The sequence below is a fragment of the Saccostrea echinata genome, unplaced genomic scaffold (genome assembly GCF_033153115.1).
Source record: "Saccostrea echinata isolate AGI-Se365-2 ecotype Australia unplaced genomic scaffold, CSIRO_AGI_Sech_v1 ptg000054l, whole genome shotgun sequence".
NCBI classification, from domain to species: Eukaryota; Metazoa; Mollusca; class Bivalvia; order Ostreida; family Ostreidae; genus Saccostrea; species Saccostrea echinata.
In genome coordinates, this window is record NW_026889803.1 from 55,302,507 (window position 1) to 55,374,595 (window position 72,089).

General features: G+C 32.6%; 1 protein-coding gene and 1 long non-coding RNA gene across 3 annotated transcripts in view; one reads left to right on the top strand and one right to left on the bottom strand.

Moving 5' to 3' along the window:
• Window positions 1–15,719: 15,719 nt before the first annotated feature.
• LOC133205028 (uncharacterized) lies at window positions 15,720–49,452 on the bottom strand. The gene is made up of 7 exons (XM_061340770.1): window positions 46,923–49,452; window positions 28,709–29,117; window positions 27,788–27,903; window positions 25,898–27,676; window positions 25,661–25,803; window positions 17,588–17,893; window positions 15,720–17,506 (listed from the first exon to the last, which is right to left on the bottom strand). The coding sequence occupies exons 1-7, from the start codon at window positions 49,450–49,452 to the stop codon at window positions 17,450–17,452; spliced, it is 5,340 nt and encodes a 1,779-aa protein (XP_061196754.1). The 3' UTR covers window positions 15,720–17,449.
• A 17,889-nt stretch (window positions 49,453–67,341) lies between these two features.
• LOC133205512 (uncharacterized) overlaps window positions 67,342–72,089 on the top strand; it is a 7,712-nt gene continuing 2,964 nt past the window's right edge. Inside the window, exons 1-2 of one of the 2 annotated variants that reach the window (XR_009723621.1) lie at window positions 67,342–67,423; window positions 67,545–67,611. This is a non-coding gene — a long non-coding RNA (uncharacterized LOC133205512). Of the gene's footprint in view, window positions 67,438–67,544; window positions 67,612–72,089 lie in introns of both variants that reach the window. The other variant, XR_009723620.1, reaches the window with a different exon arrangement.

The window sequence follows — 72,089 nt, forward strand, 5'->3', positions numbered from 1 at the left end:
AGTTGTTGATGAATTTGTTTATTTAGGTGTAATTTTTTCTAGTAATGGATCTTTTGTTAGTAATAAAACAAAGCTACTTGAGCAAGGTAGGAAAGCTATGTTCAGTTTACTCAAGAAAGTAAGATGTTTATATTGCCTATAGACATTCAGCTGAAATTATTTGACAGTATGATTACACCCATATTACTTTATGGCTGTGAAGTATGGGGAATTAACAATAACAATGTCATAGAAAGTTTATTTTTACAATTTTACAAAATAATTTTAAATCTGAAAAAATCTACCCCTAATCATGTTTTATATGGCGAACTGGGTAGATATCCAGTAGAAATATTTATTAAGTCCAGAGTTATTGGGTTTTGGCATAGACTTGTTTGTGGTAAACAAGACAAAATATCTTTTCTCTTATATAAATTGTTATTAAAGCTTAGAGAACATGACTTAATGCAGCATAAGTGGATTAACTATGTTGAAAAAACACTAAATGACTGTGGAATATCCGAGTTATGGTTACAACAGTATTCTCCAAAGAAAACGTTGGTGTCAAAATTGGTAAAAACTAGATTAATTGATCAATTTAAGCAGAATTGGTATGCCAGTATTTTTGATATGCCAAAAACCCTTAATTATAGGTTATTTAAATTAGAACATAGTTTTGAAAAATATTTGATTTATCTTCCAAAAGATTTGAGAAAAGCTTTATGTAAATTTAAATGCATGAATCACAGATTTCCAATTGAGAAAGGTCGCTTTTGGGGTGTTGACAGAGATGATCGAATTTGTGATCTTTGTACCTCTAACAATTTAGGAGATGAATTACACTATCTTTTAGAATGTGCATTTTTCAAAAGAGAACGAAAAAAACTTGTTCCAAATATTTTTTATGCTAACCCTAATGTTATTAAATTTCATGACCTATTAAATTGTAAGGACACTAAAGTCATTTTTGGACTTGCCAAATTTTGCAAAATTTTATTGTCAATAATAAATTAATAATAACAAAACAACTGTTTAAAATATGTTGTAATGATTTATTTAATACTAGCAGAGGCCTTCTGTACTTTGATTTTTTTTAACTATACATGTACATAATTATATATAGTAATTAACATTAGTGCCACTCATTTCATGCTTGTATGTTATTTTGTTGTATCATTTGCATTCATATACCCCAGTTGGGGCCTTTGTCTTAAATAAAAACTTGAAACTTGAAACTTGTTTGTTTACATGTGGTGAGATCGAATTATTGTTAAGTTAAAGGTACATTTATTAAATCTGGAATTTTCCATGAATCCCGAGGACTGGAAATGAGAGGATTGTATGGATACAGATGATTCAGCTGGTTGTCAGGGGGTGTGTGCGTCCCCATACCAAACCAGGTTATACAGAAATAATTTGTGTTCCTTTTTGGATATTATCCAATCAGAGGCTAGAATACAAACGAAATTAAATTATTTTTTTTGTATACCAAGAAGATCTTTAAAAAGAAAAACCTATCATTAAACTCAGTGATTACATAATTTAATCTTACTATCGTATCTTATTCATATCAAACAGAAATCGATTGCTGAAACAGAAAGTTTGAAGTAGTTTCCAATGTAATTATATCTGAATACTGCATCTTCAGGTCATCTGAGTAACACATGTGACGTGTTGATGTGTTTCCTTCTGTCCTTGATCGTATAGGCTTGAACATTAGAACTTCTTCTTTGGAACCGCTGAACCTAATTCAACCAATTTTGATAATAGGATTTATGGATAAAGGGGAACAAAAAATGTGAATTTCATGGTCTCTACGTCCCTGAGGTCCGGGGAATTGGGCCAAACCATCAAAATTAATGAAATCTTTAAAAAACAATACTTCTTTACTCCTGGACATAAAGCAGTCAAACTGCTGGCATGATTATACATGTAACAAGCAATGGACACTCTACCTAAATTGTGAAATTCATAGCTCATGGGTTCAGGGTTCAGACCACAGGGCGGAGCTAAGTTGGTCATATATTGAAAGTCACATTTAACAAAATCTACTTTACTCATAGGCATCCAGCAGGCTAAGTGTTTTCATGATAATAATGACTGTTCAACCTTTTACCAGAATTGTGAGCCCATGTTTCAGACCCAAGAGTCTAACTAGCTTGGTCATAGATTAAAAATTTATTACATCTTTGAAATTAAAACTCTCCTTTTCTAAAGAACTTCTAGTGGACAAACTGATATTAAGAAATAATGAGTGCATATAACCCTTTACCAAGAAATTTGAAATTCATGTGTTTGAAAGGCACAGGTACTTGTTTCTATAATGAAATTTACGCCCATAGTATGATTCATGTAATAACAATACTTTCACACATTTCTTTTGTTTTTTTTTTTTTTTAATTTCTATCAATTCATTGTCGTCAAAAGTATTATTTGGTACAGTTTCACACATTTGTAGTGAAACTAGTGCATTTCAAATCCCTTGTTTTAATATTAGATTTGTATTTAGATAGAATATTAGATTTGATTTTTAGGTAACCTGAGTTATTCAGGTGACCTATCGCTATCTGTTTTTGTCCGTCATTGATATCGGCGTACTTCTCACGCAAGTTCGGACCAGTTTCAGATCCAAAGTGTTCATTGCCTGAGAAACACGTACATGATACTCAGGTGAGCGTAAAGATCTACGGATCTCTTATTTTAAAATGAAAGCACTGGAATTTCACCCACCGTATTTATTTTGTTTGACGTTTGATTTCTAGAAGCTAATACCACCAGGTAGTAGGAAAATTATCGTACAAAATGACACTATATTTTGCACTCTCACTTTCTATAGTTTTACATAAAACATGTATATTTTAAATTATTAAAAATGCTTTTTTTTAATGAAATCTGTTCGATAAGAAACATGCATGATAACATTTTTAAGCTTTTAAGCACATGGAAAAGAGTTTGGCTTAAAGAACTTAGAGAGTAAAAAGAGCTCCTGTTAGAAAGAACTTTCGTTTAAGGTTACATAGACACGCAAGCCTAGAGGAGGAAATTAGCCAATCCGCACAAGGCGGTGGCGTTGCATGCAAAAGTATTAAAGCGTAGCGGGTCCGAAGCAACGGTTTCAAAAGGGGGGGGGGGGCTTCCGAAAAAATCTGACAAACAAACAAACAAAACAAAACAAAAAAACCCTATACTGACCAAAAAGTGAGGGGGCCAACTTCCCAAAATAATCTGACAAGTAAGAAAAAAAAACCCCTTATTAACTGTCTAAATCCTGGAATATGTCAGTGCTGGACCTTACAGGAACAAAAAAAGGGGGGGGGGACAGGCATATAAAGGAAAACTTACCATACCATTGCAAAATTCTATAATCAGAAAAGGGCCCCCCGCGTTCTACGGGCCCGAGGAGCTGCCATCTTCTGATCACAATGGATTGATTTAATAATTATGAAAATTTTCTTAAAGATGAAGAAAAAAAAAATGAATTTTAAGCAGATTAAAAAAATTACTATACACGTACATAGATTAGCGCAGTCATCCTCTTCAATGAAGTATGGAGATAACGAACAGTAATCAGGCTCAAAAGTCCATTGAAACAATACAAACGGAAGCAGAGCAAACATGAACCTCTAAAAGCATCAGAGGTGAGGTCAGGTGCCATGGAAGAATAAGCATCCCCCATCGACCGGTCACACCCGCCGTGTGCTTCTTGCCATGAAAGGGCATACGGAAAATCCGTAGACAATTCAGTGTGTAAATAATGGCCTAACAATTAGTATGAAAACGTCAGTAGGATTCGACTTGATGATAGATTTTATTTGCTGACATTGTCATTGAATCGACCATATAACTTGCGAAATGTTGACTTCAAAATCAGGGTGCTTTTTATCTAAATACAGTTACATATTTATAAACGCACATTGAACAGGTATATCAAAAGATATAACATATAAAGCAAATAGATACTATAATATACATGAAATGTATGGAGAGAGCGAAAAATATTCAAGCTCAAAAGTCCATTAAACAAAACAAATTTTGGAGCAGAGCAGGCACGGACCTCTAAAACATCAGAGGTGGGATCAGAGGAGTAAGCATCCCTTGCCGACTGGTCACACCCGCCGTTTGCTCTTTGTCATGATCGGGAAATGACCGTCGACAATTCAGTGTGTAAACAATGGCCTAACAATTAGTATGAAAAACGTCAGTCAGCATTTGCCTTGATGATAAATTTTATTTGCTGACAAGGTCATTGTAGAACTTTTAAACGAGACTGCTGATGTTCTTGGTTTATCAACTTGTTTGTCAACAACTTACCTCGTTTTAGAAATTGTTCATACGTAGAGCATGCTCTTGCGTATCGAATCAACTGAGAGATATAAACCCCGTATGCAGGCGATGAAGGTATATTGCTGCATAAGTAAGGGAAGATGACGATGGAAAAGTTAAAGTCATCACGTTTATCATAAAGCTTGGTTGTTAGATTACCATTAACATCTTTATCTTGTAAAATATCCAAATATGAAACAGATGTGTCAGACTCTATGGTATCTTTTATTTCAAGCTCACTGGGATATATCGTATCGACAGAAGAATGGAAATAAGCATTGTTAATTGACAATACGTCGTCGATATATCTAAATGTCGAGTTGAAGGCCACAACAAGTGTTTTTTCTTTTCACGTATAAGGTTTTGAACAAATTCTGCTTCATATGAATACAAAAAAAGTTCTGCTAATAACGGGGCGCAATTTGTACCCATGGGAATTCCAATAGATTGTTGGAAGACCTGGTCTCCAAAGACCACATAGATATTGTCAATCAGAAACTCAAGCATCTTTTTAATATCAACTTCAGAGTACTTGTGTGTACAATCAGAATGCTTTTTAACAAAATAATTTTGCAAATGACCTATGACAAGGTAAGTTAATTCACGAGTTCCATTTTTATTGAAAAAGCAGCTGTCAATGATATCAAAAAGCCTGGACTTTAATTGATCGTGGGGAATGGTTGTATATAAAGTTGACAACCATTTTTTATGTTGTTGATTTTGGTAAAATTTCGTGATTTCAAATTTTCCAAAAGATCCTTGGAATTTTTAAGTATTCACATCTCATTTACACCACTTCTCAAATATATAGTTGCACAGTACTCCTGAAGTTTCTCCTTCACTAGTCTTAATATTTTAGTGAGGAGTAAAGAAAGAGGCTTGGTAGAACATTTATTGGAACCCGCTATGTATCTTTGTTTGCAAGGATTTTTATGAAGTTTCGGAATCCAATATAGATATGGTAAATAATTCAAATTCATGTTGGTTGTTTTGGAATATTAAAAATATTCAAAACTGACGTATGATTTTGAAGAATTTCCTCCTTAGAAAGGGAGCTATGGGTATAAGTTGGATTATCACTTGTAGAATTAAATCCCAGTTCCTTTAAAATACAATTTTAATAATGAGCCTTACAAACAAAGACAATGTTGTTACCTGCTTTGTCAGCAGGGACCAGTACATACTGATCATGTAATCAATTTAATTCTTTTTTTTTTCTGCTTCTGAATTCTTGAATACAGAAGATAGTTGGTTTTCATTTTGCCCCTCAATCGCTTAATGCGAGATTTTAACATACATCCGATACATTTAATCCATTCTGACAACGTGTCAAGGTCTTCTTTTTCATCTATCCGGATTTTATTTAAAAAAACCAACATGTTTTAGTTGTAATTATGTAATAGCGTGCAAATATATATAAAGCGGCAAAAAGCAGTGCGAATGGTGCTAAAATATTATTTCCGCTAAAATAAATACGTTTAAAGTATACGGGGCAAGACAAATTGCTGAGGATGAAAAAATTACAAAGGAAACATCCACCGTAATGAAAAGGGATTACCTCCTCCAAAACATTACTAAAGAACGATTGCTTGTATTAGAAGGAAAGCTTGTAACAGTTATTTCCAAATATGGTCTTTAATGAGCTTTCTAAAATAAAAACACAATTTATATGTGTAATTATTATAAGTGCTTAATTGTGTGATAGATATTTTTCACAGCTCATTTCAAATTAAAAAAAGAAGTTTTATTCGGAACTTTTTTTTGCCAGTACATATGATACAAGAATAAAAAAAATCATGCTATATATTAGCTTCAAATCTTAAAATCTTTCATATACATCGTGTAATAGGGTAAAACTGTCTTTTCCTCAATAAATGGAGGGCAACATGGCTAATAATTCATTTTAATTATCTCTTACCTCAAAAATTCAAAACACAAAAATTGGCGAGCATTGAATGGTTGTATTCAAATTGCAAAAGTCAAGAGGTAATTCAAATCTGTAAGTTTAACATGTTTGATATTAATATGTATAAGGACCTAGGCGATTAATGTTCTATATACAATCATAAATCACGCATGCAATGTCAGACGCCTCTCTGCTTTTTGGATCAGCTGGACTCTTAAGTTTACTCTGTAGTCGTATTTGAAACTGTTTGCTATTAAAAATACAGTGAAAACTGTCTTATCCGATACTTATGCAGTGTGTTTCACTGTGAATTCCTACCTTTATTTTCATTCCCATCATTTTCTATTTTCCATGTTATTTACACTGAACAATTCCGACACAAAATTTGTTTCCCAATGCATATCAAATTAGACAGGTTTCACTTGTGTGAATTTTTTTAACGATGCTCTACCCTCTATACACTGGACATTGAAGAGTTCTAATTTCATAGTATTTTATGCAGTTAGATTTTTCTGTTCTTTGATATGATATAAATCCTTTAAAAAAAGTATGTTTCCTGTAACATTCCCAAAAAATCAAGGTTCGGTAGGTCGATTTTTTTTTTGCTTATGAATGAGGGAGTCAAACATCCCCGGACTGAATTATCCAGGTGTTATATTTACAGTGGACACCCAACATGGCTGCCTAGCGGCAGAAAATGAACTTCAAAAAGTTGTGGGGGAAATTGTTGTTACAATAATGATTACTCTTTATATTTAAGGTAAATGTTGACTAAGTTGACATATTTTGTATCTCAAATAAAGATACAATTAATATATTTTGAATAGGGCCTATATGGAATCAGCCGAATGATCAAACCAAAGAGCAGATTTGGCAGAAAAAAATATCCATCCGGGGGTAATTTGAATGGGTCAGTCGGGTTACAGGAAACAAACATTTTTTTTTTAGGCCTAATGTACATTCTTTAATCAATTCAAATATTCTTTTATAAATTATCCAACATTTCATCAGACCAAGAAGAGGGAACTCAGAGTACTTGTGTGTACAATCAGAATGTTTTTTAACAAAATAATTTTGCAAATGACCTATGACAAGGTAAGTTAATTCACGAGTTCCATTTTTATTGAAAAAGCAGCTGTCAATGATATCAAAAAGCCTGGACTTTAATTGATCGTGGGGAATGGTTGTATATAAAGTTGACAACCATTTTTTATGTTGTTGATTTTTGGTCAAATAAAGATACAATTAATATATTTTGAATAGGGCCTACATGGAATCAGCCGAATGATCAAACCAAAGAGCAGATTTGGCAGAAAAAAATATCCACCCGGGGGTAATTTGAATGGGTCCGTCGGGTTACAGAAAACAAACATAATTTTTTTTAGGCCTAATGTACATTCTTTAATCAATTCAAATATTCTTTTATAAAAATTATCCAACATTTCATCAGACCAAGAAGAATATCCACCCGGGGGTAATTTGAATGGGTCGGTCGGGTTACAGGAAACAAACATAATTTTTTAGGCCTAATGTACATTCTTTAATCAATTCAAATATTCTTTTATAAAAATTATCCAACATTTCATCAGACCAAGAAGAGGGAACTGAATACAGTCAGAATACTTCATTTGCATTTCCCCCCCCCCCCTCATTTAAGTACGCAACAGTGATTTTGTTCACCGGTACTTTGATGTCTTTGAATATTTTCCTGGGGCAGGGTGGCAGACACGCTATGTTGAAGATGGATTAAATCAACTCACTATCTTCACCTTTATACCAAATGATTTTCTCAAAGTCCAAAAAAAAAGTTTTTCATAAGTGACTAGAGGGTCATTAACTTTGAAAACGCATTGGTTTACGGACTGGTTTTCAGAAATTTATAATACTAACAAAACAATTCACCAAAAACTCAGATAGAGAAAAGATGCCAACTGTACGTTCTTAAAATATTATTAAGTTTGACATAAAGATGAATTTTAAGATTAGATCCCAAATATTGAGAAGAACACAACGCGTATGAAATAAATATTCTTGTCAAAAAGTGAAAATAGAATTGTCCCCTTGGCCATAAAAATCCTGTATTTGAATGTAAAAGGTGAAGAAAACGAACGGTAATCAATCTCATGAATTTAATAAACAAAACGAATCGTAAACAGAGCAAAACACTGACCCCTGGACACACCAGAGGTTGGATCAGGTGCCTTTGAGGAGTAAGCATCCCCTGTAGACCAGTGATACCTGCAGTGAACGTTCTATATTGATCAGGTAAACGGAGTAATCCGTAGTCAAGTAGTATAAAACAATGGCTTAACAATTGCTGTGAAACATTTCATTCAAAATACGACCTAAGTTTTATTTCATAAGTAACTAGGTTATTAAAACAGCCATAAAATTTTCATAATTCTGACTTTTGAATTTTGAAAGCCATATAACGTAAGCTTATTTATCAGTAGCTTGCATCGGTTTAGAAATTGATTGTTCTCAGAATATGCTCTTGCGTACCGAATCAGTTGGGAGAATAAAAGCCATGTACAAGTGATACTAGTAGTGGAATATTGGTACATAAATATGGGAAGTTGACGATGTCATCCTGTTTGTAATACAGTTAAGTTGTTTGGCCATTAATTCTATAGCCAGTAAAACATCCAAAAATGAAACAGATGTTTCTTTTTTTCCCGAGTTTACTTGTATATTAAGCGTTGAAATATGAATGAAAATAACAAAAACTTATTAATAAAACGCCATCGACACGTCTAAATTCGAACTGAAGGCCACAGCAAGAGTTTTCTTCCTGTCATGAAGAATTTTTTTTTAATAAATAAATTAATAAGTAAAATTTTACTTCATAAGAATATAATAAGGTCGACAAATAAAGGATCACAAGTAGTTCCCATGGGATTCCAAAAGTTAATTTGAAGACTTCTTCATGACTGTTATGAAAATACAGTGTATTTAAAAATATGCTGAGGTGCTTTCACATAAATAACATATCCCAAAGTATATATCACGTTACATGCGTCACAAGAATAAATTCAATCATACATTGACTGGAGAAAATTTATGATTTTGACGAAATTAGTAGCTGCAGATTTATATCTCACTAGTTTGAAAAATTAAGATGGAGAAGGATTCTAAAGTGCAGGAGTGAATAAACAGGTAAAGTCAAATGAAATTAAAAATCTGTATTGTAAATACCTAATGCTCCAGTTAAGTGTATTGTATGCACGAAAAAATGTTCATAAACATCATAAATATATATGGTCACTAGTGACAGATCAGATGGCGCTTCTGTTGTCAAACTTAGCATTAATTTGAACTTAAGTACTGTACTTAAGTGTTTTGTAAATTTATCGGATATCTGTCACAGAATGAATTTTTTTTCCCAACTTGAAGGAAGAAGTGGAATTATATTTCAATACTGTACAAATTTTAGTTGGCGAGTGATTCGGTCAAGAAACTCATACTATTCAAATGTAATTTCAAGATAAAAACACCAACTCTGGCATTTCTTTCATTTAATCTTTAACATGTTATGTGAGCACTGAGCAGTGACATCCCCTAAAATTCTTTTTAAAAAGAATTGGTGCGGATGTCACTTCCCACATAACATTTTATTTAAATTGAGCCTTTCCTAATGATTTTATAATCATTGCTAATTCTGACATTCATATCTGAAATAAAAAGTTTGATTTTTTTTTAAATTCTACATTAAAATTCAAAATTCAATATTTTTTAATTATTTCTGATTTTACTTTTGGCAAAACCTGTAAAGATGAAAACGATAACAAAATGGCTTATGCTTACATGTACTTTTTTCATATTGTTTGTAAAATCACTGCAATAAATTCATATAGAAACCTTACGGGAAGAAAGTAATAAAAAGTAAAAATCCTTTTAAAACTTGAAACTGATCATTGATACAAAATGTCATTTATATCACTGACTAGTGTTTTAGCTTTAGATAACAATAAGTAAAAAGTAATTTTGTCATGGATGGAAATTTATTTATAGAATTAAGCTTAGGCTAATGGAGATATCCTTGTTTTAATCAAATTTAAATTTTGAGTCATCTTTTTTTTCAAATCTGTAATGCCATCTTCTTCATGAAAAGTATATGTATATTTAGAAGAAGAGGCAACACAAAATGTGGTCTCTACCAGTCGCTGTGTTTTAATGGATGTGAATGATGCGCATAAGCTTTTCTGATGGAGAAATTTTGTTTTATGACACACCAAGCACACCTGTCACTATCTGATCAGTAAAATGTGATTAAAGCAAGATATCCGAGGGCAATACTGTTACACAAGGATACACTCAGAAAGCACATGTTCAAACATCTGAATGTTATATATAATGTATCCAGATTGATTTTAAATGTAGTCGACAGTAAACGAAGAGGGATTTTATCTGTTGTCAGTTTTAGCAGTTGATGTTTTGTGGATCATAATAGGTTAGAGCCGAACGGAAGTTAAAATGAGGATTAGATTTAATGGTCCATATATTTGTTTGCTGCTTGAACAGCTACAACTTTCTGGGTTTTAACAACGAACAGTTGTACAACTTCAGAATGTTTGCTAGAAATTTTAAATGTGATGGCACATTTGTATATTTTCATAATCTTAAACATATATCATTGAATTTTAAAATGTCATGGGGGTACTTTGCTATACAATGTTTAAAATGTGAAGCAGAAAATTAAATAGTGAAATGATGAATATGACTTTGGAGAGTCTTTAAACAATTCTCTACAATATATTCAAATTAATCACGGAAATGAGATGACTGTTAATTTAATATGTATGTGGATTTAAAAACTGTCAAAGATAAAATAAGATATTAGATTTCACGTGTAAAACGGAGAAGCTTAAAATTTAAAAACGTATCAATTACTTAATGTAAATGAATGAAAAATAATTCATCAACTAAAAGTTAACATATATTAGTGTAAATATATTCGTGAAATTCGAAATTAAAACATTAAAATGCATTATATATCGTTATCATTCATAATGTCGTGTAACAGCTGCACAGCTGTCACGCAAATACAAGTGTAACTTCTCGTCAATTATTGATTAAAGACACCGGGAAACACGGTCCATTAAAGATAAAAGTAAACATGGTGTTCCCAGAAATTAATGAGAATTTGTTTTATCAAATATTTATTTAAATTTTGTATAAATAATTTATTTATAATTTAATGAGTTGTTTTGGACATATTTTATTGTGTATATATCAAACAATAGGTTCGAACACAAGTTCTAACAACTTAAGAGGTTCTCACCTTGAATAGTTACAACTATCAATGTCTAGCGATAAACTTTGGTACTCAAACACGATTGTGTTAAAACATTCATATATCTTAAGTACGGTGTTAATCATTAATAGTCAAGTAAATCTATCAGAATCTCCATATTTTTGTACTGTTGAAAAAGATATAGGATGGTATCAAAATTTATTGATTAGTCTCTGAACAGAAGTAAGTGACAATCAATGATATTATACTTTCATGTAAATAAGTTGAATCTGATTCGTCGAGAAACATTTGTTAAAAAAACACTATTACCCGCTGAATGATGAAGCCACGCCCCCCAGCGTAGCAACAGACAACATTGCTTGACGACGGGTGATATTCCAAAAAATAGTGACTGCGCAGAATTTATGCGCACAAGGTTCACTGTTACATGTTTTTGTATAAAACATTAAGTATAATATGATAAATATTGCGCCTCGGTTGACAATGGTTTTCTTGGGGTGAAAATTTTCAATGTTACACTCAACTACATGCAATATTTATGTACATGTAATATTTAACTGAGTGTTACATAACATATAATTTAACGTTAATTTTTTATCAAAAGACAACAAAAGACAACCTCCAACTTTCTGATGATGCATGAAATTTCCATGAATTACCCCCTATTTTGCAATGAGTATTTCACTGTCCTCTTTATATCGTGTGGTAAACAATATTTAAAAAGGGGAAGGAAGTCAGGGAAACACTGGTAGACGTAAGACGTAACGTTCACGGATCAAAGAAGGCTTTGTTAATATATAACGGGCTACAACACACAGTCACCTTTTATACCTTTGGAAAAGTCTTTATAATTGTCAATAAAATGTGCTTAAAATAAAGAAAAAAATTAATAACAAAATGTAAATACATGCAAATTACACCTTCTAGGATTGGATATGTATAGGCATTTTTTAGTTGATTTACTTAAAACGGAATGAAATATAAAAGGACCAATGCTTCTTTAATCTTATTATTATGTTTTTAATACGTTTTCAAAACTTATATTTACATGTGTGTCATTCCATCTTTTAAAATTTTAAAATCATCAACAGGCTATATTCTTATCTATAACTACGTTTTAATTTTTTTCAAGTGCTTAAAGACTTAAATAACATTTTAATATGTAATGTGATCATTTAGGGAAAACGTAGGATAACAGCTGTTTGCCTCACGTAAGGGGAAGATCCTAGTCATTAAATTACTGAAGTAAATGTTTGACGTATACACTGACATAGAGAGAATCAAAATGCGTGCATTAATGTGAAAATGATCAGAATAAGTTTTTATTTATAGTCGATTTGCACTGGCAATACCATGAGCTCTGCAGATCTTTTGACCTTAATGGATCAGTAAAACATTTAAAAAGTACGTATACGAGTATCGTACACGCATAGGATACATGAAGTTGAACATAACATGCAGTGAATATAGGACAGTTGCACACACAAACAGTAGGAACAGATATGTAGTATGTATTTACAATGGACACACACACACCCTCACACACACGTGTCAACAATAATAGGACAGAGACTCTTTTAAAATGGTATGGGATAGGTTCTAATTATATATTATAATTTCATGTAAATTAGTTGAACCTGATTCGTCGAGAAATATTTTTTGAAAACACTTTTACCCATTGAACGATGAAACCACGCCTCCAGCGTGATAGAATGCCTCCAGCGTTATAGAATGTAGCAAAAGTCAACAGGGTGATATTTCAAAAGAATAAGCAGAAAAAACTCGACTTCTCCTCGGTTGACAATGGTTTTCTTGGGGTGAAAATTTTCAATTTCCCCTTCAAGTACATGCAATATTTATATGTTATATCATTTTGACTGATTAAGGTTTGAAACGTTCTAAAATTATGTATAAAGTAAAACCAACGATCTTTATGAATCGGTATGTAGCAACGGCGGTAGAATTACAATGATATATGTTCACATCAATTAAAACCTTTTTAAAAAGTCTAAAAAAAAAACTTTCTTGTGCATAAGTAGTATACTGGACACCTTGCATGTTTATTTTACAATTTATACATAATATTTATTATTCTGATTTAAGATGGGGTCAAGTGAATGATGAAACCACGCCTCCAGCGTGATAATTTACAATTTAATTCAGTAATTTACAATTTTAATTCCGTAATTTACTGTCAGTCTAGGTCTCAAACGGAAGCCTAGCGCTTAACACCTCAACTGAATCAATACTAAAGAAAAGAATGCAGAAATTGCTTTGGTCAAAAAACACACAAGCAAAACCAAACAGAAAAAGGTAATTTTGAAGATCTCTCTACCAACTTTAAAGATAACTATTGAGCATTTTAAAAATGTTGATCTTTTGAAAACCATTACCTGTAAAAAAAAAAATTACTCGGATGTGTAATATCAGACTGTGTAACCGTTTGTTACCCATCATGACAAGGAGCACACGGCGGGTGTGACCGGTAGACAGGGATGCTTACTCCTCCGTGGTACCTGAACCCACCTCTGATATTTTTAGAGTTTTTTCTATTAATGATATGATATTTGACTCCGTCTTTCAGTAATGTATCAGTCATTTGATTATAATGTACGTCAAGTAAAATACCAGTTCTTCCTTTGTTTATTACATGTACATGTATGCACACATATCACTGAATCTATAGATGTTTTAAACTTCAATATGTTCCAGTTAGAAGTTTTTAAATTGTAAATTTAGAAATTTTTCGAACTACATTGTCATGAATTCATTATCACAAAGGAGAAGATATTTGCGAAATTTTGATATCTTTCTGATCATTTCCATTGATCATTTTTGTAAAGGTTTATAATTACAATTTATGTTAACCTATGAAACAAAAAAAAAGATGGACAGATGAAAACAAATGAATTATTTTTTTTGCAAACAAGTGTAGGAAACTCATTCAAAGCTGAGGTCTACAGGATCTTTCGTCCACATTTCTAGAATAAACAGTTTAAGGGGATGAAGGACACATGGTCACATGACTCTGTTTAACTACGCCATAGTCCCCGTTTATATGAGTGCAAAACTTGTAAAGCATCAGTTCTTGTATAAATTTTTGACAATTTGTTTTACTTTAATTACCAACTTATATAAAAAATAAAATTTTTAAAACATTTTTGTGAACATTAACAGATGATGAAAAAGATTGTTCCACTCCTCCGTTTCCCTAAACTGCGCGTCCAACAAGTCGGTGACGTCATACATGATCTGTTAGTTCAGCAAGATCATACTCAGTGAACACATGGGCGGTATTATTATGTAAAAAAAAAAACAGGTCATAATCAGTATATGATGAAATATTTTGAGAAACGCGGAACACAAAAATTATTTTTGCATGGCTGATGACGGAAATCTTACGTGGGTATATCTTATTTCGCTTCTTTAGCTTACAAGTGACGTCATAGTTGATTTTTCCCGTACTCGAAAAATGTAAACATGACACGTTTTTGTCATGCTTACATGTATGTCCTCTTTAACGATGTCCTGTGCAATATTGAGGTCAGCTTCACCATTCAAAATTTTTACAGTTAATCAATAATTTGAAGGACTTGCATTTCAACGTAAATTTAAAAATATTGAATGATAGGATTTTTTTTGTAAATTACGTTATTTGTTGTTTGTCTTAAAAAATACGTAATTTTCCCTATCCAGATGCAGTGTGATAGAAGAAACTTGCTTTTTCGAATTTTAAACCCTATTTCTACTCTGAAATATTTTCAAAGATACATGTCCACTTACATATGTATATATATGGTTAAAAAATCCCACTATGGAAAGATTAATGAGCCCGGAACATGGAGAATTAAAACTCCACTGTAGGGCATAGTATTTGTCAATCAATATCTCAAAAGTAAGGTAAGAAACCTAATGATATAACTGCTTTAAGATATGTGGGACATACTTAATTAGAAATATACAAAATATGAAAAAAATTGAATGACAAGTATTATTTCAGCTCAAGGTACTTCTTCCCCTTAATAAGATACACGAAGAAAAATTATATTGATTCACTTAAAGTATATGCCCTATGGTTGCAATAATTTGCCAAAAGCAAGGGTTGACATTATCTTCTTGTACTTCTGGATTTCCTATGGGCTGTGTCACACGAGAATTTAAAACGGATGAGCTACATTTAGTAATTTCAGTTAAATTCCTTGCTTTGACAGGATGCTTGCAAAACTATGCATCACGTTGAATCAATGACAAAGAGACTTTATTAGTTCAAAAGATTTATTCAGTATTAAAAATCACATATTTTATTACAAAACAGTCGTTGTCCATCATGCAATAAATCAAGTTAATGTTCATTCGCTGCGGACAATGCAAGATTTGTAATGTACGCATCTTTAAAGAAACATTGAAGGAAATTTATTAACGTCGACATGGCGACGGGATTTCAAAAGAAATGGCACTTAGGGAACTATTAACAGTTCATTTGAATAAGGAAATCTCTTTATAAACATATGGCAATAAATACATGAAAAATTGCTCTGAATATGACTATATACAGAAATTATATTTAATATAATTCGAACAATTCTCATATGATGGCATTTAAAAAAGAACTAGCATATTGGGCTTTTTATTGCAATCATGACCAATGTTATTGAAGAAATAATTAAGGCAGATACAATTTGTTGAACATATGAATCTTATTGCAATACTGATTTTAATTATCGAGAAAATTTATAACCGTGCGTAGAGAAAGAAATAAAATCATCAAATTGATTTTTGAATTGTAAAACAAAACATCATGATGTAATATATATGATAGAAGCCTTTTGAGGAAAGCTCCAAAAAACGATAAACAGAGAACACAATATCGATAATGCCCATCAAACAGAGATTAATATTCTAAAAAAATGCCTAACTGCATATAAAAAACTACTATTTACCAAGTACATAGGCAGTTTTAAAAGCCGCACAATTAGTATGGCTTATTACAAGAAACAAAGAGCATTTTATTAAAAATAGACTGCACATATAAAGTGATTTTAAAATTTATAAATTTATATACAGTAATTGAGCAAATGTCAAAGCATAAATAACTAAAACTGTATTAACATAAATAATCAACTCACAGGAACTTATAATACATATTCCAGGAGGGTTGGGGTCAATTACTTGAAAATGTAATTAAATACTTTCAAATACATTGATAATATTGTCAATTACTTGCAATTAAAATTGCATTGATTTTAACAAATGTAATTAATTACTCTAAATTACTTTGAAGAATGTAATTAAATTCATTTCAATTACATTAGTTTTGTTTCCAAAAATTTTGAAGATCAAATACATGAATATTTTGAAGCAGCAATATCATTAAATTTGACCTTTCCTATTGCCCTGGGCAGAGTGTTTTGCTGTATAAACATTATTAGGCATTTAATTATTGAATAAAAACAAGCTCATGTAAAATAGTACTGGTATGCATCATTACAAATTAAACACCTTTTTTATATTTAACTTGAACATTTGAAATGTAATTGAAAAATACATGACATTTTTGGAATGGATTTAAATACATTCAATTACTTGTAATTGAAAGCAAACTCAATTACAAATACTTTCAATTACTTTGGAAAAATGTATTTAAATACAGTAAATTACAATTACTCATCTCAATTACCCCATCCCTGTATGCCAGTGCGCATAAATGTAATTCTCAATCATGCGTTCACCTATATCCACCCAATAAACACTGAAGGTCCCCTATCACATTTTCCCCCCCAATAAAATCTAATTATGGGGTGATACAATCATAAACATTGATGATTTTCTCCATAAATTCAATAAATATAAACATAGAAATACTTTGACTGAAATTTGATGGTTTACCCAGAATTGATAAAATATAAAAGGAAAACTGATGTGACAGTACAGTGTGTCGCTGTTGCCATGTTCTTCCTGATGATGCTGTTCTATGACGATGCTGAATGCTAGGAAACTTTGGAGGCAGTCTTACAGTGATGTTGGTGGTTTACCCAGTGTTTCAACTAGTAAATAAGGCATTCATATTTTATGTTTTAAACAGATAACCAGATTTTAATGTCTATAAAAACATGGTAACCACTTACCTGACATTGTGGGGAGCAGTACCAAAACTGTTGACAATTAGAACAAAGGTACAAGGCAAACTTAGAACACACAATACATTTTCCGTTGATATTCATATGCATGTTGGTTTGTTGGTGATGGTGTAATTGCTGCTGTTGTTGCTGAGATGAATTAAGAAGGATTTCGGTATTATCTGACCTCATTTTTGTGTTATTGCTGCTCTTCAGAGCTCCGACTTGGGGCTTTGCTGAATTGATTGGGGCTAAAGGGCGCAAATAACCCTGGGGGCGCATAGAAGGTTGACCCGTGGAAGAAATTGCGGCCTGCTAAAAATAAGAAAGTAATATGATTACAAATATATTTTTAAACCAAAGAAACACTGTCTTCTATAGTAATAAAACGATTTCTCATTTGGAAAATTTTTCATGTCTTTCAAATTAAAAAAAAATTATTGAAAGAAAAACATTTATAATCTTCAATAAAAAGCTCTTTCTTTCAACCAGTAAAAAGCAACCATTCAAATGCATAAAATACATATAAATAAAATGAAAATCTGAACGAGGAAAATGAAAAACAGGAAGAAGAAGGCAAAACAAAACAAACATACCAAAAAAGATTACCCTTCAGTGAAAAAAATACTCATGCCAAGAAAATCCCTAACTCCATGTAATGAAAAATTGAATCATTTACCGGCCATAACTCTGATTGATTGAAATACTGTTCTGTGTCATTGTAAAACAGATCTCGAGGATAACCAAAATGCTACAAGAAATAGCGGTTTTTATAAATAGTAATATTTGAATTTGCCTCTCTTTCCAGTTCATCAACAAAATCATGAGCAGAAAAGGAACAAAATGGAAAAACAAAAATAAGAATGCAGCCAAATCATCGCAGTCATGACTGTGAATTACAAACTACACCAATCGGCGACACGTTTGACATACAATGGGACAATTTCAATTGGGAGTCATGACTGTGGATAACAAACTACACTAATCTGCATCTGACAACCTGCAACATGTATGGCATAATATTGGAAATCGGAGGAAAAAATGAAGAAGAGAGAAAGACATGAACAAGGATTGGTTTGTTCAAAATATCTTTGTTTGTTCTTTCTTGGGAAAATTTTTGTTCAGATAAAATGCTTATTATATATTTGTACGTATAGTTGTCATTTCCTTGTAAGAGGCAAATATTTTGAATCCATAGTTATTTTTTTTACATGTACCAGGATCAAAACAGTTTTTATAATTTAGTCTGGTAAAGTAGACTTTATGTAGCCTATTTATTTTCTCATGTATTATAAATTTTTCGATGTTTAACTTATTCTTAGATTTCTTAAAAAAGAAAATTTGTAATATATTTTGGTCATTTTCATGGTAAAACTTGGGTTGAAAAACATATAATGTATGATGCCTTTAAAAAATGTATACATATATTTGAAAGGACCAATGATAAAATTGTATGTTAATGTTTGTTAAAAGCATGTTTTGAAATAAAAGAAGGAAGTTTTGATTTATTTCATGAACATGTTTCATGAAATAAATCGACATTGTGTTGCTTTTTTCTAGGAATCAGAAATGTCTAGAACAGTGAATTCGAAGGAAAGTTCAATAAACAAGAGTGCTACATATTACATTCTATGAAGTTAGAAATAATGATGATATAAAACATGTTTGTTGGTTATAAATGTTTTGCTTAACACAAGGGCCATAACACAAAATGAAAGGTTATAGGATCAGTTGATACAGCAGGATGAAGGAAAGTAGAAAATAAATAGAACTTTTTTGTTATTTGTGTGAAAAAAACTGCTGTTCAAAAAAGAAATGTTGTAAATGTTATTAGATAAAAGAGAGATAGCATGTAAATGCTGAATTTGTTTTAATGCCATTTCATTCGAGAAAGAGGAAATTATATGCTGGTCTGTATATGATTTTGCTTCTCCTTTAATTCTTATTTGGCAAATCGAACAGAAAAAGCTATTTTATGATAAGCTAAATTTTCTGTATTTCTTTATAAGGTCAAAAGACTCGCAATACATATATTCATTCATTATCAAATCCTAATTTTTTTAATTTAAAAAAACAGCTTCGAAAACTTTCTATTAAATGGCTACTTTTATAAAACACTCATTTTCTTCGACATGGAAAAATTATATATTTCTCTTAAAAACATTCATTATGGACAATGCATCACACACAAAAAGAAATCACAAGATCTCGTAATATTTGCATTAACAATCTTTGCTAAACCTGAAAGAAATGGTAAATTAAGCAGGGATGATTTGAAATTATCATTAGAAAGTAAACCAATTCCTTTAACAGAGAGTTACGGGGTTAAGTTTAACAGATCATTATGAGCTGTAACGTATAGCTCTGTCCTTAAGGACAGACGATACGTTCCTCAATAATATATTTTTTTCCCCAAGATTTTGTCATTGAAGTACTGCTACTTTAACATGTTTACTCACAAAAAATTGAGGTACCTTACCAGGCATTTGTGCAAGATACCAGAGGATGGTTTTTCCTATATTATCCTTTTGAAAATAACTTAATTTGCCAATATTAAAGTTTTTAGTATGTTGATTTTTTTAAAGACAACTAGAAAACAGTTTAGAAAACACAAGGTAATTATAATTTTGAATATTTTTCATATTTTATGATGACATACAAAACAGATATTTGAGGAACGTATCGTCTGACCTTAATTACAATCATCCTCGGAGGTCCATTTAAATGGAAAGTAATGAGTTGTTATGGAAATATTATGATCGTTCTTTTTAAACTGAAGGTTATAATCTGTTGAAAGGAGAAACTCTTTCGGTCAATGTTAAGAAATCCATCAAGTGTTAACAGATTGAAGATATAAGTAAACAGCGGTAATTAACACGGTAAGTCTCTCTCTCTCTCTCTCTCTCTCTCTGTGTGTTTGTGTGTAGTACTTGTTTTTAATAATTATTCCAGGCGTATAGATTTAATTTTTTAATGGAGTAGTTGTGGACTAAGAATATTTACGGAAATTAAGAAATATTTAAGCTTGCGTTTTTAAGATTTTTGAAATTTGGAAAGGTTTTCTAGAAGAAGTAGGTTCATTTGATTGGATATATGGTACATATAATTATTTATGTGCTATATGAACACTTTCGTAGGATAGATGACAAAACTATATGTATATATTCGTGCACCAAGAACTTAACAGACACGTTTGCTTAAGCATTTTGCAAGGTCTTGTGTGCCAGACAAAGCATTGGAACTTTTCTCTAATTTGTAAAATCATATTTAGTGCAATTAACAATACAAGCAGACTGGGGAAAAAATTAATATTGGACATTTGATAATTACTGACTTCCTGAAAAATGGAGAGGTGGAACATCTGAAGTACAATATCGTTTGATATTTCATTACTATCTTAATAATTTCATTAAAGAAAATACAACATTTTCAATATTCCGGCAATACTTCCAAAAATGAGAAAAAACCCAACAAATTTGGTGCTTAAACTTAAATACTTATTCTGGAGGACAAGAAAATCTTAAATATATATATTTTCCACTTATGTATCCATCCAAAACATTTTATTTCCGAATAAATAAAGGGAAACATTTTAATAGTAAGGTATTCTGCAATACTGATATATATTTTTCGTGCTTTTTTTTAAAGGAAACTTTGACCCTTCGTTTGAAAATTTAAAAAAAATCAAATTAAAAAATAACGCATGATGTCGCATCCTTATAATTTCAAGGAGTGAAGGGTTATTAAAGCTCAAGATGTTCTTAATATAATAAAATAAACTGTAAACATTGTTTAGATTTCATTTGTTTCAAAGTAATGTTAACCTAGCCTACAATGTTTAATTGAAGAAAAAATGGATAGGTAATAAGGTTCATGGTTTTTCTGTGCGTTCATCGATCAAGTTGCAAATATAAAGAGAAAAAAATGATACGAAGAACGGTAGGTGTATATTTACATTTTTAATAATTATTTTCCTGAATTGCAAACATTAAGATTACAGCTTTGAGGCCTGATGAAGTACTCTCTACATATGATTCACCGTTCATCTGAATTACTAATTTTGTATTATATTTATTTGCATAATTTTTAAATTTATTTTAACCAGCAATATCATATTACATAAAAAAATGAATATAACATGCACTTCGGTAGCTGTAAATCACTCTTTGGTTTAGGAATAGTGAAAGATATGTAAATTGAAAAATGCAGCCTCATTATTTTCTTTCCTTCCAGTGACCAAAATATAATAGACTATTCTTGTATTCATATTATCTTTACTCTAAATTTCAATAGTTACAATTTACTTTTTTTCGTAATACATCTTGAAATATGTTGCATTTTGTGAAGAAATAATATATTATCACGTATAAAAGACGATATATTACAAAAATTGTTAAGTTTTACAGTATTGAAGTATTTCACACTTGTACAGCATATGATCTATTCTTTATTAAATCGACATTCAAACAATTTTATGTACATGTATTTATCTTTTTGTTTTGTTAGGTTATATGTTTATTATTGTAGACTTAAACATACATTTTTAGCATTCAAGGAACACAAATTTCCTATGCATTTAATTTTTTTTTTTAGAAATATCTAATTAAAACCGTGGCAAGATAAATAATACGGAAAGTAACATATTTCATATTCTATTCTAAAAAGGCAGATAATTTGAGTTGGAAACTTGTGTTATGCTATAAGACTCTATAAGACAACCAATTCTCTTTAGAGAAGTGGACAGGCTTTCGCCTACATCCACTTCTCTTCGCAAGCCTTCATGTTTTGATTCTGGAAAACGTGTAAAATTCGAACCGGTGACGACCTACACTTCAACTGACATTTCGTCTAAAATATGTTCGAATGTACGGTAACAGACGTGTTATATTGATAATTTCAACATAAATACACACAACTGTCACAAGAAAACCAACCTTTACATATTATTAATCCATTTTCACAAGTTCTCCATCCCGGATTTAAACTAATGTTTATCTACCACAGCTTATTAGAAAAAATTGAAGATTGTAAGTCGGATAATTTGGAAAAATTGGCGAAGTCGTTTTTTGATGTTCAAAAAAGTTTTTGACAATTCACTTTTGATTTAGCATGTTATTCAAAATTAATATTGTTACTTTTACTTATTTTTACTATTTTAATACAATTAAAATGTAATTTGAGCTTAAAAATACTTCATTACTTCCTCTCGGTCAATACTAAAAATCTTTTCTTTTATTCTTAAACGATATTAACTCTACCTTTCCCGAGAAATGAAAAAGAAGTTTAAAACAAAGATCAAATAAATTTGAACGGAACTCGAGAAAATACTGTCTCGTTAGTTTGAACAGAATAGACAATTTCTCTTGTTTCATTATTATTCGGTAAAAATAGTTTCCAGTTTTATCCAAATTAGAGATTTTTTTAATCCTTCAAGAGTTACTTGCACATAATTTAAATCCGGGATGGAGAACATGTGAAAATGGATTAACAATATGTAAAGGTTGGTTTTCTTGTGACAGTTGTGTGTATTTATGTTGAAATTGTTAATATAACACGTCTGTTACCGTACATTCGAACATATTTTAGACGAAATGTCAGTTGAAGTGTAGGCCGTCACCGGTTCGAATTTTACAAGTTTTCCAGAATCAAAACATGAAGGTTTGCGAAGAGGCGAAAGCCTGTCGACTTCTCTAAAGAGAATATAAGACAACCATTATGTCATGTTATACATTTTGAATTTATTCAGTGGGAGAAAATACAAAATTTAGAATGTAATTCAAAATTTATAACATGATACTAAACTGGATGTCAAATTTATTTTTAGAATGTTTTGCTTAAGGAGGTTTGATCCTGAGCTTTTGAGCAGATTTATGTCTGGACCGTTATTTCAAAAATTCTGCATCATATTTAAGTTCTTACATTAAATTTGGATTCTACAATGCAAAAAGATTTATATTCAAATAAAAACCCACGATTAAATTCCATACAAAAAGCATTCAGTGAGGAACAATATTTTGTGGTGGAAGGTTTTTTTTTTAAGAAGAAAATGATCAACTTTTCTCTTTCGAAGTGTTAACATTACTGTTAAGTTTGGATTCCTACTTTTCCATGTAGGCTACACAGAGTTATTTGTTTGCAGTGAAATGTTTTATGCTGGCCCTGAAATATTTATTAAATTAACTTTTATGAATTCTATCATCATATTGTGAAAATATAGTCTGAAAGTCAAGGAAAATATAGAGCCAATTTTAACTTAAAATTAACCTTTTTTTTTGTAATATCTAAAAACCTACATCATAGACCCCCACTTCTGATTTTCTTTTCTGAAAATATAAGAAAACTTTGATCATTCTGCTTCAATTCAGCAAAAGTCAAAGACCTTAAAATAATTTTCTTGGTTGTTATATTTTTAATGCCAAATGAAAAATGACAGTTTGTGAGTGCAGAAAGTTCAAATAATTGATTATGCAAAGTTATTTGAAATTTTTTTCTTTTTCACAATTTTCATGCGTCTTTTTAAGATAAAATAAAAGTATATTTAGTCCCATGATTTATTTTGATAAAAAATATTGGAGGAAAAACTTCGAAGAGGTGATTTATGTTTAAGACACAATTTCAGTGCAGAAAGATCATATTAAATGTACCGTAGCGCCAAAAGAATCGTATTGACCCCCATTTTATGTTTAGATTTTTAAGTAAGCTATATGCGTAGATAATAAAATATACTTGACAAAAATTTCTTAAGACTTATGATATCAGGATCCAACCTCTTTAAATTGGTTTAATAATATTCACCAAAATTACTTTTAAACTTCATGAGGGTATAAAATTAAAAATGTGCACAGATGGGCACGGTGGATCATCCAGCGTATGATTTTTAAGAGGGCATTATTTTGCATTTGATAAAATTTTCTTTCAAGTTATACAGATATTTAATATTGCTTATGTTAATATTAATGTTACTGTTATTGTATGCTTGATCTGGTTTTAATAGCACTTATATAATTTCTTACGATTCCATATTATTTTTCTCGTGCAATTCTAATGTCAACTTTAAACTATCATCTTAACGAGTTTACATACATTGCAAGCAAATTAAGATTAGTTTTAACTGCAACATTTCTAGGATAAAATTCTGCAAATTTGGGAATAGACTATTCAAAGGATTATTAATTCAAAATCGAGAAACATACCTCTTTACTTATTCTATTTATCAATTCAATTGCTATATTTCTTGTTTAAAAATTGGTTATATACTGCATGTTGGTATAGTATGTTTAATACTTTGCTCCAATTCATGCTCAAATCACGTCGTATAGGTACTAAAATACAATCCATGCATTTTATTTTAAAAAAAAAAGCAAAATACCAAAAGAAAGAGAGAGAAAGAAAAGAACAAACAAAACAAAGAACATGAACAATACAAAAAAACCTTTCCATTTTAATATTAATCAAAATATATTTTATTATATACATATTAATGAAGGTCTTATGTCGATGCATATTCTTCTTACGATAAAGTAGTAACAGACACGATACAAAATCATAAAATAAAATTCGCCAAAATGCATGCAAAAAAAAGAAATTAGAAACATCTTTCAACATCAAAAGAAAGACTGACATTCGTAGGGGTCTCTGAGGTATGTTAAATGTTCCATCTATTTTGTCTAATATATCGAAGAAAAAGTATTTAAAAGATTCCATTACTATAGGAAGTCAATGAGCTTACAATGTGAGAGAAACGTGAAGTCAGAAGTAGGCCAACATGACATTAAGTGTGGATTTCTACGACCTGATCCAACCTCTAACTGATGCATCGACTGGCAGCAAAATAAAAGCATGGAGGTATTTATGCAGATTACAAATTGTAAAATGAATCGTTTAATCCATGCCTTTAAATAACCATAAAATAGTGAACAACAAAATAATAAATCTCCCATAAAATACAAGTACAAACAAAACAAATTCAACGACTTCGTATACAAAAATGTTCATTTTTTCTTTTTTTACGAAAGAACAAAGCTTTGACCCATTGAATTTAAAGTTGATAAATCTATTCTACGTTTTGGACAGATAAACTACCTGTACATATGGAGCTTTCTGTATATCATCTATGGTTCGTGCAGCTGTAATAGGAATATGGCGTAAAAGCTGGCCGTTTTCCAAAGGTGCAGCACCACTGGACAGAGGGGGACGAACATGGGGCTGTGTTGGACTGACGATGCCTGTGAAGTATACACATATATGAGATTTTAAATGTGACAATTGCAATCTATTGAACTTTTCTACAAGGTAATAAAAGTTTTTATCTTTCTGTACCTTGCACTTGTCTAATTGGTGTGCCCTGTCGGATAGACCCCGTGTTTGGGAATGTATTCAGAGGAATGGTTGAAGCATAAGAAGTAAAAGCTTGTCTTCCGTCTAATGTTTGCTGTACATTTCCTACTGCAGTAGCCCCGAGCAATCGGACAGCGTGTGGGCGCATCATTCCTGGAATATTCTGTCGATATGCACCTGAAACCGTTTTTTCTGTATTTAAATTTTGAGAATTAGTAATGGTTGCATAAGAAACAGGTCGCACAAGTTGCTGCGTGTAAGTATTTTGAGGATATCCTCTGATTTCTTTTGACTTTGCACTAAGCATTAGCTGCGGATTTGATGGTTGTATAGTTTGTCTTGTTCCAAACGGTTCACCATTTTGATGATGTAACCTATTTACCGTAATCTCTTTGCTTTTATACACATCATGCTTTGCACTTGAATCTTGCTTTTGTCGTTTCACAGCCAAAGCTCTACTAAGCTCCCTTTGAATTTCCCTTTCAGAGTCTTTACTGCTCTGGGAGAGGTCAATATAAGCCTCACTGGGTCTGGGTGTATTTACTCCCGGTTTTGAACCGTTACACAGTCTAGAATTTGATATAACAGTGTTCACTCTGTTTGATACTGACACTCTGATATCTGGGACTGTGGATTGCTTGTCTAAGCTGGTCCTGTTACAAATAACCGGCGCTGAGGACGCTCGTATGGCACCGCTTTGCTCAGTTTCATGAGCTGGAGGGACATTTCCTTGAATTATTCCTGTTTCAGAATTTGGGTCATCATTTCTAACGGATGGCACATGTGTATATGTGTGAGCACTAGTGGGAGGTTTTCCGCTCATGCTGGCGTTGGGAGAGTGTAATGGAGTCTTACGAGCACTAAATGCACTAAACGTAGAACAGTCGATGGGTGTCTGTGAATGAGAACGGTCCATTTTATCCAGAAGTTCCCTGATGTTTTGTTTTGGACGTTGATGTGCAGGTGGAGGACTGTTTATTTCAGATTTCATCTCGGGTTGTCTTTCCAACATACTCAGTCTTTCATTTAAAATCCTTTTAATTTCGGCCTCTGAATTGTTCTTTTGAATACTTTGAAGATCTCTTAGTTTTTGCTCACGCAATTGTCTTAGAGATTCGGCCTCACGTGCCTTTTCTGTGGCCATCTGGTCTAATTCCCGAAATTCTGTTAATGTCTTTTGCAACTGATTATTAATGTCGTTTTTTACCTTTGCTGTTATAATTTCTTTCCAGTTATTGATATCAATCACTTTAGAAGACAGCTTTGGATTTTTCTCACTAATGTGATCAGACGTGGGCATATCAGCATATGATCGGTCTCTTTCATGACTCTCTTCACCATTGTATCTTCTTTTTCTTGTGTTCACGTTCTGTCCTTCTGAAGGCATTGTAGAGGCAATGCAGTCTTTATTCAATAAAACTGAATCAACGATAGTTGGTGTAGAACAAGATTCTGTTAATGGAACACTAGCACTGCCGTAAGAAATAGAGGAAGTGCAAACTTGTTCAGCTATTGGCTGATTTATAGTGACATTTTCAAAACTTTCGGGGTTTGGTGAAGCTAGCATATTGCTTGAATGCAAATCATCTTGATTACTGTCAGGCGCTTTAATTAGATGTGGTACAGGAGGCAGTGTACTGTTGGTAGCTCGAGGATGCTCTGTTATCTCCTCCTGTGCAGTGGACACTACTGGTTCAACAGGTTCCTCTGTAATTTTACCCTGGTCATCTGCCTCGGTATCCACAGTGGAGTTTTGGTCTACTAGACATAAACAAAAATGATTAATTAGGAATGATGAAAAAGCAATATAGGGATTAGTTACAATAACAGTATCGTGGGCTTTAATAAACTATTTCATATTACGTCAATTACCCTGATTTAGGTGAGGACTTTCGGATGTAACTTCCGTCATCGTTGAAGGTACTGTACAAGGAATCATGACTTCGTTATCTTGACCATCCTTGTCCAAGTCCGTGACGATTTGAAGCCTGAGCAAACAACAAACAAAAACTTCACATCCTGCAACAGGGCCCCAAATATGGTATCCTGTATCAGAGTTATATAACAACATGTACTAGCTGTTACATGTCGTATAAACTCATGCAGCAAACGTCAAGAATATGAACATCAAAGTGAATATTTACACCTCAAAATTATGTTTCATTTTCCATGATAATTTCTTTTTTCAGCTGAAGTTGTAAAAAAGAATAAAAGTGATCATATAGAAACTTGTTAAGCATTAATGAAGGATGAGAGACTGTGAAACATATTGAAATATTAATAAATGTTTGATAATGAAGGTGGCTGAAAAAAGTTATTCAGTTGATAATGTATAACCTACAGATTAATCTCTCTCTCTCTTATTTGTATACCAATATCATGAGTCATTCTAGTAGCTTAATATGTAAATATACAAGGGTGTGAAAAACTGTTTTGTATACATACATTTCTAAGCATGTTACTTTTACCTGGATGACAGTAAATACATATGTTCACATAAATTATATTGTATCTTTTTATCATATAATTAATAAAGCAGTTGTGCAAAATTTCAAGAGAAATATCTGTCTAATGAATGAATTGTAATAACCGAAAGGGTTTATCTTAATTCAGAAGGATAAAGAATTTGCACCATTTATTCAAAACAGGTCTTTGGAAGAAGAAACAACAAAAAAATGAATGAAATTTGAATGGCATGTCATAAAGGAGTATGTGATGTCTTGACATAATGTGATATCTTGACATAAAAAGAAGATCGTATTTCAAATACCTGGATGTTCGACGTTTACTTACCTGTCTTCGTCCGGTATGTCCTCCTGCTCGTCACTGGGATTGCTTTCTGACGTCTCCGTGGCCTCAAGGCTGAAGGCATTTTGTTGGTTGGATCTTGCATCGTGTTCGTTTATCACAGGGTTAACTGTCTCTGTTGTAGATTGGTTTTCTTCTCCTAGATCAGTAGTATCCATTTTATCTTCATCTAATGAATATTCATAAAGTTCTTCAGTAGTTTGAATCTCTTCAGGATGATTCCGGGGTGTCTCGTCTGATTTGTACTTGTTTTCCAACCAATTGTGTCGGGGAAATTCCTGAATTAATCTTTCCATATCATCGGGGACGACCGCAGACTTTTTCTTCATTGCAGCATTGTTCTTTGAATTCCGTCGTCGTTTTGGTGGAAGAATTTTTGGAAGATCGTCCTCATCTTTAACAGTAAAAATATTATAACACCACATCCGGTTATAAGCATTTTTTTCAATGTCCCCTATTTATTAAAAGAGACATTTGTAAAGTTTAATGAGAATATCATATCAAAACATGAAAAAAAAAATCAATACAACATAAAAAAACTGAAATAAGAACCGCTTAAATAATTGGATATATGTGCCCTTTTTCTGAAAACTTAGCCTCATTGAATTTCGTCGAATATCCTCATTGGAAACACTCTATTTCAGGACGTGAAATTCAAGCTTTTATTTTCAACTTTTTTCCACACTTTCCGGAAATATGCGTTTTAAATGAGTTTTTCCTTGTATTAAAACATGCATTATTGGGTATCAAATTGTTTTTTAAATAAACATGAACCATTATGTTAACAGATGACAACCCCTCTTACTTTTCAGCGTAAAATAATCGAATATGATTCTTATCCACGGGAACTATTTACAACACTCGCATGTTACAGCACATATAAACACAGCCTAATTGTGGGTCACTTATTTCACTTAGCATCGAACTTACATTAATATCATCATGGCTAAGAGAGAACTATTTGATTATGTGGATATATTCTATTTAAGTAATTTAATTTACCAATATTTTAGGCATAGTTAAAGAATTTTAGAGTAAATGCAATAAAATGATCGTCTTCAAAGGATTTCGGTTAAATAGGGAATTTTATTAAAATTATTTAGACTGAATAATCGAACTTAAGTACACATGCATTTTATTTCTTTGAGGCACGTGAAAATTTTTTTCTATTTCATGAATTCAGACATGATCAAAATATAAAGAAAGTCTATTTTTTTGAGTAATTTTAAATTTTCTCCAAATGTCAATCATTGGTCCCACGTGACTGAATGGATTGACCGGAAGAACGAATTTCATGCTCAAAATAAATAGCAAGAAATGTCATATAACATACCTGTTAGAAAAAAAAACTTCCAAAACTATTGAAAAATTCAAGCAAAACAACTGCAAAGTAGAAAGGGTGACCACACGACCTTGCAGATTTTCTTGTAAGTTTGTATCTAAAGTCCCTATCAGTAGAGCTATTATCTTATTAGGTTATCATCTATTTTAATATTGCGATTCAATGGAAGGCTAAGATAGTACTGTTAAGGACACGTTATGACAGAGAGCAGATATTGCTATCGACCTCAATGATAAACGCTTGTATCAAGGTGCAAGGTCCCTAATAGTTATAATATTAGAAAATCAAATGAATTTATCAAAAGATAACAAACTATATATGGTGCAAGACGATATAATATTATTCGTATGCAAACTATATGAAAGATGGTCTGTTTGGTGCAATGTTTAACGTCAGTCATTTTGACAAGCGTGCAGACACCGATAGCAAGCTATTGGTGTGTGACCCAGCAGTAAATGCAAAGATTGTGTTGTTGCCTCTTTGGACAGAGCTGTAATTTTCTCAGATAGTTCACCAAGGCCATAACAACACTCTTCCTTCCAAAATTCACTGCTTTCCTATTGTTTTTCGACATTTTCTTACGAACATGAACATTTTAGATACACTTTCAGAGAAGATGGGTACAATGAATCTCCTGGCAAATTCATGCTCAGTTCACAGTTTCCCTAAGGTTTTGACAACTGAAAACTTCCATGATGCATTATACATGTATATTCTAAAAATTAACCTTGACCATCAGCAGACAACTTCATAAAATTAATATAACAATCAAAATATACCAAAGAAATAATAAAGTACTATACCATTCCACCAATTCTTCAAACTGTAAAGCACAATCTTACAATTTCACGTCAACCAAAAACTAAAATATTATCAGACATAAACAGAAAACACGGAAATATGCCACAAAAAGGGAAAATGGCGTAGGTTAGCTATTAGCTTCCCTACTGATAAAATCTAAATAAATTATGTATATGGAAGGACAATGAAGAGAATAGACATTTTATAAAAGGCAACTTCCCGTATTATATGCACAACAAAAGGAAAGATGGATTAAAAGCAAATATATTGATTTTTTTTTCTCTAATTAAATATTTACGTTTCCTTAAATTTCAGGTGAAAGTCAGGCCTCAAACATCGATTTAAGGAACTCATCAGCCCTAAGATCAAAACTGAATTTTGGAGAGGGCTTATAAAGGAAAAATCTGCTGCCCAATCCATTTATGTTTTATTACATAATAAAATGTGTTCAAATCAAATCAAATATCAATACTTTTCTAACGATATATAATCTGGTACATAATGGAAGTAACAATATTTAACAATTTAAAAAAAAACCCAAACAATTAAAATTATGTCGCCCGCGAGTGGCGTAGTGGTTAGAGCGTTTGATCTAGAGTCGCGCCGTAATGAGCTAACCCTTACGTCGCGGGTTCAAATCCACTGTGCGATGTGGAGATCGGTCCTTCGGATGAGACCGTATAAACCGAGGTCCCGTACGTGTCGCAGTTTGTGCTGGCACGAAAAAGACCCCTCACTGCTCAAAGGCCCTAAGTGTCGAGTACAGGTCTAAATTTGCACCCCTCCACCGGCAAGTGGGGGCGTCTCAATATGTGAAGAATTCTCGAAAGGGACGTTAAACAACATATAAACAAACAAAAATATGTCACTATTGCTTAATTAATGAAATTCTCCCTCCCTCCCTCTCTCTCTCTCTCTCTCTCTCTCTCTGTACAATATAATAAATGGTTTACACAATGTCACCATGAACTATGAGTGGTAGAATGTATCATATAAATACGATAGATAAGTAAAGATAGATATAGGTAAGATGCATTTTGTACTTACATGGGAAATAATAGATGGATGAAGCTAGAGAGAGCCTCGTTTGAATTTACAGTTGGACCTGTGAGTTAGAGTAATAGATTCATAACTGGTTTCAAATTAGAGAGTGATTAACAAAAAAGGATGTTTTTTTTTTTCTTTTTTAAATTTTCAATCACTGGTAAGAGACCGGTTTTAAACAAGATTCGTGGGCTATTAATTTATTCCTTTACATACAGATGTGACATGTCTAGTGCCGTGAAAATAAAGTCAGCTTATAATAACTTCTGACTATTGTTTTTCTGTTGTGGATGAGTTTTTGAGTCCATGATTCGTAGTTGTAGTGTGACTGGCTGCAGACAAATTTAACCAGCTATTAAGCACTATACAATGTTAAACTGCAACAGTTGTTACCAGTTCACATGGTGATTAACCTTCGTACAGATGGTATAATTTAGTCTCTCAAATGTAAATTACGACGGAAATGTATAAAATTGATATTGTAGTTTATTTCCAGAATAGTCCTAAACACATGTTACAATGCGAATATCCATACAGATAGCTTTATCTTGTACATCCAAAAAAGGGGGAAATCCAAACAAAAAGCATCATCAGTTGGTTCTCGGTGTATAGAACAGAAAGAAGGCCAGGTCCTCTTATATGCTTAAAATATCAGGGTCAGTGGTGGTTTCAAAGGGGAGGGGGTAAGGGTATACGCCCTCCTTCTTATAAATGAAACCAGTATGCATTACAATAATATCTGACAAACACTTGAATATTTACTTAGATTTCTTACACGAACAAACTTTGATTGTAAAGATGAACCAGTAATTAAATTACTAATTCGTTTTCCTGAATCAATTTTTGAAAATTCTATACCATAACTTTCCGAAAAGTTTCAAAGAAGTTTAATTTCATTTGAGGCATAGTTAAACATTCATACTAGAATCTGACAAAGATACTGCAATCTGGTGTTTTTGTCTTCAAATCATGCTCAAGATAAGATATTGCCTATTAGAAAAATAAATCAATAAGAAACCGTGGGAAGTGGGTGGGGTGGGGTCGTGCCATCGGAACTCTATAGCCCTATCTTTACAAAAATACATCCGCCCATAATGAAATACAAATGTAGTTTGTAGTTTATAAAATAGTAGAAAACCCAATACAACAATAAATTTATTTTGATATAAAAAATCCTACGCGATTTTTATAAGACATGGTCTCGTGCGTGCCTTTACAATTACTTAAAAGTGTACAACTATAATCAGCCAAACAAAGTATTAAAGAGTTGTTGGAATGGTCAACTTACTACATATTTATGCCAATGACTCCACCGTTTGTCGTTATCCTGCTCGCTGTAACTTTGTGTCACGTGTTAAGGTAACGATTTTTTTCCTTTTAATTTACTGGTTTTAATATCATCTATTAAAATCCAAAGGTAAATGCAATCGAAGAATATATTTTTTTTAAATCTTACTTTCATCTCGATGTAAATATAATCTATAATCGACAAGGATGGTGTTGACTTTCAGGTTCGTTGCACCTGAATGACTATCGGAAAACTTCCCGCAAAAATACATTACCTTGTAATGATAAAATGGAAATAAAGAAATGTTTAAAAACTTACTTTTCTTTTTTATCGATTTCCGTCGCTTGGTTATTTTCTTAGGGCGTTCTCCTAGAATTACCGAAGTCATAATTTTCATGCCGGGTGTTTAATCCACCTTTCTATATTTGATAACATCGTCAACTAGAACCGGAAATTTTTTTCAGAGCTAGAAAATGAAAGTTTTCAACGCTCTTTGTTTATTTGTTTGTCGACTTACGCAATCTTTCATAACGACGAGATGCCACACATAAGCCAATGTATATATATAATCGGTTCCAGAACAGAACATTTCTTCACAGGGATTCTGGGAAGCTCAGGTGCTCGGAAGAGTGAGCTCTACGTGTCACCAAACGATTGCAAGACTCCAGACACCGCTTTGTTATAACGTCTGTACTCATGCGTGGTTATAGAGAGAATGATATAGTGTAATTGATCAACAATGAGCAAATACAGCAAAACGGGAAGGCTCGAGACGCAACAAAATTACAACATGTTTTAAATTAAAATCAATATATGATTAGTGACGATACTGGGGAAAATATGGAAACAATTAAATTGTACCGTTTCAAATAAATGCCCCCTCCCCCTTCAATAAAGATATAATAATGATTAAAAGAAAAGGCCCATGGACCTTGATGGTTACCTGAGTACCATGAGTTTGAAAAGCTGTGTGTAACTTTGGCCCCACCCAACACTGCAACTCTAAACTCATGTGAAATAATTTTCAAGTTTAATCAAGACTTTATTATCATCATCATATTCAAGCAACGCGTCTCCAAGACGTTCAGAAATTAAAAAAAAAATACCAAAAGGTACACTGTAGAATAAATTTCAATACACATAATTATATCCCTAACTTTCCCCCATCTTGGGGCCTGACATCTGAACCTGGGGGATATAAACGTTTATAGAGGGCTAGCTGCTCATTATATTCATGTAAACGATTTGCCTTTTTGATGTCCACGAGTTAATGAAAAAGAATCTCGAAGATACATTTCAATATATGACCAACTTAGCCCTGTCCTGGGGTAATGTCAAAGATGTAATGCATTTCAGTATATGACTAATTTAACTCCGCCCTGGGGTATTAACCATGGACCAAGGACGACAAGTTTTGGTAGAGGACTAGGCGTAAATCATTATCATGCAAACAGTTTGTAAGCTAGAAGTATACGAGTGAAGAAAAAGATTTTCAAATGTGTAATATGATCAACCAAGCTCTGCATTTAAACTTGAACCACGTTCCTGGGGCCATGCATTTCACAAATTTGGTAGAAGGCTAAGTGTTTATTATCATGAAAATATAGCAGGCAAACTTTGGTATACTTAACCCTTTATAAAATTTATTGAATTCATGGCTGCTGGGTCCAGTGTTCTAGCCCCAGAATGCTGTTGTGTAAGTCATTTACTGAAAATAACATCTTTGGATTTTCACAATTTGGTAGAAGTTTTAGTGTTTATCATAGTAATGGAAATAGTTTGCCTTCTTAATTTCCATGAGTAGAGAAGCAGATTTTCAAAGATGTATGACCGAGAAAGTCCCACAAAAGGGTCAGAACTATGGTTCCAGTGGTTAGGAATTTCACAATTATGATCAAGGATAAGTACTAATATAATCATGCAAACAGTTCGGTTAATAGATGTAAAGAAGATATCATAACATATAATGCATTTTCAATGAACGATCAATTTAGCCTCACCATGTTGGCTGAACCCTGAACCCAGGGCCATGAGTTTCATAATTTTGGTAGAGGGTTACTGCTTTTCCTAACCATCCATTCAGACCTACTTTTAGATATCTGGAGAAGGTTTTCCAATATTATGTATATTTTCACTATATGACCATTTTGGCCCCGCCCTGGGAGTCGTGAAAAACATTTTGATAAAGGGCTTAATGCTTTTATAATGCATTCAGTTTTCCTTCAAAATGTGTAGGGGCCGAGAAGTTTTGAAAACAGGGCTATTTTACCATTTCTGTCCAGTCCTTAGGTCCCAGGGGTTAAATGAAAACAATATATTAAATCCATCTTATCCATGAAAAATGAAAATAACAAAAAGTATTCAAGCTCATAAACAATATAATTCGGGAGCAGAGCAAACACGGACCTCTAAAAACGTCAGAGGCGGGATAAGGTGCCATGGAGGAGTAAGCATTAACATTTGAACTCAATTAGTCATGTACATGTATACTAAAGTATTCAAGAAGAAGTTAAAATGTTCAATTGTAAACGGACGACGCTCGCCGACGGACAAAGACGAATCGCAAAAGGTCACCCCAGTGACTCAAGTGACCTAAAAATAATCAATATAGACAGAAACACAATATTACACTTTAAAACATATTTTTACCGTTTGACAGTATTATTACAAGCATATTGAATTGCTCTTGATCGCAATCCGCCCTGCATATTTTTCGCAAGAAATCATGAAATTCAGAGAAAGCAGAAATGAAGTCCAACAATCTCCAAAACACAAACAGAAAACAAAACACCTATAGAAAGTTCATATAAATGTTTCGAATTCAGATATAAATGAAAAGGAACGCTATTGTGTAATGAAACATAATGCAAAGCTAAAATAATTGTAATAGCAACAAAGTGCCAGCTCGATTTTTTGTGATTGATGGATATACATTTTCCTATTGTTTGAGGAAAAGTGCTGTATATAAAAGTCGCAAAATCGACTTGGTTTCACTAAACAGTTGACGACCATTGCTATGGTCTTTAGACAGAATGATGAACTGCTTCTGCTGACATGTATATGTGTAACGGCGTTCGTTAAAAATATACATAAATGGTTCTTAAAAAATCGATAGCAAGAGAAGAAGAAACAGCTCCTATAATGAGTAGTCAAACAAATCCGTGCTCCCTATGACAAGTAATGTGATTCAATTACCACTGTGGAACTAAATATACGTACTACTTTCAATCGAAAAGAAATGTTACGATAAATGTAATTACATGTTGTACACTAGTAGCTTTGGCATTTTTGCATTCGAAGCATGTTTAAATTAGCAGAATTTGCCAATTTTGCGGCATATATTTGTTATTCATGTTTATTTATCTATAGATCCATGAAAAAAGACCATTTGAGATTTCAACGAATCCCTAGTACGTTGCCAAGGCCTATGATCACCAAATAATATTTTATTTTTGCATTTTCTTCGTTAACACTGAATTCCTTCTGCTTTCATTCAATGATTAATATCAAGAAGAACATTTTCAAATACAAGGTCCACATTTAGATATATATACGTATTATCAATTAACCATAGTTAATTCCATTCATAAATCGACTCGATATATCCCAGTGAGCTTGAAATAAAGGATATCACAGAGTCTGATATATCTGCTTTATATTTGGATATTTTACTAGAAAATGACTTTAATGGTAACCGAACAACCAAGCTCTAAGATAAACGTGATGACATCAACATTTCAATCGTCAGCTTCCCTTACTTACGTAGCAATATACCCTCATCACCTGCATATGGGGTTTACGTCTCCCAGTTGATTCGATATGCAAAAGCATGCTATACGTACGAACAATTTTTAAAACTAGCTAGGCAAGCTATTTACAAACAAGCTGATGAAACAAGAATATCAACAGTCTCATTTAAAGTTATCATTTAGCAAATTCTATGGTCGATACAATGACCTTGTCAGCAAATACAGTCTATCATTATTAAGTCAAATGCTGACTGACGTTTATCATACTAATTGTTAGGCCATTATTTACACACTGATTTGTCTACGGATTTTTCCATTTTTTCCGATCATGACGAGAAGCACACGGCGGGTGAGGCGGTCGGCAGGGGATGCTCACTCTTCCATGGCACCTGATCCCACCTCGATGTTTTAGAGGTCCGTGTTTGCTCTGCTCCTGATTTGTATTTTGAGCTTGAATACTGTTTGTTATCTCCATATTTAACAGTAAATTCACATGCCAGGAAAATAAGCTTTGAATATTTTTTTTTTATCAAATGTTAACTACATCTGTAAAATTGAGCTCTACATTAAAAGGAAATTACATAAATATCATGATAGGTATAGAGATTTTCCCGACAGATTTCCCCTGCATGCGCATTTTAGTACGAACTCACAATGGATGTATGTAGGCGAAGTTTTTGAAAAGGTGACATTCTAAGTACATGGAAGCCGTTGGGAATCCCTTAAAGGTAAACAAAACAGCAAGAGTAGTAGTTAAATACATGTTTAATTAACGAATGTCTTGCTTTATGCTTGGGAATGTATATAATGTGAGAAATGATACCTGAAACATTCAACCAAAACCGTCGCCGTAAATCGAAGGTTTTTACAATGGATAGAGCTACAGTCCTGCAGCTAAGGTTAATATATAAAGTGAAAAACTGAGAAATCTAAAGTCAGTACCTCTGTTATTGGATATATTTCCAAAAATTACAAGCCGGTTTCAATATGACCATTTTCAATTTGTGACAATTTCCCAACACACTATATCCTGTGTACAAGTATGAAAGACTTCATCCAAACAACTCTTTAGTTAAGCACATATGTAATTAATTTATCAACCAATGGTGTAACACAACCGTCAAAACATCCTGACTCTTTAGTTCCTGATTGTTTTGATATACATGTATACTGTATGTGAACAATATTTTCAGCATACATTTAAAACACAATATATTATTGGTGGTCATATTAGGAGAAAAAAGAAATATCCCTCAAAATTTAAGATTTCCTCTCATATTCAATCTTCAAACATGTGTCCATAATACTGTTTACAAACTACCAATGGAGTGATTTGTTAATACTTTCAGTCTTCTCAAATGTGCCCATTATACTGATTACAAAGCTATTATGAGAAGTACAATTTTTAAAGCGCCAGACATGTGCCCATACTCATGAGTAATACATCCGTTTTGAGATAGCAGAAAATATATGTTGACTACAGGAAATAAACCTTGTTTTCTGTATAAAGTAAAATGATAACCGTCAAGCTGGGCATGCAGACTCACCAAACGTAATTCAATATAAGGTACACCCCACAAAATCCACTCACAATTAAAAACAACACCTCGACCTTGAAATTAAAACAAAAGTTCCTCCGAGGAAATCGCAGAAATTGTTGTTAATCTGAAGTGTTCTTACAAACTTGGCCGATTGTGATTCAGAGGAGGAAGTCCGGAGTACTTGACTGTCTGTGGAGTGTGGAGTGATAATCAGCTGGCTACGTGTGTGACAGTAACAGAGATCGAATTCCCGTCCAAATTTAGCACACTGCCAAAATTACCTCTCAAGGAAAAGTGACGGAAAAGGGTTCTAAATTTACAAGAGAGTTTTTATCTTGGTACGAGTAAAGAGGTAAAACAGCCAACACAGGAAATATGTTTTAAGTTTTATAGGAAACTCATTCTTGTTATGTCACAATTTCAAATTAATCATTTAAACCGACGGAGGAACAAGGAAGGAGATATATCTAAAAAACAAAAGCAGCTATCCCGTTTTCTGTATATGATCTCTGATTTTTTTGTTTTTAATTATAGAACAGTTACATGATTGTATAAGAAAGGAAAAACAATTATTTAAACTTTTTTTCTTACTAGAATGCTTAGGCAATTTCTGTGCGGTTAAAAAAAACAATCTCTTAAGTTTCCAGCCGAATTAATCTCTCCAATCTAACAAGTATTGGAATTGGAAACGCAATTAAAATAAATCATAATAGTACTTTTTTCAAAATAGCGTAAAATCAACACTCTACAATTAAAATTGTATTTTCTAATATTATGACAAATACATGTAAGGTTAAAATTACTTGTTTTCAGACTCGCATGCATTTTTCTGCTTTTATATGATTAACTAATAAACACTTTTTGTCAAAAGTAGAACCACGATTAAAAACAAAATCAGATTGACTATCATGTATTTCTCTTTTAATCAACCAACTCAGCCTAGCCATGGACTGGAGAAAAATGTTTGTTTATACGGAGATGAACGGTTGAAACATAGTTAAAAGTACATAACCAATGTAAGCGGTTCATGTATATATTTGCTATCGCCTACCCATGTATGAAGAAGAAATAACGAAAATATTTCCTTGGAAGTTAAGGACTCTGTTAACACATCGCATGAAACTTGTCGCATACCTCATGAGTACAGCAGATTTTAAAAAAAATACATTCACAATATATGATCAATATACCCTTACACTTGGGCAAGATTCTACGGAAAATAAAGAGAAAGAGTATCGGTTAAAGATAAGGCATATAACTCACTGTAATAAGGCTTACAGTTTCCTTGCTAAATAAGAATGCTGAATGTTTACCTTATTTTCAAGAAACATGTAGGAAGCACTTGTCTCAAAAGTAAACAAGTATTCTGAGAGTATTGCATTAGCAATACTAGTCCCCTACCGGCAATTGTAAGTTGGTTCCCATTAAAAATTGAAAATGCCGTAATTCCGTCGAAAAATCATTCAAGCGGAACATAATGCAAATTTGATCTATAACTCATCAAGGTACCACAAATCAGCTCAGTATTTGCAAGCATTTAGAAAAAATGTGCGGAAAACCATTAAAAAGACCATAATTCCCTAAAAGAATTACTGAAGCGGAACGAAATCCAAACTTGATCTGTAACATGAGCTCAATATCTGCGAGTGTTTGGAAAAAAACGGATAAACCAAGTGGGACAGATTGACAGACGGTTTAACCAGTAGGGGACTAGAAACAAGGTTTGCCCACATTATAATAGGGGAGGGGGATGGTTACGGGGTTGCAAACCCATTTGATTTTCAGTACTGGTATACTGGGACGTACAACCTAAACCCAGGAGACGTGGATTTATAATGTAGGCAAAGTACTTAATGTAGTTGTAATCATTTAAAGAGTTTGCTATATGTCCATAAGAAAATACGGCTTTAGTTAAAACGGCACCTATATTGAAGGTTTTGGCCTCACTCATGAGGTCCTTACGGATTAAGAACTATAGCTTATCAGTATTAGCTCCTCTTCACCAGTAGTCGCTTGAGGACACAGAGTCTGCAACTTCTGCTTCGTACATGGATATTTTACTGAATATACACCATGGTGAACTAACAACTAAACTATATGTCAAAAGGGATGACTTCAGCTTTTCGATCCTCAAATTCCTCAATTTGTGTAGTAATACTCCACAATCACATGCATATTGTGTTTATGTCTCCCAACTGAGTCGATACACAAAAGAATGTTCTGAGTACGATAAACTTTCAAATAGAGTCAGGCCACTGACATCAGTGACATACAGGGCTTTCGACTATATCGTTTAAAGTCAGCATTTCGCAAATGATATGGTCGTTAAAAGGACCTAGTTCGAAATACAATCTATGGTTGGGTCGTATTTTGACTGATATATTTCCCATCAATCGTTAGGCCACAGCTTTTATACCATTTTGACCATGAAATACTCCGTTTACATGGTCATTACAGAAAATTTAGTGCATGTTTACCCGGTCGACAGGAAGGCTTTATCCTCTTCGGCACCTTATCCCACATCTGGTATTTCCAGATCTCAATGTTTTGCCCTGTTCACGATTCGTATTTTTATGAATTTATGAGATGATCACTGTTCATTATCTTCTCCTTTTACATTGATAAATACTAAAATTGATTGAAAATGAATGAAGAAAAAACAAAGAGCAGAAAATGTTGAAAAGTTCTATAGACTGAAGGACGTCTCAGGCCGGTAGACAAAAACGAATAGCACAAAGGCTCCCGATTGAATAAGGTCACCTAAAACTTTAGGAAACGGATTTAAGTTTTTGTTTTGTAAAAAATACAATAAAAATTTTATAAATCAATTTTGGAGATTAAGTTGCAGGAAAAATTACTATCTGGGTATTTAAGGGATCGTCTCAAAATACAGGCACACTTACTAAAGGGTGGTATAGGATGTTTTTTTTAAACTTCCAAAGCAATTAAGAAAAAAAAAGAAACATTTATGTTTTGCTCTTAATATTATATTGAAGAGTTATACTATACACAAGAACACCCCCTCCCCTATCTCTAAAAGGGGAATCTCAAAACTGTAAAATTTATGATATGTTTTAGCATGTTTATACAGAATTACTATAGACTAAAGAAACTAAATATTCATGTATTCATACAGAAAATAAATAAATTTTTAAACCAGAAGTCTCTGACGAAACTGTAGTAAGGAAATGTAGCACTTGAACTTCAAAGTATGACAATGGCAATAAATAAAATAATGATCCTTGGTTTAGTCTCTTTTGAGTCAAGTTTAATTTCAATTGGACAAAACTGTAGTTGCAGTATCATTTTGAAATTATTTTACAGAAATTTCTAATTTTAGTAACCATGGCAACACTGTTCAACCGAAATGATAACCGATAATTAAAATTATGTATCTTAGCGTAGTTTACTTGTCAACTAAGTTACATTGTAATCCGACTGAAACTGTAGGAGGAGTCTCATTTTGAAAGAATTTCTTAGAAATTTCTATTTTCAGTAAACACGGCAACATCGTTCAAAAAAAAAATCAATAACCGATATACAGAATTATGTATCTTAGTGTAGTCTACTTTTGTGTCCAGTTATATTGAAATCAGACTAAAACTGTAGAAGAGGCGTTTTGAAAGAATTTCACAGAGATTTCTATTTTTAGAAACCATGGCAACAACGTTCATCAAAATCAAAAATCGATAATCAGAATTATTTATCTAAGTGTAGTCTACTTTTGTACCCAGTTATATTGAAATCGGACCAAAACTGAAGGAGTACACTTTTCAAAAAATATTTACAGATAAACAGACAGACAGGCAGACAGATGGATGACGGACACCTTACTATCGAATTAGCTCTTCTGGTCTCAGACAAGTAGAGCTAAAATCTATGAGTAGTGCATATTTTTAGGTTTAAATTTAGAAAGCATATTTTCGTTATCTTTTTTATATGTTTAAAAAAACCTTCAATAAAACCCAAGTTGCCAACCTTAAATTAAAAAGAACACTATTCTAGTTCACCCCATTTGACACCAGATTCATTGCTGGAAAGAAATTGAGATTAATATAATTATATATATGTAAATAATAAGAAATTGTTTTTCTAATTTTTTTAAAGAAAATTCAGTACAGAGGCTTTCAAACTGTAAATAGGGTGCATATATATGAAATTTTATTAGCATTTTTTTTCCAATGCACAACAATATATCTATGAATATCTGACGTATTGTCTTGATTTTAATTACAGTCGTCCCAAACTAATAGCACATCTACATTCCGATCTTATCAATAACATAAGAAATTCCCAACACTTCCCTTCCTAGACAGACATATTTCAAGTGTTACTACGTTAAATTACATGTCAATATTTGCTACTATGTCTGGTAAATCCTGTCAACATATACATCCTTCCCTGATGGAAACCTGACTATGCTTAATCTAACAATAATCATCACAGAGCTGCCAAGTAGAATCTACTCAGTATATACTTCATGCACTAGTATGTAAAAAATATATAATATTCTATTTATTTGAGAGATGTCCTCTCAATCATTTTGGAACTAATCATATTCATTAAATAAGAACCGAATGCCATAGTTCAGTTCAATTAACGTATTTCCATCCTCACAAATTTATGGCTTAAAGTAGAAAAAACTGCATTTATTTTCACTGAAAAAAGTTTGTTAATAAAAAAAAATCGCAAAAATATATAGGTTACCATATTTCTTAAGATGTAAGGCATAAAAAAACAGAATTAATGTTAGCATTAAAAATTCGTACATTTTTTAGGAAACAACGTTACAAAAACTTAAGTAAAAACTTGTTCAAATACATAATTGTGATGCTGAAAGTTCCAATAATTGCTAATATAATTGCTACTTTATAAATATGTTTGAATTGTGAATATCAGGGAAACTATTTTACATTCGAAGTACAATAAGGAAAATGCCTGAGTATAGATACATGAGAAGGAGTTATAGTCCTTAGAAACATTTTTAAAGATTCAATGATTGATTAAATAAAGAAAATAATCAATTTTGTAATTCTTTTACTAAACAATATTTGTTATTACACCTATTGAAAAGCATTCTCCCAAAGAATATATTTACATGGGGTATGAATTTAAATTAATATCAGTTTTTGTAAAACCTATGACATCACAGGAGGGTGGAAATACCTTAAAGCAGAAAACAAACGAGTTAAAAAGAATTCGTATCAATGATATTATTTTATAAATTTCATCTAAACTTTCTTTTTTTCATATAACACATCAGGAGGAATACGTTAAATTTTGTTTTGACTTTCCTGCTAAACTAACTTATCGAATTTTATATTTCTGTGTTTGGTTAAGTATGCGCCACAGAACGAAATGAATGTGTCGATCGTTTTGATCCACTTTTTATGGGTTTCTGTTCTGACATTTCAGATTAATATTAATTCAAAATTTAATACAAGCAGATTATTTATAAGTCCCAAGAACATTCATAAAGTCCTGAGACTCTGCCGAGACCTCTTTTGGACAAGAGACGAAAATTCTTTTCACTTTTTAGGTATACAGGAAAGATTAATCATCCGAAAAAGAGACGTTAGTTAATCAATTGTCTATGTGCAGTTAGGCTTATTTATTCCTTATTACTGGACCCCTCTGCTTTTAAACAACAACAAACTATAAAATTTTGGATTGAAATAAAGTATGACTAAAATGTCATGGGTAGATTTGAAGATGGTAATATGAAAAATTGATAGAGCAATGTAACGATGAAATATGGAGATAACGAACAGTCTTCATGAAAACTCTGCAGCAGCAGTATAAAAAGATTCTAGCAATCAGAAACTCAAATAAGCATCACTGATAGTGCATGTCAGATTTTAATCAATGTTAAAATTCATTGGAAAGTAAGAAATATTAAAACACATATGAAGAACTTACCATGACCAATGACCTTGAAATAAAGCTACTCGGAATAACCAATGCAGAGATAGTCTCATACAGACAAGCATTAATCTGCCTTGGGAATGTTACACTGTTGTTCACATCAAACTGCCGATTTCATATGGAGATACAACTTCTTTAAACATACATACATGTATGAGTTTGTTATATTCAGTAAAGAATAGTCCCTTTATTCTCTATGTAGAAAAACAATCAACATTAGCTCCTCCGAAAAATATTGACGGTTATTTAATTTTTACTATTAACCAGGCAAAGAGAGTATTTCCACAATATTATTAATTTTGATTCCAATTAGTAAATTCATTTATTGTGACGTAAGGATACCATCAGGACTTCCAAAAATATAACGTCACAATATAAAAACAGTAGCACAATCATATCATCTTGAAGATTTGCTAGCTCTACAGTCAACGTGCAGATAACACACGGGATACAAATGAAAGGCTGAATTTAAATTAATAAAATCAAAATAATATTTTATTGATTTGTTTTGTATTTCATATAACAAAACAATTATTTATTGGTTTTCGGGCAACATTGATTACGTAAATACCCTCGGAACAAAAACATTGCCCTTCGCTCAGCGTTGGGCAATATTTCATCTTTCAGGGGGTAATATAATCAAAGTTGCCCTCAACCCAAGTCAATATTTGTATATTGTTATACTTTAAATTTTGTTTCCTACATATATCTCTACTATGAAAAATCTAATGTTTTTCTGAGCGGTTCCAGAAAAATCCATGATGGACCGCTGAGTGAAATATTGGACCTGTTGATGGACCGCTATGACGTTTATTACATCACACTGAAGGCGGGATCAGCTTTAACTTATCAATTATCGAACATGGAACCCAGCACAAGAAATGTCAAAATAAAAAGTAAAAGGTTTATTGACTGTGTTCTCGGGCAAAATGCCTTTTATTGGACCCTCGAACTAAACTGTTTGCCTTCGGCCTAACAGTCTCAGGCAAACCGTTTGATTCTTGGGTCAGACCAAACGTATGTTGCCCTCGAACTCAGTCAATAAAAGCATATTTTTCACGAGAAAACAGTATCAGGGAGAACGACACAAATAGCTGGTATCTAAATCATGGACAGCCAGGATATACCCCTGGTAATTTAATAAAGGTAAGTGATTATTCAAAGGCATATTTTTAGAAAGGCGAAAAATCATAAGTAATCGTCCTTTGCTTGAATACTATACATTGCATACAACAGCTGCAATATTATACATCCTTTCAACTGTGATTGGTTACTGAAAAATTGTAAGGCAGACTGATACAATTTAACCTTAAAATAATTTTATTGAAGCCTTTTAGTCTTAACCTAAGATTTTAGCTAAGTTCTTCGTTGTTTACGGAAGCCCAATTAGGACCTACCAAAAATATATTTGAATTCGATATAACGAAATGTCGAATTTGTTAAATTGAATTTAATTTGTTATGACAATTTCTTTAAATTCGTTATAATGAATTTAATCTGTTATAACAAATCTGTCGAATTCAAAAATGTGTTATAACGAACTAAATTCTTTACAACGAATTCTAAAATGAATTCTTTAATTTGTTATAACGAATTAAAATCGTTAAAACGAATTCGAAAAATCGCTACATCGAATTCATATATATTTTTCTATAGGCCCTGATTGTAGAATTGCTTAAACGAATTTAATTTGTTATAACACATTTAAGAATTTTGTTTAAAGGAATTTAATTTGTTCTGATAAGTTTTAGAATTCGTTTAAACGAATTCAATTCGTTATAACAAATTTGTTGAATTCGATATAACGAATTGAAAAATTTGTTATGATAGATTAAATTCGTTATAACGAATTCAAAGAAATTATCATAACGAATTAAATTTGTAATTACAAATTCGACAATTCGTTATATCGAATTCAAATTTTTTTTAAAGGTCCTCAATGGGCTTCCGTACATAAGAATGTTTTGATGAAAAGCACTTACTGTTGGTCAAGATGTGTGTATGTGTGAGGGTTTTCTTCAGTTTTATGACATGACTTTTACATTTCTTGCTAAGAGTAATCTGTCTAAGGTCTTTTATCCTTGAAATCACTTAACGTTTTCTTGGAATGTTCAACAGATGTATGTATATTAAAGAAGTACCAGTAAGTACTGATGATTTTGTGAGAAAAATCAATTAAATAAATAAAGTCTGGTAAATTTGATTAGATGATTAGCTTTAAATGTCATTAGGCCGTCAATCTCTTTCAAAGGTTGTTCTAAATATAATTGCCAGAAGTACAAATAAACATGTCAAATTTGTAGGTTAAATGCAGTAAGAATCAAGCTGTCCTCGTCTTTGCTCCTTTACTACATTTTCAGATTAAAAAAAAAGTTGCAGTCCCCTAAATCAAAATACAGGCTAATTAATAGGGAAGCTTTACTATTAACATAAATTTACTATTAATATTTAATTTCCTTAGAATGTCTGCAGTTTCAACCAAAAACGCATATCTGACACCAGAACTTACCGATATTATCAATAACTGTGTAATCTTTGGTATTCATCCTCCCTTCACCATAGCTAGTCTTTGCATTGTACTTTGATTGCAAAGCTTTTTTCTTCTTTGTTTCAGCTTTGTTACTCCTTGATCTTCTATTCCTTAAAACTTTGTCATCATATTTTGGCGACAAAGGTTTCTTTGTTTTCATTCTCTGTTTTTCGCTGCTGTCTTCAAAGCTGAAAATATCTAGTAATTTTATACAACTGCTGGACATCTTTTCTGATTGCTTATGCCCCCTGTTACCCACAGGTCTTTTGTTTGGGGAAATTGTTAGAAGCAAGTCCTGGCTCTCAGTTTCATTATTTGCCTTTTGCTTCCTCTTTAGAGGAGGCATTTTGACTTTCGCTTTTTTACCTGAAATATCACCATTCTCTCGGTCAGATATCCTTTTCCGTGTTTTCAATGGTTTGAAATGCGTTTTAAGAGAATTGTGTTCATTCATTTTCTTATAGATAGTTTTCTTTACACTGCTACCTTTTACAGAATCTAGAATTTCGCAGTTAGAATGAGGTAAACTAGATCTAGAAAACATCTGTTGATTTTTTCTCAACAGCTTTTCACACAAACCCTCCTCCTCCTCCTCATCGTAAACTAAGGTTTCATCACTGTCATACCCACAGGCAGCTTCACATGGCTCTTTTGGAAATAATGAGTTTACACTTGCAAGTGAAGGGATAGAGTGTGGAGACCGGAATATTTTGCTACTTTTATTAGGGTAGACGGTTGGCGAGCACCTATCATGTGAGCTAGTATTTATTTCTTTCGCTGCATTTTCCAGGGATATAGTTTCATTACTGCCATCTAAACACTTATCATCCCCGCTTTCCAAATCCATGCTAGTCAGGACTGTTTCTGCATCTTTAGCAATGGAATTTGATTCCAAATGGTAATTTGCAGGAATGCTACTATTATGACTACCTGAGTTCGATGAAGAATTTACGTCGGTAATGACATGAGACACTGAATGACCGATAGTTGTTTCTGTAGATGAGATGCCACTATGAAATAATGAATAGGTCGGAGATGAATAAGATTTTGGCACTAGAATTTCTGAAGTTAGTTTTGCTTGTGACTTCTTTTTCTTTGAAGAAACCAACTTATTACTAGATTCAATATCGTTACTACCTTTGTCAGAGGTATTCTTACTGTCTTCCTTCATTTCAAATGTGCAGTCGACTTTGTCTTTACAGTCATTCACAACTGGAAAACATTCCTCTGTTGAACGTTTGCAAACAAATACTTCTAACTGACGACAATTGCTCCCTTGCGAGCCCTTTTCTATCATTGCACTAAGTTGTCTATCCAAAATTTTGCCATTCACAGACCTTTTGGAAGATTCCAGACTTTGTATCTTTCTGTCCAATTCTTCTACGTCTGGTTTTGTTTCTAAATAAACAAATGGAGTTTCTTTGTCACTACTGTTAATGTCATCTTCAAACGAATTCATTTCGGGAATCAGAATAGGAGGTTGATGGCTTTCTTGAAATACTGATACTAATGTATTCTGATTATCATCTACAATATTTGGTGCTTCGTCTCGAGACAAGCCCATTTCACTCGACGTATGCTCTTCAGCATATTTTTTCACAGTTGACGATGGATTTGGTTTTGACTTTTCATAAGTGACTGCCTTTAATTTAGACTTAATCTTGCTTAGATGTTCTGGAGTAATGATCAAACCCTTTTTTGCCAAGATGTCCGCCTTACAATCCCCTGTCTTTTCCGGGTTGTTTTCTTTATTTGTTGGATCACAACTTTCTGTTTTTATGAAGCCATCTTTACGAAGAGTCGAAAGATCTTTTCGGTCAATTCGCCTGAGAGAGATGTTTGGTCGTTTCTTAAAGTAATGTGAAATACTGCTATATAATAATTTATCATCAACTTTCCCATCAATGAAATTAAAACCTACACGTTTCAAATCTATTGTTACATGCTCAGTACTCGTCACTTTACTAAAATCTTTTGATTCATATTTTACATGTAAGTCATTTATACCAACTTCATTATTCACAACAGCTGAACTTGGTGGTTTTTCCTTTTCTTTAAATGGCTTTTTTGGCGTAAAAATCGTTTTTCTTTCATTATTTTGTTCAAATCTATGCCTTCTTGCTTTGATGAGAGAAAATTTGTCAATGAATGGATCAAAAACATCAAGACTTGTCTTCATGTTCACATTTTCACGTCGTTTGCTCCTAAATCCTGTTTTTCGTCCTCGTTTCTTTTGCTCCATTGTATATTGACCATTCCCACACGACTTAAATTTAATTTTGATCGAAGATTTATTATTCTGGAAGGGTGGTGGAATATGTGTGGACTCAACCCAATAAATTCGCTTTTCGAGTCCTTGATGTTTATTGATATTGTAGTAGAATGGATGCCGACAGGTCACTGGAGTGGGTAATTGGGCACTATCCTCACCATCTGTGAATAGCCTCTCCTTTCGTGTGTCAGTATTTTTCTCGTACAACCAATACTCTTTTTTACCCTGGAAAGACATTGAATATAATTAATTGTTAAAAGTTTCATATTTGTAAATGTATGTAGTTATTTATTATGAAATTCTGTACACTATCTATCTATTACTTTTTACTTATATCATAACAATTCATTCCGTATATTTGTTGAGTGTTTTCCTCATTTTACGATCTTGGAACCATGTCAGAGAACTTTGCATTTATAAGGTTTACCACTTATGGTAACGATACAATCAGTTAAATATATAGTTCAAAGGTAACTAAGTTTCACTTGGATCCCTCTGAGATAGCACTGTCAGTATTTAAGAGCCAATCTCTGTATTGACTTGGAATTTTATAAAAACAAAAAACAAAAAAAAAACAGAAAAGCTGTGGCACGCATAGTCTCAGAATTACTCCAACTCTCTATGAAAAAACTGGTTGCTATGTTTCATGGTTACCATGGCAACATGCCCTAAAGTTTGAAAAAGGGCATTTTTCAACATGTTCAGAGACCCTTAGTTAATGTTTGCAGTAGTGTAAACAAGTGGCAATAAATATTTCCAAAAGTTGAAGGCCTGATGTTTTAAATGCATGATAAACATATCTGGGAAATCAACTTTTATATAGGTTATTATGGAAAGAAAGTATTAAAAAGAAATAAATTTGTTCACTCATTTTTATATAGTAAAACACTCAAAAATAAAAGCAATTATAGGTTGAAATGCAACCAAATAAAAGACAAAGGTCCTTCTATGACATACCAAGGACGAAATGATATATTTGATATTGGTTGGCAATGGTTATCATGGTTTTAATACCACAAAGGAATTTAAAATTTACTCTCTGTATATTTTAATCTGATCATTTCCTTTTTAAAATGCACAATTCTATATAACTGGTGATCAATTATTAAAGACATTGGTGGTGACTTAATTTTCACATTTCAAAAATTCAATTTAAATTCTTTAAATAGAGCGTTGCTATGGAAAGAAGCAGGAAAAATATGTATAAAAAGCCAAAAATATTTTGTTTCCTTGGATACGTACCCTTGTATGTAGATTCCCAAAACTTTTATGATTGATATTTATGAACAACTAACCTGACTTTTAATTTTGACTACCAAACAATCTCTAACTGGATGCAAGAAGCTACCGCATGGGTTTAATGTTGCTACAAAGTGAGCATAATCGAAAATTTTCCCTTCTTGGTAACCATAGCAACAATTTTGTTTTTTCATCAAACTTTAGCAATAGATGTACATTTGTCCAAAACTTAGAAACAAATTTTATATGGCTACACTGTGTTTCCATGGCAACCGTAAAATTTCAATTTAGAAAAATATTGCCAATACATAATTGCTTAAGGTCATATATTTTCATCGTTTTTCTTGAGTTGTTGATCACGTTTGACCATGTTACACCTATCATTAGTGAATATAGAGCATTTTTCGGCATTTTAAATGTATTCCAAATGTACCCATGGTTACAACTTACTTAGAGGTATATTCTAAATAGTTTCTTTAAAGCATAAGCGGCAACAAGGTGTCATGTTTTTGTGAGAATGGTTTGTTTTTCTTAGTCTTTATTAAAGCTCAATAAAGATTCAAAGTTGAGGAAAATCTCAAACATGTAAATTATTTTTTTAAACACAATAATTATATAATCAAAAGTAAAGACAAGCGGAAATCAAACCATAGTAAAATGATTTCTTAAAGTAAATTTATGTAAGTGCTGATTTAATCCTCAGGAAATGAACTTTGCAGCAAGGAAAAAGAAATTTCTACATGTAGTATACAAAAAGAGACATTTTGCAACGGAAATGCAGTTAATAACAAGCATTATCTTGTTATATTATTTCTCTATTCGTCAGAGGAGAGAGCTAGAGAGAGAGAGAGAGAGAGAGAAAGAGAGACAGAGTACATGAAGCACATAACTGGAATTTGTACCTGACTCGTTATAAATTAATTCAATCAATCGATTGATCAAAAATCGATCAATACTTTTATTGATCCATCAACTGATCATCGACTGATCAATCAATCAATCGATTGATCGATCCATATAAATTTAAAAACGTAATTGCATAAAGTATAAAAAAAAATCCCAAAATGAAACGTGTACACTTTCCTCAACATTCTTCATCAGATTCACAACCGTTGACTGGTTATAGAGATGTTGATTTAAGTAAGTCATTGATAATGTACTCGCCTAATTTGCAAAATAAATACAGTATGTACAGTGAAGGTTATCTTATAAATTACTACATTTTTGTTTGAATAAAATTAGTTTAATTTAATTCTTGACGATGGAATGAAAAAATAATTCTACTCTGACATTACATCATAATCTAAGAAATTCAGTCAGACTATCTCTTTACATTAACTGCTTATCTTATTTACGAATTGCACTGTGCCTACCTTACAACTATCGTCGACACTCAAATTGAGCAACATCCCAGAGTATAGTATAACAGTGCACATTGGATAGCGTGCGGTGTTTATACACGGCAATATCGGGATGTTAGTTTATACTGCGAATCTTTTACATGAAAAAACCAATGATGCTTCGACACGTTGGGTAGAGAATTGATAATGACTACAGAATATTGATCATTAAACCCAAGTCGTTCCATTTCTAACATATTACCTCAGTTGTCAGGTAAGCCTCCATTGATATAGAAAATGTGATATCAAGTGCAGAAATCCCTTCAGTTCACGAATACCCTCTCAAGCAAAATGACTAAGATGTAAACAAACGCAAGAAAACTAACGACTTAGGAGGAAAGGAAGGAAGCTGGCGGTCATGTGACAACTCTTCAGCTTACAATCAATAGAGCCGCTAAACAAGCGCAGGACTGACATTTGATTAAATAGCAAGCTCACTGATGCCCACTGTCTTATTTGATCAAATCTGTATATCTATTATATCATGCTTCTCTGAGTTGTTTTGTTACATGACAATTTTAGTTTGTTTTAAAATCGTAGTAGCTAGTATTGGAGGCGATAAATTTGTAAATCGTACATTGACACGGATGACAACCTTTGATCCCCCTATCTTATCTCCACTTGCTGTACAAACAGTGGAAACGTTCATGTTCTTTGTGCATCACGTCTTCCTTTATTATAAGTTAAAGAAGATGTGCTTTTAAAGGTATATTATTAAACACAATAAAAGGACTTTTGCCACAGTTAATTAGATATGATGAGAGAACTTAAGATGCTTTTTGACTTAGATCTGAAAGCCTTGTAATATAGAAACTGAAATGAGTAACAACATTTAAATGCCCAATGACGAATGGCAATTTAACCTTGTATATGAAACGTATTTAAGGACTTACAATGTAAATCACGTTTACCTTTAGAAATATGATGATGCTGAATAAAGGTAAGGCACAGTAAGCACGCGAAAGGAAGACGTCAGATTACCTGCTTTCCAATTTACTGCGCAGCAACTGCACTAGGGTTAAGAAACCATGCCCATGTTTCGTATTTCTAGAATTTATTTTTAATACAACTGACACTGATATTACGAAAAGAAACAAACCCGGATCTCTGCATGATCTGCTTAAAACGAAAGTTTTGCATGACTTGGTAGTCAAATCGAAAGACCTTCTCACAAACTGCCTTGTGGATAGCGGAAATAAAACATAAAGAAATCAATGTTCTGATTCTATTTGAATGACTATTCATATTCTTTTTTACAAAACAAACAAAACTTATAAGCGTTATCTTTTAATTTGCCTCACCTTTGAGAAACACTTCATTTTATACAAACTGAAAACAAAAAGCGTCCAACTGAACAATGGCGTCAAAAATGCAATTTTCTTCACCTGGACATTCGGTCAACCATTTTATTATAGTATACTCTTACATGAATCATTTCATGTACGAATATTTCAAAACCGTCAGACTTGTTCCCTCTTTTATCTATAATTAATTTGGAAGTATATGCCTACCTCTTTCACGCCTTTTCTTTCGTCACTTCCTGATGGCATTTGTCACGAACACAGACTTGACAAAATGCAATATTCATCACAGTTTCTTAAAATGACAAGGTGATGTCCACCATGCACTCCACAACCATGATCTAACGATAACATGAGGTCTAACCGAGAGACAATAATATCACAAGACCGTATATTTAATCTATTATATTTGTTCACAATATTTCTGTATTTGTGAAGTCCGGGTTTAAGACCCTTTTTCTGTCTCAACTCTTTAACATGCATTGACACAAGCGTTTGTAATAGACATTCATTTAACTGCTGAGTCACTATCATCTCGTGACAACCCAATTGACTCAAATTAAATATTGTTTACCTAATAAGCAAACATTACTACTACTGTGCCAAAGTTTAGTAAATCATCGCATAAAATACTTATGATATCTGATGACCTCAAAGGTCAAATGAAATTTGAAGAGTCAATTGTCTCGCTAAGATATGTAAATCATTGCCTTCGAAAGCCCAGTTACCTAGTACTTCGGTACTAGCTTGAAAATACTGGATATATTTTAAATTGCTGTGGTCAAATTTAGAAATTAATTTCAAAATTAAGGATAATCTCCCTCATGCATAGCTCTGATCCTTCGACTTATTTGGCTCAAGTTTTTGGCACCTTTTTTTCGGCTCTTCCAAGTCTTTTTTATTTAAATATTTTGGATTTCCAACTTTTCGGCTTAAGCATCACCGAGGAAACATAATCTGTCGAAATGCGCATCTGGTGCATCAAAATTGGTACCGTATATGATTTACACAGAACTGTTTGGGACTGTTGAAAGGTAAATAAAGTATCAAGATTATGACTATTTGTTTGTTGTTTAACGTCTCGAGAGAGAATATTTCACTCATATGGAGACACCATCACTTGCCGGTGAAATGCTTCAAAATTAGACCTATACTCGGCACACAGGGCCATTGAGCAGTAAAGGATCTTTTTCGTTCCAGCACCTACTGCTCGGTTTATATGGTCTCATCCGAAGGACAGGTTTCGATGTCCCGCAGTGGGATTCGAACCCGCGACGTAAGGATAAGCTCCTTACTATTCGACTCTAGAGCAGAAGCTCTAACCACTACGCCACGCGGGCCACCAAGGTTATAACTAAAATATCTGGTTAATTAACGGATACCATGCTTTTGGCGGGGGAACGCATATACAATAATACCCAAAGCGTGCGTGCTACAAAAAAGCCGCGCCGTAACTTAAAAAGGTTTTTAGGTCTGGGATGCTTGAATCTGTATCTCTCTGGTTTGTCTGTTCGAATTTCCTCAACCAGAGAGCTGCAGCTATTTTTAAAATCTTTTCATCTGTAGCATACGTTTGAAAAAATATGATTTTAAAAATGTTTTCATTTATATTTGATGCTTATTAAGTACCTCGACACGCCCCAGAAAAAATGGCTTATTTCATATACGTATGTAGGTAAGTAGACTGATAAAACTCTAGCGACTGCATTTAAATTCTATATTATTTCTGTAAACATTAAACATAAAACTATTATGTAAATTTTAAATTCTTTGAGTTCAAGACGATGAACAACGAACAGCTGTGAATTTGGGATGAATGAAAATATTTGTTGAAAATGAAAATTACTGTAAAATCACATATTTTCGTGGGGTCAAATTTTCGTGGTTTGAGGAAAAAAGTTTGGGTTTGTAGGGATTTGATTTCGTGGATGAAGAATTATTGAATAGTAATCTATGTAAAAAATTATATTTCGTGGTGGACATAAATTCGTGGGTCTCTTCGTACCTGAAAACAATGAAAATTAAACCCAAAGAAAATTAGTGATTTCACATTATCAAAAGTACAAATATTTGCTTTTTAAAGTCAACCGTTTTGTTTCATATTTATTTATCTTCCTTTATCTAGATTCTAACAACAAGTCTATTTACCATAATTACCCCAACACCTTAAAGCTCTGTAGATATTTCAATTATACAATTTATATAAATATTATCACTAGTGTTAGATAAGCTTGTCCAGTGTGAGACGGCAGTACAAGATTTTTCTGTTGTACGTTCTGTATGCATGCGTGTCGTGAATGGTATTTTCGAAACAAAAATATCGACCGCAAGGAATAATTAATAAATCATTTGAAGAGACGTTTTTTATTACACATGAGTGATTTTTAAATCTTTGGAAACATCTACTTTCATTGAAGCTAATGAAATTCTAACACTATATCAGAAACACGAGTCTTTTGAACATTTGACGATCAGAAACTCACACACATTTACAATATTAGGCACGACAGCAGTTTATTTATATCCTCTAGTAAAACTTCGTCATTGTTTTCATTCTATAACTGTTCTGCACAAAATAACTTTCATTCTAAAACGTCATAAACCAGGGCACTACCTAGTTCTACATGGATAGCAATCCTTAGATTTGACACCTCTTCTTTTAAAAAAAGCCGCCATTCCAACTCAAAACAATTAGGTTGCGCATGTTAATACAGTAAGCATAACAAAGAACACATATCATCCTAACAAACGAATTCGTGTAACTGACTCTGACTGAAAGATGATGTACACATGCCAGTCGGATGAATCGAAGGAATGCAAATGACCTACATATGTACATCTGACCTAGACATTTATTTTTATCTTATATTTTTGACTATCTTGAAATGGTTATGTTTATTTTCATATTTCACTGTTTCTCATTAAATGTACGTTTACTTCTTGAATAGACACCGAAGGATAAATATGAAACGAATTCGAGATGTTAACGAATATTTTTTTCATTCCTGCTTTCTACATAAAATAGATTATACTTTAATTTCTCAGTTTACATATTTTAAAGTAGGAATTCTACAATGGTATCTTTATATTTAAAAACCAATGCAAAATAAGTATGCATCTTTGAATGGTAATATCTGGACGTTATAATTTAGATGACGTATGGAGATAACGAACAGTAATCAAGCTCAAAGTCCATTGAAACAATATGAAGTGGAAGCAGTGCTAACACGGACCTATAAAAAAAAATCAGAGGGGGATCAGGTGCCACGGAGGAGTAAGCATCCCCTGTCGACCGGTCACACCCTTCGTGTGCTGCTTATCATGACAATTCAGTGTGTAAACAAAGGCCTAATAATATTTGTATGAAAAACGTCAGTCAGAATTCAACTTAATGATAGATTGTATTTGCTGACAAGGTCATTGTATCGACCAGGGAATAAGCGAAATGTTGACATTAAACGAGACTGTTGACATCCTTGTCCCATCAACCTCGTTTTAGGAATTGTAGAGCATGCTCTTGCGTATCGAATCAACTGAGAGACATAAACTCCATATGGAGTTGATACAATAATGCGAGAGAAAAAAAAAATTCATATATATATATATATATATATATATATATATATATATATATATATATATATATATATATATATATATATACATATTAACAATTAAGATGTGGTAATTTTTTTTCCCTGTATCGATTATACAGCTGTATCGCCAAACACCATAACTCCGTCACTTGTCATGGATAGTGAGACTACATCTGGAGACCAAAACTTTACTTTCTAACACCCGTAATAATCTATTGTACTATTGTACTAGTAATAGCCCATATATATATTAAAAGTTTTCAATTAAGCTAAATCAACGTAAACTACCGGTATGTCCGACATTATGTAAGTCTAATTCATGTTGGAGTGTGTACTGACGTCATCAGTTTAAATGACGTCAAATAACAGAAAATGACATCATGATACAAGATGAGGAAATATGTGGAGATAACGAACAGTATTCGAGCTCAAAAGTCCATCAAACATTACAAAATAGGATCAAGCAATCACGGACCTCTAAGACATCAGTGGTGGGATCAGGTGCCATGGAGGAGTGAGCATCCCCTACGGACCGGTCACACCTGCCATGTGCTCCTTGTCATGATCGGGAAATAACGGAAAAATCCGTCGACAATTAATTGTAAATAATGGCCTAACAATTAGTATGAAAAAAAGTCAGTCAGCATTTGACTTAGTGAAAGATTGTATTTGCTGACAAGGTCATTGTATCGACCATAGAACTCACGAAATGATGACTTTAAACGAGACTGCTGCAACATTATCATATAAAATGACTTTTGAGACTTTCCCTATATGCCCTACTATATGTATGGTATTGTGTGAACTCCGAATCGCATTATGTACTTCCTTTTTATGTTGAATACACGTGTTGGCAGAACTCAGCGTTCTCTTGTTATTTTTTCCACCCATACCTCATAATTTTACAACTGCTGATATTCTTTTTTCATCAACTTGTTTGTCAATAACTTACCTCGTTTTGGAAATTGTTCATACGTAGAGCATGCTCTAACATATCGAATCAACTGAGAGATATAAACCCCGTATGCAGGTGATAAGGGTATATTGCTGCAGAAGTAAGGGAAGTTGACGATTGAAAAGTTAAAGTCATCACGTTTATCATAAAGCTTTGTTGTTAGATTACCATTAACGTCTTTTTCTAATAAAATATCCAAATATGAAACAGATGTGTCTAATGGTGCTTTAAATAGTCGTTTGTCACTTCTGTTATATGTACAATAATTTTTTTTAAAAATATGCAAAATAATAAAAATTGCAATTGCAAGGATGAATGATCCTTGTAACCAGTCCCACAAATATAACCAAGGATGATTGATTTTTGCAAAAAATAATTATATCTTAACCTTCATACGCGTCAACTCTGTAAATATATATATATATATATATATATATATATATATATATATATATATATATATATATATATATATATATATATATATATATATATATATATATATATATATATATATATATTTACAAATGCCAAGTCTTTCCTTATATGACAAAACGAATCAAATTGACATTCAATTCTCAATGATATGAAGTTGGTCACGTGATCAGACTTTCGTGCGTATGGAAAGCAACTCTGATATCACATGACGTACATGTACGTTATATTGCATTCCCATTACAAAATCTAAATAGCGAATATTTTTCTGTGTAACACGAATAAAAATAAAATATAAATATAAGAAAAAAGATATCATTATTTAGAGTTTCATTGGGATATGACATAAAGTTGGTACATGATCAAATCTACTATTACGCCATTCGGGCGTTATAGAATTTGATCACGTACCAACTTCATGTCATATCGCAATAAAACTCTAAAAATAATATTTTATTTTTTAAATAAATTTAAAGAATTCTGATAATAGGAAATGTCGGTCAATCGGTAACTAAAAAACTGTTAAATATATATAAACATAAAAAACTACTGAGGATTTAAGAATAAAAGAAGCAATAAGAAATTAATAATTTTTCATGATTTACACAAAATACAACAAGGCTTTCTACTTACATACATCTAAAATGAGGCCAAAAGAAGACACGTACCAACATTTTTTAAAGAAACGTTGCTTAAAACCATTCTTTTAAACGCAGAATATGTTGGTTGATTCGGTGTACAATGGCATTCAACAAAGTCAAACCAAGCGTCATATAATAGAATGCCGGTGTCATACAATACGACCTTTTCTCGCTTGAGGAACGGAATTCAATGTACTTAAAAAATCTTTTTAAAAAATAAAGACGCAATTCATGCCATTATATGCATAAAAAGGGCGCATAATAAAATGAGTATCAAGGTATTCAGTGACAACCTAATCGGAGTATCATGAATAAAATAATATCAAATTACTAGAGCATGTATTAATTTTACCGAATGTTTTGATATCTAACAAATGTAATAGAAATTATTTTAATGTTTGACAAATTAAAATTAAAATGAAAGAATCCTATTAATTAATAATAATTAATTACTAATATAAAAGTGTTAAAGCCCATGTGCCGTAACAGTAACCTGAGTCTCCATGGTTCTTTGCTCTGAACAATTCATGGTTCTTTTATCTTCTCCTTCGTGAGATCCCTAATGTCTTGATCCAAAAGCCGATAATTAAGACTATGAATTAACGTACATTATATTCATAATACTTTAAGTACTACCAGGGAACCTTAATGAAGAATCGATTCCCTCCATGACTAGATTCTACATTGCCTATGTTTGTATGTTTTAACGTCCCTTCAAGAATTTTCATTTATATTAAGACGCCACCAATTGTCGGTAGAGGGTTGCAAATTTAGATCTGTACTCGGCTTTTACAACCTTTGAGCACTAAGGGATCTTTTTCGTGCAAGCACCTACTGCGACTCGGGGCCTCGGTTCACAGAATACGGTCTTATCCGAAGAACCGGTCTCTGCGTCCCGCAGTGGGATTCGAACCCGAGACATAAGGATTACCTCCTTTCTCCTTACTCCGCGACTCTAGAGCAATCGCTGTAACCACTGCACCACGCGGGCGACCACATTGCCGATGGTAGCTACATATTAAGTTGAAAGATTGTAAATATTGATTTGATTTCCTACAATATGTGAATGCTTGCATATACCTGTACCTTTCAGTTTTTAAGAAAAGACAACTTCATTTTTGGAATGTTACCTATACATTTCCTTGTAAACCTTTTACATGTACGTTCCTCTCACATCCCTACCCCTTTACAAAAGCAAACAAGCCAGGTTGTAACAGATGCTGAAACAGACTTGTTATACGCGGGGGGATATACTGGTGGGGTTGTCTGTACGTCCGTCTGTCTGTCCGTCCGTCCGTTAAGTTTTGAGGTACCAATCTCTTATCCGGAACTCCTATTATATCACTGAATAAAATTTAAAGAACCTTTCACAGAATCCTTTTACAAAGTACCATTGTGCACTTCCTATTTTGCTTTTTCATTGGACATATGTTTTGGGTTTCCCATAGCAAAACATGGACTAATAGAATCATTCATTACTACGAGTGTGGGATAGTGAAATTCCACCAAGGGGACAAGATTCACGGTCTAGGACGAGGCTTTGCCGAGTCCTAGACCGTGAATCTTGGCCCCGAGGTGGAATTTCACTATTCCCACACGAGTATGTAATGAATGATTATTTTTCTCGCATTATTTTATCCAAAATAACGGCCTGTCAATGACGTCGCCATGATAGGGCTAAAAATATATTCTTTTAATTTTCCATTTAATTAAAAATCTAAATACACCATCCGAGAGAGCGTACCTGAAAATGGTTTACACATAGTGTAAACTGATAAAATGAATTTCAGTCCATGTAAATTAATTAGATAGATAAAAACTGGGAATAAAAAAACTTATCTATCCGATAGCGTACACATTCATTCAAGAAGAATCCTTCCGCGATCTAAAAGTAGTGCCATTTAAAAGTGAAAATACGACAATATTTTGAATGAAAATAAATTTATCTTAATAAGTTAAATGACAACATTTTAAGTATATGTAATATTTTTTAACATTGTTACAATTTCTTTATATAAAGACGGAATGTTTACGTTATCGTTCGCGGCGTAGTAATACACAGTGTAAGACAGAAAAATCTCACACTGCTGTCTCACACCGGACAAGTCAATCTCACACTGGTGAATATGCGAGAAACTACCATTCTTTCTGTAATATTGGGGATACCTATCTCTTATCAGACTTGAGCAGGGGAACTATTTTAAGTTGTAGTTCGAAAGTAAACAAAAATGGTGTTTTCGCATGCTTTGTATTCCCAATATACAGAGAATACTTGAAATCATACGACCTTGAAACAAATGAAATGTGAAAATAACGAACAGTGATCATTTTCAAAAGTCCATATAAAAATACAAAGAACTGCGAACAATAGTATTGTTCTCCCGCCTATCTCCAAGTCAATTTTCAAAAGTTAACATATTTGAATGATTTCTCATATTTATATAGATATTTACATGAATTTTCATAAAACATTACTTGTTTGAGAAAACAAAGAGAGATAACTATAATTTTGGTAAAACTTGTGTTTTTCACTATAGAAATCAGCGGAAAACGAAATTTTTAAAAAAAAAAAAAACATCCCCCCCCCCCCCGTGAAACAAAAATTCTTTTTTACAGGTAATATGGGTTGTTATTTCACAAATTCATACCAAAGCTTTTTGTGTTTCACGGGGGGGGGGGGGACATATGTTTACAGACAAAAAACAACAAAAATGCTCATTTTTTCCACCAATTTCGAAGGGGTTTACAACTTATACGTTATATTTTATCAATTAAATATGTATATTTTTATATAAGAAAAGATTTAAGGGACATTAATCCATATCCAAGAATATTTTTAAATATGCTGATGCTTTCAAGCCCGATTTCAATGAAAAACATCGTCTACCCCCCTTATAAAAAGAGATGGAATTAAGAATAATTAACTATTTAACACCGGTATTAAAACTATTAATCAATTACCATTGAACTCTACTTTGTATTCAAAAAAGATTTTATGGTTTGTCATTAGTATTGAATTAAATGATTGTAGAATGTAGGCGGGAATCGAGAGTTAGCGTGCGTAGTTCTTATTACAAATTAAGAGCAAAGCTAACACAGACCTCTGAAAACAGAGCTAGGATCAGGAACCATAGAGGAGTAAGCATCCTCTGTCGACCGGTCACACCCGCCTTGTGCTCCTTGTCATGATCGGATAAACAGAAAAATCCGTAGACAATTCAGTTTTAAAATAATGGTCTTACAATTTGTACGAAAAACATCAACTAACATTTGATTTAAGGATAGATTGCATTTGCTAACAAGGTCATTGTATCGACCATAGAATTTGTAAAATTTTAACTTTAAAGGAAAATGTTGATATCCTTGTATCATCAACTTATTTGTCAATAATTTGCCTCGTTTAAGAAATTGTACGTACGTACAGCATGCTCTTGCGTTTCGAATCAACTAGGAAAATATACTCCTTATTCAGGTGATAATGGTATATTGTCCCATAAATACACTGTAAGGGAATTTGATGATAGAAAAGTTTAATAATTCTTGAAAAGAATTGGCATTCCCCCTCCAATTCCACAGATTCAAGGGTCAATGGATTTCAGAAATGGCATCGACATTGAAATATGGTATTCCAAGGCCATCATATTGACAAGGTCAACATGTATTTTTGTAAATTAAAATGAAGGATGCTCAAAAGTTGACAAATATGCTATTGTCTGGTCAATAATGATGCATCAACAATTTATTTATATCATCTTTATATATAAAGTAATTATTTACAAATACAAATATGACAAATAAACTGTTTGCTTTATTTTGATTTAATTGTAATTTTTTTGGTGTCATTATTTACTTACACCGAGTTTTTAATCTTTGGAGAAAAGAAAGTTTTGAGGCATCAATTACGTGTGGTACATATAGATTAGAGATTTATGTTGTACGTTAACAAGAATGAATTTATAGGTATCAAACCCTAGAAAGACTTTGTAACTACAAAACTTGGTCATATAAAGGTCTTTTTTCAATACCTACGTGATAATTTTTTTTCTATTTTTACTATGCCTCTGATTAATCTCCTCTCGAGTTTTGATGAAAAATGGGAACAAAATATTTAACTTTACTTATTGATTGAAAAGAAGCATAATAAAGGAAAATGAAGAGGCTATCATGTTAACGACATTGTGTAAAGATTATTGGTATATCAGATACAAGAATTTATCAATGATAAAATAATATGGGGTAAAAATAGTTGTATAATGAAAACTTCTTGATACCCCTCTAGGTCTTTGCAGAAGAGTCAACAGGAAATGAGTTTAACTCTTCCGGCGACACTTGATCCAAAATAGGTACAAATCACGATTTTAATATTGTTGTCATTATAAAGTGTGCAGTATTCAATTTTGATAACAAAAACGGTAGATTAGAAACGACCAACAAAGTAAACGATTTAAAACAGTTTTGTATGCTATTTGGAGAACCTTACCTTAGCTTTGTGGGTTTATTTTTATTTAAGTCTTTTGTTTTACGCCTTTCTTTTGAACATTTTGAACCAGCAAAACATCCTTAACAAATATGCTTACATCTGATATATATTTTTTGTTAATTTAAGGGAAATCCCCCGCCTTTCCAGTTTTATCTCTATTTTTAGAAAAGGGAGTTTCCGACATTTAGAAATTGGTGACCTAAAAGGTAAAGGTGCTTGAGCCTGAACTGTTTTTAAATAACACTGTCATTTTATACTTCCCCGATTATATTGTAAGAATATTTGAACTGATATGTGGAATCGAACTTTAAAAAGAATGCTTGTCAGTTTAAATAAGCATTTAAAAAACTGTTTTTGTTTACAAAATGTAATTCTAAAGAAAGCACTTGTGAATAATGATACCTAGAAGCAGGCAATAGTTTGTGAATTTGATATATTTATTTGTAATGTTTTTGTATGTGTGCCTTTTTGTACGATTGAAGAATTTATCTGCCGTGTTTTAAGAAAAGAGGAAAAAAATGATTATTTGAATAATTTCTCTCTAATAAATTATTTGAAAGAATGTCTATTATTTACTCTTTATCATTACTTCTGTATAAATCATTTATTTATATAAGGCTCTGAAGTGATTATTTGAATAATTATTGGTATTCAGGGTTAGAAACTCCCTAAAATTACAACTCGCAAATAATTGCGAGTACTAAGAAAGTGAACTCGCAATTTTATAAGACTACTCGCAATTTTCATATAAAGTTAAATTTATATAAATTAAATACATGTAACTTAAGGAAAAAGTAACTACTGCACAATACACAAAATATAACTACAGTGCAACTTCTATTTAAATTACTGATTTAAATCAAAGGCATTGTGTTCTGTTATAATATATAATTTTCAATTTCAGTTTCAGTTTCAGTGCCAAAAAAATCAACTCGCAAGTTTTTGCGAGTTACCTAATTTTTAACTCGCAATTTTGGAATTCTAACTCGCATTTTGCGAGTTGTATGTAGTGAATTTCGAACCCTGGGGTATGAAACGTGTCAGTCAAAATATGATTCACTGATAGGTTGTATTTGCGAATAAGGTCATTATAATGACTATAGAATTTTCGAAATACTGATTTTAAACGAGGTTGTTGAAATTCCTGTAACACCAACTTACTTGTCAGTATCCTGCCTCGTTTCAAAATTTGATCGTACTCAGAGCATGTTCATATACATGTGTAATGAGCTGGGAGACAGAAATACTATACGCAGGTGATATGGAATATAACTACATAAATAAGGGAAGTTGACGATGGAATGTTTAAAATCATCTCGTTTGTTCAACAGCGTAGTTGTTATTAGTTGGTCATTGTTGTCTACAGACAGTAAAACTACAAAATTTGAAACATATGTGGCAGATTTTGTGGTGTCTTTTATTTCAAATTCATATAGATATATTATGCCATTTTGCTTCAATAGCATAATTTGTTTCAATAAAAACCTTTCAGTTTCAAAATTGTGAATAAGGGCACAATACTATTTATTTGAAGTCGAAAAGTCAATGTTAATGTTAGAACGAGGTTTGTGGACAACTTCGACATTCAGTCTCAATTTTGCTAAACAGGTGGTAAGCAACCAGGTTATTTGAGGGTGAAAACGTCAAAATTAAAAATTGAAGGTTAAAGTTACTTTGCGTCCTCAACTGTGTTGTGGACACGATTTCTACGAAAAAACCAAATATGATCATTGAATCGCACACTTGCAAAAGTTTGATAAGAGATCATAGAAACATGCCTTATTTTAATGTCAAAATTCAAGGTCAAAGTTATGAGTCCTGATACAGTTCTGTGGACAACCATGTTGAATCCTTTGACCTTTAAAGTTTGAATTTAGCTAAGGAGATGGTACATGACCAAAGAAGCACACATAAAAAAGTCAAAGGTCAATTTAAAGACTATGAAAAAAAAATCAGGGTAAAAAGCCTATTTATTCCACTGTCAAGACGTCGAAGAGAGATTCGCATTTGTAAACTACTTGTGTACACAAAAATATTACTTGACTTTTAAGTAGAGTACATGCTACAGATCTAGATATATGCAGGGGAAGAAGCTAAATTCTAGAAATGATAGGTCATAGGTCAAGGTCAAAGATTGGTAATTATAATGTTATAATAATGAAAACCATATCCTCTAAATGTGTTAGAAACACCGTGTTCTTTGAATTAAATGATGTTGCAAGGGGATGTCCTACTTTGCAAGATCAATCTGCAAACATTTTGATATAAAAACTTTTTACCAGTCTTCAGTGCATATCGAAAAAAAACTGTGAGGTAAGATTTTTTATTTGTCGGTAAGCAAGAAAAGCATGTACGGTATTTTAATTATTTTTGTTCTTGGCAATTTAGGGCACATTGGATGCATGGATTGATGTATATTTTCCTTGATTTTAATGTAAAAGGTAGAGATGACGAATAGTGATCAATTTCAAAAGATCCATAAAAATACAAATATGTGAAGAGGGCATAAAACAGGGACACCAGTGAATTCCAGAAGTGGGATCAGGTGTCTAGGAGAAATATAAATGATGCAAGTATCAAATGCCTAAAAATATAAAGAAATTATTTTTTTAAATGATGTTCAAAATCCCCATTTTTTATCATTCCCATTATAAATCTTTTCATTTTTTCATCACTTTATAGGACACTACTACTACAAAATCTTGATTAAGAATTTAACTTTTTTACGTGGTTAAAGTTATTAATTTACTAATAAAAATATAGATAGTATTAAATTTACTGATTTTTTAAACTGAAGTTTGTTTGTAGAAAGAAGCATTGCCAAAAGTGATTATTTTGATTTCAATTCCGATTTCAAATATGTACCCTTTGGGGTGAAGAATTACTGTATTTCTACGTTGATTTTAAAGAAATCCAGCCCATAAATTTGGAGTCCTTGATTTTAGTCAGGGTATCACATGCCCTTAAGGTGTAATCTCGAATTAAGACTAATGTCTCATGCCAAAATTAAGGATACTGGGCGATGAGATTCTGTTGTCGTATCGGCCAATACTTTTATGCTTTAGTTTTTTCTTGTCTTAATTCTTGTCATTTGCATTAATTTTAACAGGAGGACATATCTCGAAGCGCAAAATCGCTGGACAACAAGAGATTTTCAATTCGTGGCTACGATAAGAACTTTCTTATAGATGGTTTCAAATTTAATTGTTGCTAATGACTATGCACATTCTTGACTCAGGGTCATATAAGAGTATTTTAAGTCTATACTAGTTAGAAACAATCCACCCCTCGGCTTGGATGAATTTAAACTATAATCTTAGTAAGCATGACATGATTTAAAATGTCATATGATTCAATGTCATATGTTGTAAATTTCTAGGTCAAAGTCGTCTAAAGATGTGAAAACTAGTTACTTTCTTGTCAAGACGATACTGTGTAACCGTTTCTTAAAATGTTTTCTTTGAAATGTCAAGCTCTCGATTCAAGAACATTCAATCAAGGTCATATTGGGATGGTAGGGCAAGGGTTCGGGACGGAGGGTATCAAATTCTGTTTGTTCCAATTCTGTTCTATTTGTTCCAATTAGAGACACGGTTTCATTTCAGGTGTGACAAGGCCCAATTCATAGAAACATAGCCCAGATGAAACCAAACCAACTCTTAACAGTTACTTATCTCTGTATCAATGATTAATACGATAAACTTGTGAAACAAATTTGCTATATCATAAAATAAATGAATAAAATCAGAAAACTACAAGACATTAGAACTCAATACAAAATTTGTAGAGAATATACATAAAAAAGAAGTATGTCTTAATTCTCACTGTTCAGGCAGGTACTTACGTATTACTGGGGAGAATGGCCATTTAACCCTAGGTGGTGAAGAACGGTAACTAGGAGAGTTCAGTAGATAAGCGACTAAATATAGATGTTTTGTACATTAGCATGCAGACAGAAAACGTGCTTTGTGTGAACCTTTAAAAATGTCAGCTTTGGCACAGGTTCGACGCTGGTTTTATCTTTATACATCATGACTCAGTGGTGTGTCGACACATACACATTCTACGTGGTAAAATGTTTACTTTCAAGATAAGACGAAATGTCTTCATATTTTTATAACGTGGGAACAGACTATATTTCTCAAATGAAATATCCGGAACGTAAGTTATTAAAGGTAACCAATAAAAAAAGCGGTCACGCGATTAAAATTATGCTTGCTTAAATACCTAAGTAAATACTGCACTCGTTACCAGTGCAAAAAATCCTACTTTCGTTTTTCAGCAGTTCAACGTACAGCTTGCTGGAGAAGGTTTGTTGAAGGAGGTGGGAACTGAAATATACCAAACAGGTCAGTTTCATGAAATAAATCTTTAATTAAAATATCAATAAATAATTTTAAGAGAATTCCTAATTAAAGAAAAATTAAAAAGCTGAACTGCTGTCGGATGATATGTATATACATGTTAACTTTCAGTTTTGAAATAAGTGCTGAACAACAAAACAATTTAGTCGTGATAAAACTTTTGTTGTGGACATTTCCGGGAAAATCAGTTGTGAAAGAGAAAATATTGGCCTAATGTTTTATTCAATTTTTTCAGTAGTCCATCATATTTTTTTAATGAAGGAATCTGTAATAAGTACGACCTGGTCCACCGAGACATTATCAGATTCATATAATGACCAGCAATTACTACAGGGCAGGAAAGGGTGTTAACAATCCAGGAAGCTCAAACTCTTTAAAGTTACACATGTATGTAGTTTGTTCTACTTTCAGGACCTAAGACCTTGGTTATTAGATATTTTAAGTTTTAATTTTCTTACCTCTTCTTGTGTAACACTTCAAAATGGCGGCGACCCTTGCTCTCCTCACTGCGCCATAACCTCATTTACACAGCACGTAGGCAGTCTTGGTTTTATTTCCTCATTGTTGTGAAACGCTTCCTGTTTAGTGCAGTTTTTTAAAAACTTGTTCCAACTTTTTTGCTAGAACATTGTTATCAAAATCAAATGGAAAATTGCATAAGCGAAAACATTTTGTTTCATGTAGCTATTTTCACGTTTCCTCACACATGCTGGGGATTGCAGGGAATCTTTGTACACACTATTGAACAGAATGTGTCTGCTTAAGACAATCTAATACAGTTATATCTAATAAAATTAAAATGTTCAATGTTTTAATTATGGAACTGATTTGATTTTTTCCCACTATATATACCAAATCATAGACTTGGAATTAATTAGGTAAAAATCTGTCATTCAAAACCAAAATAAAAAAAGATTTTCTGAAAATGGTAAACCCAAATTTGAATAAAGCATAATTATCCTTAGAAATTTTTTACACTCCCATGTTTACAAAGTATAATATAAAACAAGGAACACAGTCATTGAATATACTAAGTGGCCATATCCGCAATGATCACAAAGTTCTTTTCAGATAAGCTTGTTTCAGAGAGAACAAAGACGCTAAAAGTACGTAGGAAGGATATGCCAAGTTAACCAATCACATCAAGTGAGACTTGTTTAGTTTCCAAGCTAATGGACAGTTCGGAACAATCGTAAAATTCTTACTATATGAGTTTCCTTAGCATTTGAGTGTTATCCATGCTTCTTGAAATTATGCGTAGATATGTAAGTGTTTTTTTGTACTCAAAAAGAGAATATATATCATGGAATAAAAAGAGAATTATTTGACTATGTATATACATTACCTGAATGCTTTTTTCTATAAATTATTTTTTCTTTTATTCTTATATTCAAAACACACATTAATATATATAAAGAGAGAGAGAGAGAAGTGGATCTAAGAGGGAAAACCTATTTGTGCTTTTAAGATGGGGCGTTACACCACGTCTTCTGTTCTGGACTTCCTTGTTGTCTCCTCATTTTAGGTCACCTGATTTACTCAGCTGACCTATTGTTTGTCAGTCATTGTCCGTTGTGCCTAAGCATTTGAACATTTTCAGATTCTTCTCTGCGGAACCAATTTCAACTATATAGCATCTATGGGTGAAAAATAACAAAAAAAAAAAATGAATTTCATGGTCCGTTTCCCCCTGGGCCCAAGGAGTGAGGCTAAAATTCAATAATTTAACTAAAATTAATTATGTTTTTAATAATCTTCTTTTCTCCTGGACATTAAGGAGTCGAATTGTTAGAATGATTGTAAAGAGAATTGAGCCCTGTACCAAAATAGTAAAATTCATGGCCCCAGGGTCAGGGACCATGGTGTTTGTAAGGGGCTCTATTGATCATATAGGGAAAATTAAGAGATCCCAAAAAAAATTCTCTTTCCCTGAGCAGACAAACTAAGTGCACAAATATAATGAGCGAGGGTGTCTCTTCCAAAATTGTGAATTCCTCCCCCTTTGATCAGGGGTTCTGAAGTTAAGTCAGTGTTTTATTGATCATGTAGTGAAAATGCATGAACTCTTTGAAAATCTTCTTCTCTGCTTCTTGGTATTTAGCATACAAACTAAGGGCATTGTTGTTATGAGCAAGGGTGCGTCTTCCAAAGTGTAAAATTCATGGGTCATGGGTTCTGAAGATAGGGAGGGGCTTTATTAATCATATTGTTAAGATACATTAATTCTTTGAAAATCTTTTCTACTCTTTGGTATTTAGCAGATAAACTAAATGCATGTGTATAATGAGCAAGGGTGTTAGGCTAAACACAAAATAAGGAAAATTGATGTCAAAGTTAAATGAAAGGTCAAAATCGGAAATTATCTCGCCAATATGTACCAATGTGTGAATTTGATTATAATATCTTGAAACAGTTTCTTTAAAACCGAGTTGAACGCAGAATGACGAATAGTGAAGTAAATGACATAAGGAAGACCAAGATAAAAAATATAGTCGATTAATTCTTACAAATTTGCATCAGTGTATGAATTTTGATCAAATATCATGAGCAGTTTCTTTGAAACTGGGCTATATATAAATGCAAAATGACGAATAGCGAAGAAAGATCATAGGTAAGATCAAGGTAAAAAAAAAATTCCTGCAGCTGAATATCCCTCATCAATTTTTGTATCAGTCTTTAATTAAAATATCTTGAACACTTTTGTAACGCTTAGGCCATTTTTAAAATAATGTTTGATTACCCTTTCCTGACCAAGGGTAAAAAAATTGGGTCGGTAGGTAGATTGGAAATTTTTTTTCTTAACATATATATTGACGGAAGGAGAAAATCCAGGAATAAAAAGGAAAAATGATATCGTTTCCAGGAGGTTAAAAAAAGTTTGAGTTAGGCCATTTTTAGTCTGTCGGTCTGGAGAGGGCAAACAAACAATTTTTTAAAGATGGCCTTAACGTTAATAACATACCGAGGTCAAGGTGAAAGGGAAGATCAAAGTCACAAAGAAATGTACAGTCGAATAGATTTCCAAAATATGCATCAATGTATGAATTTTGATAAAAATCTTCAGCAGTTTCTTTGAAACTAGGCTAAATGCATAGCGTGACGGACAGACAATTGGAAGACAAACACTACAAACCCCGATAATATTCATGGCAAAAATCAACAGCATCTTTACTCTACCAAGGTTTTATTACTGCAAGTGGATGAAATTATATCTTCCAACTATGTGATATTTTACATACTATTGATTTGTTTTTGTTTGTTTGTTTGATGTCCCTTCGAGGATTTTTCACTCATAATTAGACGCTACCACATTCCGGTGTTGTAGAGCGAACCCCCCCCCCCCCCCCCCCCGGGTAATTTGTGCACCCTTGTAGAGGTTTGGTAACTGTGATAACTGAAAAAAATATCTTCATAGAGTGATTCTAGTACGAGTCAAAGCAAGATTAAATGATGGGGGAAGACCTGCTATGGGGGAAGTCTGACAAATAGAAGTAGAGTTGGTCTTCCTGCAGGGAAGTTTTTCGTTAGTGGGTAGTTGGTAAGACAACTATAGATCTTCATTAAACCGTTAAAAACTTGAAAAACAAAACTTGATATTTTCCTACACTACTGTTTCGATAAAAATGAAGTCACCACTGGATTTTAAATTCAGTTGACCACTTCTTGGATTCTTGTAAGGTTTCTGACTACTTAAAATAAGAAATATTTGCTGAAGAGAAAGATGACGATAACGATCAGTGATTAGTCTCACAAATACAGTAGACAAAACGTATGGGTGTTGTAGACAAAGAAATCGGCCTCTGGAAACACCATAGGTAGGATCAGGTGCCTAGGAGGAGTAAGCATCCCCTGACAACCGGCCATACCTGCCGTGAGTCCTATGTATTGATCAGGTAGACGGAGTACTCAGTAGTCAAATTTTGTATGACCTAACAAATGGTATGAAACATGTCAAACAATATACAATTTACAAAATACAATATACAAAATTATTTTGTTAATAAAACATTCTGATCGTACACACAAGTACTCTGAAGTTGATATTAAAAAGATGCTTGAGTTTCTGATTGACAATATCTTTGTGGTTTATGGAGAACAGATCTTCCAATAACCTATTGGAATTTCCATGGGTACCAATTGCGCCCCGTTATTAGCAGACCTACTTTTGTATTCATATGAAGCAGAATTTGTTCAAAATCTTATACGTGAAAAGGAGAAAACACTTGTTGTGGCCTTCAACTCGACATTTAGATATATCGACGACGTATTGTCAATTAACAATGCTTATTTTCATTCTTATGTCGATACGATATATCCCAGTTAGCTTGAGATAAAGATACTACAGAGTCTGACACACCTGTTTCATATTTGGATATTTTACTAGAAAAAGACGTTAATGGTAATCTAACAACCAAGCTTTATGATAAACGTGTACCGTTCACGGTAGCTCAGTCGGTAGAGCG

Bases quoted from the DNA above. Each gene is read 5' to 3' on its own strand.
- LOC133205028 (XM_061340770.1), bottom strand. From the start codon at position 49,452: ATGTCTTTCCAGGGTAAAAAAGAGTATTGGTTGTACGAGAAAAATACT. The intron at 17,894-25,660 runs GTAGTTTATCTG...TCTTATTTTTAG, and splicing joins AGAAAGCTCCATATGTACAG to CAGGCCGCAATTTCTTCCAC. The intron at 17,507-17,587 runs GTAAGTGGTTAC...CTTATTTACTAG, and splicing joins ACTGCTCCCCACAATGTCAG to TTGAAACACTGGGTAAACCA.